This window comes from Gossypium hirsutum, chromosome D04, assembly GCF_007990345.1.
Source record: "Gossypium hirsutum isolate 1008001.06 chromosome D04, Gossypium_hirsutum_v2.1, whole genome shotgun sequence".
Taxonomy (NCBI): Eukaryota; Viridiplantae; Streptophyta; class Magnoliopsida; order Malvales; family Malvaceae; genus Gossypium; species Gossypium hirsutum.
Window position 1 is genome coordinate 39,956,822 of NC_053440.1, and position 72,089 is coordinate 40,028,910.

The following is a 72,089-nucleotide window of genomic DNA, read 5'->3' on the forward strand; positions in this document are numbered from 1 at the left end:
CCGTTATGGGCCTCGTTGGGCTAAAATGGGTCGTGTGGGCGCAATGGGCTCGTGGGCCTCACACTAATAAAATCCATGTTAAGTGGCAAATACTAGATTGGGAGATGTAGTTCACATAGTTGTGATTGAATTTGGGCTAAATGGGCCACACGAGCATATAGGCCCACTTGGGCCAAATATGGGCCTTGGGCCCATTTACACTGTTATGACCATTTAGGTTATCTGTCTCACTCAAGGCGACTGTAGACCTTCAGAAAGGTTGTTAAATAACCCTAATGCCTCTGGAGGGTAAATGACTATTTTGCCCCTCGAGGGTAAATGACTGATTTGTGCTATGGTTTGATTGACTTAACTGTGAACGATATGACTGATTTTAAGCATGGCATACTGCATACAAGACATTCTGCATGGGGTTGGGATCTTGTATTGGAGGAAGTGATTGATATGTGAGGGTCGCACAGTTCGCATGAGACAACTTTGGACCCACTGATGGCTTTTAGCCGATTATGTGATTGGCAGCTCTGCTGCAATATTGGCTAGTGCTGGAACTGGTGCTACATAAGGAGTGTAGGGATGGGTGGGTTGATTTAATCCCCACAGGAGTGTAGGGTTGGATAGGAGATGGAGTGCAGGGTTGGTATGGGTATTTATGCATTACATATACTGATTCTGATATTGAGATGGGCTTAGGCCCAGATATATGTGATATATGCCTTTTGATATGGGCTCAGGCCCAACCAAGGCTGATGGGGGCTAAGGCCATTTGCCACCGTTACTGTAATGGGCTAAGGCCCACCCTGATACTATTATTGTTAAGGGCTTAGGCCTAGACTGATTCTGTTTCTTTAATAAGGGGATTACACACTGAGTTTTCCTAAACTCACCTCGTTTTTAACCTTTTAGGTAATACCCAGCGTTAGACAGTTCGGAGCTGCGACGGACTCAAAGAGGGCCACACAACTGCACATGTTTTATTCTGTTTTACTCATTTACTAAAGGACTTTGATTTTGATTGGAGTTGTAATAAGGCCTTTATAATTTCTGGATTCTAAATTTGGGATTTGATGTGATTGTGATTTATATCTACTAGAAGTAGAACACGGTTTTCCAAAACAATAACTGTTTTCTAACACTACGTTTCCGCAACTCAATTTTTAAAATATCACATTTTCATAAATCATTTGCTTTAACTTAAGCTTCCGCAACAACAAGGTTTTGAAGGTGATAACTTTTTAATAAACCTCGATTGAAAATAAAAAAAAAACGCAAACTGAGGTTTTATACAAGTTTTAAATGGCAAGAATTTTGAAATTTCAAGAAGGGTTTTAATGAAAACATGATTTTTGAAAAACACTTCAATGTGACACGTCAGATCCGGGCCTAACTTCTAGGCCGGGTTTGGGGTGTTACAGAAAGTGTAATTTTAGAACCCTATTTCTATAAACTAAACTTGTGGAAATATATTAGATGTAAATAGGGATTAAAGAAGTAAATATGCCCCTAGAAACTATAGATGGCTAATTAATTAAGTGATTATGTATGTTTATATTATATAAAACATTAGTTAATTTTATTTATAAAATGAAAATTTATTAAATTAAAGAAAAGATAATGGTTTGGTGAATATGAAAGAGAAAGCATTCTTTCTTTTTTCACTTTAAAATTTTGAAACCACATAAGGAGAACGAGGAGATGCACGGTTAGGATTTCAAAATTTCAAGCTCAAAACTAGCATGCTCAATTTAGTCATTTTCTTGTAAATTTTCTATTTTCGGAATCCTGGGAGCTTAAACTAGCTGACCCATGTCTTATTTTTTGGTATTGATAAATAATTAGGAAGTTGTCATTGATAAATAATTGAAGCTTTTGGTGTTATTTTGATAGGTTTTACATTGGGAGTTGAAAAGGACTAAATTGTACAGTCAATTGATGATTTTGTGCAATAGGGACTAAATTACACAAATTTTGAATTTTGTGGTAGAAATTAGAAGGCATAATTACAAAAAAAACCCTCAATGTTTGGGGGCTTTCGGTTTTGTACCCTTGACCTTTTTATTTTTTGATTGACACCCTCAATATTACGATTTTTAAGAAATCAGCCCAGTTTTAACGATCAACTCATGTTGACCGTTAACCAAACTGTAGGTCAACATAATAGCCCATGTGCATGCCGCATAAGCGCACGACGTCATAAATGACGTCATCTATTTAACAATTTTTTTCTCTCATTTTCTCTCTTGCCCTTCTTGTTCACCATTGTTGCTTCTATATACAAGATAATTACCTTTGTATATGTGGGGCAATAATAGTTAAATAGTATGGCTTAATATTCTATAATTAGACCTGCCATTAGGGCTTTATACAGAATCCCCTTTCTTCATTTAGTAGTTTGGTAATTAACCGATATTGGTGGGGGTGTTGATGGGCTAAAGCTTTGGATTTTGTTGTTGTTGTTACTATTCTTGAGGTAATTTCAATGGTTGCTACTACTGTTGTATGAATCCTCTAAATCTGATGCCATTCCCATTTGCCTCTTCTTCTTCTTGAAATCCATTGAATTTCTAACTATCTGCAATGTTCAGATAACATTCAAAACTTGCGAATTGACCCAATAAATGCATTGCAAAAGTCAAACATAATGTAAAAATTTGGGAGCTTCACTTGCCCTCAACAGTTTTCTCAGCTACCAAACAACACCATTGACTTGCCAAGAAAATTTAATTAGAAAGTGCAAAAGAGAAGAGTGGTGGGTTTTTTTTTTGGTTACCTTGCAACGGAGAGAGCAGAATTTGGATTTGTTGACAAGGCTACGCTCATAGACTTCACAGGTTTAGATGACACCCTTTCCTGGCCTTGACTGTGACCTTTTGTTGATGAAAACAACCTTAGCACTATTGATAACATATGTTTGAACTCCAATTATGTTTAGGTATTTTTGTATCTTTGACACCCTTATCACATCATGGTATGAAGACCTTCTTATCTGTCAAAACACACACATTAACAAATCCAAATTAATGCTCAATTTCTATAATGAATGAGTAAATAATAGAAAAATCCTATGGGATTGGTTAACAATATCAATTTTTTATCTATGGTAAATCTCGTAAAGGTCTTTTTGTCAAGAAAAATGGTGTTTGGCAAGAAAGAAAATGAGAGAAAAAAAAGGCAGACGGCAGTGGGGAAAAAATAATGATTTTAAGCTGAAAATGTGGTGTGGGTTTACAAAAATTACACAAAAGCATGATTATAATCATAGTAATAGAGATTCTTGTAGATGAAATGAGCCAACCATATGTTTTGAAGAAGAAAAATGGTGTTTGGCAAGAGAGAAAATGAGAGGAAAAAAATGGCAGCAACCATGTGTTTGACAAAAGAGAAAATAAGAGAAAAATTTTGTTAAATAGATGACATCACCTATGACATCGTGCACTTATGTGGCATGCCACATGGGCTATTATGTTGAGCTATAGTTTGATTAACAGTCAACTCATGTTGACCGTTAAAACTAGGCCGATTTCTTAAAAAATCGTAATGTTGAGGGTGTCAATCAAAAAATAAAAAGGTCAAGGGCACAAAACCAAAAGCCCCCAAACGTTGAGGTTTTTTTGCAATTATGCCAAATTACAAATAGGAAGTTAAATTAAGCCTAGAGTGAAATCAACATAAAAAAATGGAGGTTAAATTTGAAAGTTATGTTAGTTACGATTTTAGGGACTAAATTGAGTAAAATGAAACATTTGTATAAAATAACAATTGAATGTGAAAATGGCTATGTATTGATAATTTTATATGTTTATTTTAAACTGAAGCTAACGTTGACTCGAGTTCCTCAAAAAAGAAAGGAAAAGATAAAGTTGTCGATGAATAGCTCGGAGTTTATGGTTTGTGTTTCTATAATCCGAACTATCTCAATTGTTGCATTTTACATTGCATTGTATGGTAAGTTCATAAGGTGAGTTATAATTGATTCAGAGAGTTGAAATGATGTAATTGAATTGGTTATTTATATTAAGGACTGAATTGAATAGATTTAGAAATATTAAATATTATTTGAAATGTTGAATTTTCTAATGTTGTGATGAAATATGTTGTTATATATGGGAATTATGGATTGGTTGATTGAGATTGTGATGTGAAAATGAAGAAGTGCTTAAAAATGCATGTGAGAAACTATTACCCTATTAACTGTTCGAGCAAGGTCGGGGATAATTGGCATGCCATAGGATAGGAAGAGTTTAGGGTTATATGGCTACATGTCGGGGAGTGCTGGCACCCCATTTTTCAGTTATACCGACTACTGTTGGGCACATTTATTTGTCAATTTTTACCGGCTAGCGCAGGGCACAACTTATTATTTCGGATTTATTCGACAGGCATTAGGTGCCATATTGGTGTGTTGTTTGGATCCGCGTATCTATCTGAGTCTGAGTCTGAGTCTTAGTCATGTTAATAGGGAACTAAATGGAAATCGGAATAACGGTATGTGAAGTGAATAGAAATAAAGATGTTTATGATCTTTGAATGCATACAATGGAAATTGAGATGGAATGAGATATTAATGCTCGATATTTCAAGGGATATGAAATGGAAGTTTGATGTTTCATATTAGTGTTTATGTTAAATTTGGATAGTTAGCTATGAAGTAGTAAAAGTTTACATGTTAAATTACATTTCATCTATTACTTTTAACTCATGTATTTGAATGTATTATATTATGTTTTAATGTTTGAATTACAAAAATTCCACTGAGTTATACTTAGCACACTGTTTTGTTTTCCATGCGTAGGTTAAGTACTTTTTGGTTCAATTGTCAACTTTAGCATCCAATGGCAACCCTAGACTCAAGTTTTGGTGATGATTTTGGTTTGGTCATGGCATGTACCTAGGAGAGTTATGTGGTTGTATATGTTATGCTTTGGATGAATTTGGCATTTTGAATATTATTTGAATGTGTGCATATCTATAATTTTTGTAATGATCTTTGTAGTTGATAACTTGGTTAATGGGTTTAGGTATGTATGTTATAATGCTTATATGGCAAGTAGGTAATATGTTTTGACATATGCTTAGTAAATGAATGGTATGCCTATGCTAAGTTTGAATGGATTTAGTAAGGCTTTGTACATGCTTGTATGGTTGATATTGAATCATTATAAGGTGTTATTGATGGTTAAATGTTGTATGTCATGTTAATTGTATTGAGGTGCCTTGGAAGGCATATTGGAATGGTTTGAATGTGTTGTTTTGTTTGAATTTGAGTTGATGAATTGAGGTGTCAATTGTGGCATATTGTTTAGACACTTAGGTTGGTTGTTATAAGTGATGTTTTTGGTATGATAATGATGCTTTTGAATTGGTTGAAAGTTGGTATAATATGTTTCTTGTGGCATAAGTGATATAAGGTTAAAAGCTTGTTTTGAAAGGTTCCTACAGGTATACACGACTAGACACACAGTTGTAAGTTTTGTATGTTTTAGGTGATTTTAGTGCAAATGGCCTCAATTTGTTACACGGCTCAACAACACGACCATGTGACATCTTTTGAGTTTTTACACTTTTGATCTACACGGCATTAGTGAGTTACATGGTTTGTTCGCACGGCCGTGTGACTCCAACCCCACACGGCATCAGGCTATTGCACATCTTGCCCACACGGCCGTGTGTCCAATGCCACATAGCCTCAGCCTTCTACATGGTCAGGGGACACGGTCGTCTAACCCCTATTTATAGAATTTTCCTATATTTTTATTTTTGTTTCAAATTGATCCCTGTTTGTTGCCGGGTTGATTTTAAGCTTTTGTAACCTTGATATAAATATAAATTTTGTTGTAATGCTTTTTATACTTGATTATATATAATGTACGCATACTTAATTGAAATTTTGAATTATAAATTTCCTGTAAATGATTCGTATTTGTCTGTAGCATTCTATTACTTGGGTTTGACGATCGAACTAGGTAAGAGGTGTTACAGTAAGTCCATATGAAATTTAATTAACTTACCTCGATAATTTAATAAACTAAACATTTAACATGTTAATAAGGCAATTTGACATTCTTTGGCACATTTTGAGATAGCTAATGCAGAACACCATTTACAATCAATAAGTTAGTAAAACTTTCATACAATGAACTTGTAACAACAATCATATACAATAATTCACATTAGAAGCATATATAATTCAATTCATATCTAGTCCATTTCAATATTTACATTTCATTAGATTAGTGTTTTGTCTGAGGAAATTATAGTAAATTGAACACGAATACACAGGATTATATTGCTCACACAAGTTGATAGTGATTAGGGTTGCTCACTTTTATGAATTTTTCTAACACAAGCTGAGATCGTATCGAGGTTACAATCTAGGCTAAACCAACGATGCATATAAACCAAAGATTTGCAACAAATTTTGGGTCTTATATAACCATGTAAATTTTTGATCCATTTCATATTTGACCTTAATTGCTTTCCATACGTATCCTAATCTTTTACTAAGTTCACACTGGCATCATTATTATGATCATATCATTTCAAACCTTTTTATCAGAATACATGTCACACAAATCCTGTAAACATGTAACATTTATATCAGTACCTTATACCCTTTCGTATAACCAACATTTTCACGTTTTACAATTAAGTCCACAAATAGCTAAATAAGTCAATTTCCATAAAGCCACTTAAATATAAACATAAAATTGAAACAAATACAATTCAAATTATTCAATTTCCATAAACTCACTTAAATATAAACATAAAATTGAAACAAATATAATTCAAAAAATAATTTAGTAAGTTCCATATGAACTTACCTGAAAAAACAAAAATAACTGAGACTTTAAGGACTAATTGACAATTTCTACTTTTCCCTAATTATCTTCGATTTGGTTTAATTTCCTATCTATACAATATTCAATTCAATTTATCAATACAAAACATTTATATCATCTTGTATTATGCATGAATAGTTCAATTTAATTTTTTTAAAGCCCTAAAATTTTCATTTTATTCAATTAAATCCTTAAAATTTAAATTGTGATAACTTTCAATTTTAAGCTTCGGTTTCAAAACATATCCCAATACGTCCTTTTAGGAACCTATATTATCTATTACTACAAAAATTTCACAACAACTATACAATTTATACACTTTGTTCCTTTTGAACAAAACTTGCATTTAAATTTTACAATCTAATTCTTTTTCACATCAAAACTTAAAATCTATAAATTTAACACCAAATTCTTCAAGAAATCAACAATGGAAACTTCATTAAACTTTAAAATTTTGAAAAATTGGTACATGGGCTAGCTAAATCAAGCTCTCATAACTTAAAAAACATAAAACATACAAGAAAATGACTAAATTGAACTCTCAAATTAGGGTCAAAAGTTTTGAAAGCTCAAACCCTATTCCTTCTTTTTGTATTCCATGGAGAATAGGAAGATAAGCAAATTGATTTCTTTTTCTTTTAATTTTGTCTTTTATACTTAGTTTAATTTTTAATTAATCTTAATTAATTTAATTAAACTTTAATTAATTAACCATAAGTAGTTTAAAAGGGTTTAATTGCTCAATTGGTCCTTTGGTCATTTAAAAATATATAGCGATAAAATTTTATAATTTAGTCCCTATACCTTAATTAACTATCAATTTGGAAAATTTATTGGACCAAAATTTAATATGTTTCTATACTAACCTCATAAATATTAATATTTAATTTTTACAGACTTAAAGTACGAAAATAGGGTTCTAAAACTATTGTTTTCGACACTACTGAAAATCGAGTTGTTACAGAAAGGCATGTAAATGGTGGCTAACTCTCACGCATCATGTGCCAATGAATTAGGCTGCTTAGACATTCTTCAAGTCCAAGTTTCAAAAGAAGAATGTTGGTGAATTATATTTAGAAGATCAGAAACAAGAATTTATAATGTTCTAGCAGGAAAATTAAAATTGGAGTTGTTAAGTATAGTGATATATATATCTCTTCCAAGTCTTTTGAGACAAACAATGCTCGTTGATTAAGTGTGCAAGCGATGCTCAATAGAAATCCAGATAATCTGTTAATCATGTTATTTTTTTTATTCTGATGTAATTCTAGGAATGAACTGGTTGAACAAGCAAAGTGTGATTCAAGACTATCGTAAGAAGTTCTCTATTCAAGTCCTAAAAGTGAAATTATTGAAGTCAAAAGCATAAGATCAAGTGATTCTACTCATATCATATCATCAGTTCGAGCTAATAAGCTTTTTAATCAAGGTTGTGAAACATATATGATTTGTCCTATTAACTCGAACTCGATGAAAGCTAAACGAGTAAGATCCAGACAGTATGCGAGTTCCCATAAGTGTTTCAAGAAGAATTTCCAAGATTACCTCCTATTAGTGGGGATGAAATTGTAATTGAAATTTACTTGGGTATAGCTCCTATGTCAATTGCATATCGTATGAAGCTAACGGGATTAAAAGTGCTAAAAAATCAGTTGCAAGATGTCCTAGGCCACAGGTTTATACGTCCTAGTATATTGACCTAAGGAGCTCTAATATTGCTCGTTAAGAAGAAAGATGGGTCAAAGGGGCTCTGCATTGATTATTGAAAATTGAATAAGTGATGATCAAGAATCGTTATGCATTGTAGTGTATTGAAAATTTGTTTGATCAACTGAAAGGTGCATCAGTCTTCTCGAAAATCAATTTGAGATCATGATATTATCAGCTATAGGTGAACAACATTTCGTATGCGGTACGGATACTATGAATTTCTTGTGATGCCATTCGAGCTAACAAATGCACCTACAACGTTCATAGATCTCATGAATCGTATATTCCAATCGTATTTGGATCAATTTTTGGTGGTACTTATCAATGATATCTTGATATACTCGAGATCAGAGGCTGAGCATGATAAGCATCTGATAATCGTATTGCAAGTGTTGCATGAAAAGTAACTTTTTAGGAAGCTCAGTAATTATGAGTTCTGGTTATCTGAAGTGATTTTTCTAGGGCACATCATTTCGGCTGAAGGAATCAGGGTTGGTCCCAAAAAGGTTGAAGTTATCCTTCAGTGGAAGTCGCCAAAAAATGTATTAGAGATACGAAACTTCCTTGGCTTAGCTATATATTATAGGAGGTTCATAAATGGATTCTCTAAAATCGCCTTTCCTATGACAAAATTCCTACAAAAGAAAGTGTAGTTTGTGTGGAGTAATCAGTGTCAAGAGAGTTTTGAAAAGTTGAAGGCCATGTTGACAGAAGTGTTGATCTTGACCTTACTTGAATTCAGGAAAGAATTTGTGGTATTCAGTGATGCTTCATTGAAAGGATTAGGTTGTTTTCTAATGCAGGACAATAAAATAATTTTATATGTGTCTCGTTAGTTGAAACAAAATAAATGCAATTACTAGACGCATGATTTAGATCATGCCGTTGAGGTGTTTTTTTGTAAAGATCTGAAGGCACTACTTGTATGGTGAAAAGTGTCATATTTATACGAATCAAAAAATTTTCAAGTATCTGATCTCCTAAAAGGATCTAAATCTGATACATCATTGTTGGATTGAGTTGTTGAAAGATTATGATTGCGTAACCGATTACCATCTTGGGAAAACGAATGTTGTTGCTTATGCTTTGAGCTGAAAGTCAACAATTGGATTGAGAACGATGTTTCCTCAGCTTAGAATTTGTAAAGATGGAAAATTATCGACTAAGTTAAAAAAAATTAAACCCTTGTTGATTGATTAAATAAAAGAGACGCAATCTGTTGATGTCAAGTTAACGGAGAAATTAAAGCTTGCTCAGCAAGGCATGGTTAAAAATTTCAGCATTAATATGGATGATTGACTTCGGTTCCACAATCAAATTTGTGTTCATGATAATGTTGAGCTAAAGAAATTAATCTTGCACTTTGGTTGCAAGGGAAAGCTAAGTACCAAGTATATTGAACCGTATGAGATCATTAAAAGAGTTCGGCCGGTTGCCTACCATCGAAATCGTAAAAGATTCACGATGCCTTCCATGAATCTATGCTCCAAAGATATCGATTCAATCCTTCTCATATTATATCAGTGGAAGCAATTGAAGTTCAGTCTGATCTATCATATGAAGAAAAGTTGGTAGAGATTTTAGCTCAAGAAGTAAAAGAGCCAAGAAATAAGCGCGTTTCATTGGTGAAAGTCATATGGCTTAGTCATAGCATAAAAGAAGTGACCTAGGAACCGGAGGAGACAATGAAATCTCAGTGACCCCACCTCATTTCAGATAAATTTTGAAGACGGAATTTCTTAAGGGGGAAGAATTATAACGACCCTATTTCTATTAGTTTCGAAAATTTCAGTTTCAAAATCTCATTTTCATAAATCGAGTCCTTAAATATAGTATAAAATATATTAAATTTCGGTTAAGTAATTTAGCTTAAAAAGTGGTTAATTAAGGTCCAATGACTAAATTGCAAAAGTCCAATCACTATAGATTTTTAGTTAGGAAAAGACTTGAGGACCTAGATACCAATTATCCAAAGGATTAAAATGGTAAATGAACCAAAAGTTAACATGTATTATTCAATGGTAATGATGATAGGCATTTTTTTAAATTAAATAAAAAACATAATTAAATATGTTAATTAAGATTAATTAACAAGATAATTGTTGTATAAATAGAATGGTAGTGGAATGAAATATGAATATATCATATTCTTCCACCGCCCAAGGCTAGCAAAGAAAGAAAAACACCATTTTGGGGTGATAAGCATGGTCAGCAAATTAAAGGTAACCAAGTTATTTTTCATGTAATTTTTATAAATTTATGATCATGGGAGATTGATTTAGCTAGATTATGTATCAAGTTGTTCAATTTTTGAAATTTTGATAAGTTTCCGTTGTTGATAATTTGAGGAATTTGGCTTGAAATTGATAGAAATTTATGAAAAGGACTAAATTGTAAAGTTTAACAAGCTTGATTGTTAGCTTTGTTACATTAGGAACCAGATTGAATAAAATGAAAACATGTTCTGAAATTATTTTAGGAATAGAAAGTATAAGGTCCCTAATTTGTAAATGTGAAATCGGATTTTAATCCGAAGCTCTATATCGAAAGTTACGATTATCCCGAGTTTAGGGATTAAATTGAATAAATTGTAAAATGTGCTTGGATTTGTATTTGAATCTGAATTGAATGAAAATTAATATTGTTTAATTGTTGAATTATTATTCAAAGGTAAATATGACACTAGTTTGTTGAGAGGGAAAGGAAAAGCAATAACCGTCGACAAGTGACGCGAGATATCTCTTTGTAATTCTATGATTCGAGATCAATTTAATGTTGTATATTTATGATATTTGCATAATGTGACATTGAGGTGAGTTGAAAATGATTATTTAAAGTTAATTACTATGTTTAAGATTGAATAACGAGATAGTAGACTAAATTAAATAGAATAGAATTTGCATGAATTAATTTATATATGTTTCTAGATATAGAATTGAGCTGAACCATGTTATATGATTTGATGAAATATTAATGAATTGAAAATGACTAATCATGAATCAAAATATATAAAGAAATTGGAAAATTGGTTACCCTTTTAGTTGTTCAAACTAGTTTGGATATAGTTGGCATGCCATAGGGTCTGGATATTGATTGGAAGCCAACATTTTTGGGCAAACCAGAGTGGTAGATTGTACACATAAAGTCATCGTTGCCGTACAACCTGGGGTGACAAATTCGTTTATCGATTCTAGGTTCGTGTCTGGTTAATAGGGTTATATAAACATGATTTGGCTATATGGTAAACTAAAATGAAATGTGGTTGATTTGGTATAACTGCACACATATGAAATGCAATAGTCGACAGCATGTGTGTGACAGCCCTAAAGTGACCCTAGTCGGAAAGCGGTTTCGGGACCGCTAAACCGAGTCACCAAATTATTTGAATATGATATTTATTGTCTAAAATAAATGTGTGAAAATTTTAAGCTTCGATTTAGTAAATTGCATGTGAATTTAGTCAATAGGACTTATGTGTGACATTTTTGAAATGTGATAGATCAAAACATAAGGACCTATTAGTGCATGTTGAAAAAGGGGGGACTTGCATGTCAATTTTACCCCCCATCTAGTAGTGGCCGGCCATGACATTAGGATGGACAAAGGGTGATGGGCAAAACATGTCATAGACATGTTGTGTTGGTGCATCATGGGAGGAAACAATAAAATAAAATAAGGAGTATGGGTAATAAAATAATAATGGAAAGGTAAATGATGATGAAAAAAATTGTCTCATCCATGTTTCCCCCCCCCATTGCCGTGAATTGAAGAAAGAAAACAAAAAAAAAGTGTTCATTCTTGAACATTTTTGGCCGAATAGAGGAAAGAAAGGAAGGGGAAGAGCTTGAGAAAATCGGCTATGGTGGTTTGCTAGACTAAGGTATGTTTGATGTTGTCCTTGAGATTCATGCATGTTTTTAGTTGTTAGTTTGAGTTCTACCTAGCCCATGGTTTAAATCTTTGCTATGAGATGGAGATGATATTCGGCCATGGGTGTTGTCTTCTTGGTTGATGTTTGATGTTGTGGTGATGAGGCATGAAGATGAGTTAAGTTTCGGCTAAGGTGGATTTGTGTTGATGTCATTTGCATGCTAAGTGTAAAGCTTTGTAATGATACATGTGATGGTGATTGATGACTCTTGGATTTTCTTTTTGGCATTTTTGAGTTAGACATTAAGTTCTTTGTGTAACCCATGACCAAAATTGAATGGTATGGTGTCTTGATGCATTCGGCCATGGTAGAAAATAGATGTGAAATGGTAGTAAGGTGAAGTGCAAAATGTTAGTATTTGATTACTAGTGTATATATGCGTATTAGCCGAGTTTTGAACTTGAAACAAGATGATATATAATCAATACAAGTAACCATACTTGTAGGAAGTATTAAGCATATAATCGGCCTCAACATAGACATGCATATTCGGCCATAGGAAGAAGATTGGTGTTGCATGTATTCGGTTAGAGGCAAGCATATTGATGCTTTTATCTTGGCTTAGACAATCGGCTAAAAGGAAGTATGGGTTAATATGTTGAGTTGATTCATGATTTCATATGTATGTGACTTTAATGTCTAATGTATATATATATGGGCTAAGTATCTTGAGTTCCTCTTTTCGATGCTCAAATGATTAAATCAATTTATTTGTTAAATTAAGCTCAAGAGCAAAGGGGAACTAAATCCGATAAACGGAAGGAAAAAGTGGTCGAATAGCCATCGGAATCGTTCGACAACATCCGAGGTAAGTTCTTGAGTAATAGAGCTTAAATTATGATTTGATTAGATCATGTTTTAAGCAAATCAAAATCATGCTCTTTGTGTGTGGCTATTGAGCCGAAATTGCAAGAGTGATAAGTGTCTTGTGTTTGAGTTTTGCTAATGAAAATGAAATACGAATGTGTCATGATTGATTGTTAAATGTGCATGGTTATTCGAATGATGTCCGGGCTAAGTCCCGAAGGCTTTGTGCTAAGTGACCATATCCGGACTAAGATCCGAAGGCATTTGTGCGAGATACTAATTCCGGGCTAAGCCCGAAGGCATTGGTGCGAGTTACTAAATCCGGGTTAAGTCCCGAAGGCATTTGTGCGAGTTACTATAACCGGGCTATGTCCCGAAGGCATTTGAACGAGTAGCTATATCCGGTTAAATTCCGAAGGTACGTGATTTGGGAATGAATGATCTTGCTGTAAAAATTTCAGTTAATACGCTTGTAACATCCCAACATTGAGGTATGTTTCGTATGTGCTTTGAATTAGTTGAGCCCTTACAAATAAGTATTTGCTCAGTTGATAAATGAGCTACCGGCCTTTGGCTAAGTTGATCTTTTGTGTATGAACATAAGGGTTGGTAATGTGAAGTAAGTATGATATTGAAAATTTGTGCATATGAAATTATCCGTTTAGCTATATGAATGCTATACTTTTGTTGTGCTGGAATCCCTTGCTCAAAACTTACTAAGCATAAATTGCTTACTCCGTTTCTTTGTTTCTCTGTTTTATAGATTTTGGCTCATCAGCTATCGGACTCTGGATTTTTGGAAGTCGAAGTCTCCCACACTATCAAAGCCCTTTTGGTACACTTTTGGTTGAACTCTGAAAATGGCATTTATAGGACTACCCTTTTTGTTGTGGGTCATGGACCCTTTGGATTTGTATAATTTTGGATAGCCATGCGAAAATGGCTTATATATGTTTGAGCATAATGTTATAATCATTTGGTATGGATATGGTTATTGAGAGGTGTGGATATGCTTAACAAGGATTGGCCATGGGAATGGTTAATCACTATCATAATTTGTGCTATTTATGCTAAAAGGGCTAGTTGAATAATGGAAACTATGAAATAGGTAAAGTCTACCTTAAAGGCAGATGCTGACAGCAGCAGTGATGTAGATTTGGAAAATCACTAAAAATAGTAGGAATGGAATTAAATAGTGAATAAATTATGTAAACGAACCTTGATGAATCTATTTTCGTAGGAAAGTAACGAAACGATCATATGGACAGTCTGTTAAGAGATATTCAGGTTCTCGTGAGACAGGGCCAGAACGGTTTCTGGATTCCCTGTTCCGACTTTGGAAATTCATTATAAATTAACCAGAGATAATTAGGAGTCATGCCATATATGTATAGATTCCTCTCTGAGTCTAGTTTCTATAGAAACAAACGGCATCAGTATTGAAGCTCTGTGCAGGGAGATATCCAAGTCGTAATGTGCAAAGGTCAGTGTAGTCGATCCCTGTAACATGGGAGACTTTGACTAATAAACTGTACTAATTGGCCCGACCAAAAATTCTAGAAAAAAATATGTAGATGGGCATATGAGTCTAGTTTCAGGGAAAAATTACGAAACTGATTTTGGAGTTGTGAAACTCAAGATATGATTTTTAAGGTGACAGTGACGCAGTTAGCCAACTGCCTGGAAATTTTTAAAATGGACTGCGATAGTAAGCGAATTTAGTCTGTGAGCCCCTCGTGTCCGACTCCGGAAACGGTCTCGGGTACGGGGTGTTACAATGTGTGAGATCATGTGAAATGAGTTAAAAACAAGCCCTGGGGCCAATCAAGAATGAATGAGGTAATAGACATCACGACAACATCCAGCAAGAGATCCTCGACTCAACAATGCTTGTATAGTTCTGTTTTGTTAAATATATGGCATGTGCCTAGGTTGAGTCGGTTTTGACACAATATGTGTTTATGTTTATTTGTGAAGTTAGAATTGGTATTTTAGAAATGGTCACAAGGTTGGATTATGAATTTGGGTATGTCACAAGGTTTGAAATGCATAAATTAGTTCATATGTTTATGATCTATTTGAATATGTATATATATATGTCAAATGATTGGAATGGTTGTACTATGAAATTAGCTTATAGGTTGTACGACATTGATGAAATGATTGCATGGTATTGGTACATTTGTGAATAAGGTAGTATTATATATAATTGAACTTTTGGAACATGTGCTTTTGGCTGGAAAGGTACAATAGAAATGTGAATTGTTGTTTAGGTAAGTGCAAGTTGGTTCCATTTTGAACCATTTTCAAACAAACAATCACGTCGCAATGTGGAAACTTTGTTGTCACGGCAAGACCTAGTCAATGTGTTGCGTCACGAGGAAGAATCCTCAAAGTCGTGATGTCAACCCTAGATTTTAAAATCTTTACAATTTGGCTCTAATTCAACCTTGGGTTAGTAATAGAGATTTCATAAGCTCGTGTAACACCCGAAAATGATTGTATAATGTATCATATGCATGTATTACTCATATTTAAATTTATAATGGTATAAATTGAATATATTTTATCGTAGTTGCTCTAACAACAAATGTGGCATCATGTCAGGTACAGGGTGTTACAGTTTCTATAATTTTTTAGATTTTAAATATTTTTAATTTAATTTTTAAGTGATGATCTAGCACAATTTCAAAGTATCATGTTTTCACAATTTTACACCATAACAAAAAATGGGTAAAGTGTTTAATGGAATACGAGTTCAGGTACCAACCTAGACCAAAAATAAAATTAGGTATCTACTTGGGAAAAATAGTCATGTTCAAGGGCTAAAAATGGTGTATCCCTTTAAATTGTATAATAATTTCAAAATGTTTAAATTGGGTTTTCATTTTATTTTCATTTGGTATCTTCCATGTTAATTTTATGGTCTATATTCAAGGTTCATGGTTGTCGCTCTTAACAATATTGTTATCAAGGTTTAAACTTGCATTCTCTATTTGGGTATACAATGTACCTTACCATTGAATTGGGTTTCCAAATTATTAGTACAATATCATTCAGGCTTTTTGTCAACCTAACTATTAGTGTTATTTTTTTATCATTACAAGGGGAAGGGGAGGAAAAATGACAAAATTTGAACATGTTTCGTCTAAGTGCTAAACAATAGCTTTAACCATTGCTTCAAGCAAGTCTTAGTGTCAGCCTAATTGTTAGTTAAGACGTTAAATTTCTTCACGGATATGATTTAAAACATATTAAAAATATGTGAATCAAATTTTAAATGCATTTACACCTATAATGAGCAACTTGAATATGACGTGTTTAAAAAAAATAATCTTAAATTTTAAAAACACGGTTTTTTTTTACTTTATGTCTAAGCTATCAATGTGCTGAACATATATGTTTAAAGTAGATCTAACATATTTTAAGTATGTTACATTAAATCCAAAATTAATGCAGGCTAGCGTTATGATATGATCTTAATTAGAATGTTTCAAAATGTAGAAACTAATTTAGAATTTTGGCCAGAATGCATGTGGCAACATATTAGAATATTTTTTCCGAACATAGGGCTTGGAAATTTAATAAAACAGAGTATAAACATGATTTAGGATTATGAACCTGGATGAAGTAAATTTTCAAATTAATCTAGTATATGATGGAAGCAACAGAAAGCATCAACCAAATTTTTGTTTCCAAACATCATGTTAATAAGGAAGAATTCCATAACTGGTTCTACTCCTACCTACTCGCAATTGTGAGAAAGACCTCAACAATGAAGACATTCGATCCAACTGTCTCATAGATGGAGCCTTACAAGAATTGCTCTTCCACAAAATCATCTTTGATGTTGAAGAAGAAGCATCTCCACTGTCATCTATTAAGTTAATGTATATGTGGAACTGATCCATTGACAAGGATCCCTTCAACCCTGTGATCACATGTGTTTTACTTTCTCTAGGGAACACCAGGGGCAGACAATGTCTTAACAAAGTATTTGACTGAACCCCGGAAGTTGATGCGGCCTGATCGCCACCTTGTCCGATGTTTCGAGCCAAATACGGAACCCTTTCTCCTCCAATATGGTTGGCCGGAGGCGATTCTAAACTAGAATAGTCTACAAGTGTTCGACAAATAGGACAGGTAGAATGTGCCAAAAACCAATTGTCAATGCACGGGACATGAAACAAATGCCTGCAGTTTGGCAACAAGCGGATAGTCTCCCCTTCCTTTAGTTCTCCCAAGCAAACAGCGCATTCAGTTTGATGAGTGCCCAATTCTTCATCTTTATCCCTGGAGAAAGACAGGATTGGAATTGTTTCCAGGATTTTATGTTGAAGCCCAGTTGGTATGGAGGGATTTGTGGCATCATCCGGTTGATCTCCCCATCTCAGGCAGTATTTGACAAGTAAAAAATGGTATACAATTAGTGCTAGACAAGTGGCAACTATGCCGGCCAAGGAAATCAACAAAGGAGTCAGAAAGGACCCTGAATCTTGAGCACCATTTGCAGGATCCATGGTTCACCATCTACGGGTTTTCTTTCAACTTTACAACTTGTGGTGGTAACTTTAAAAAGATGAAACATGGACAAATTGTAGTGTTTTTTAAAACAGCTGAAACACTTTGGTCTTCTATCAAGAGAAGTTGAAGACTTGAGAGATTACAAGTGGCATTCTTCGATAGTGGCCCACGTGTATGGTATGTAATTGGCCAAGTGTCACTTGATTGGTGGAGGATGATTACGTTTGAGGATATGATGATATCACAATTCATATCTTATTTTATCCTACCACCCTATTTAAGATATAATAATTAAGATAATATGGGCCTACGTTAGATAATGACACCAAAAAACTGAGTAATAAATATTTTATTTTCCTAAACATTTTAATGTTTGAATTCATGATTAATTTATTTAGTTTTTAAATATCAAATAAATAACATATCACAAAATAATTTTTTGCTTCGTAAAAATAAAATAGCATTTTGGAAATTCAAATTTAAAATATATGAAAAAAAAGTATCCTCGATTTTCTCAAATAAACTTAACATATTTAATGGATCAAGGTAGAAAGTTGAATATATTTTCTTTTTAGTTTAAGTAGTAAGAAAAGTATAGATAACGAAGTTTAAACGAGTGATGCACAGAAGATTATCTTTTAAGAATCTATGATAAAAATAATTATTCTAAGATAACGTAATGTCGTGCAAATTTTGATATGACACGTTGTAGGATTTTGGGCTCGAACATCGAAAAAATTATTCAATGACTCAAATTAGAAATTTTATAAAAGAAATTTGATATTAGAGTTGAGAATATGTAAAAAGAATTTAAAAAGTGAAAATCTGACAAAAAAAAAAGAACTAAATAAAGTAAATTTTGAAAAGTATGAGGACCATTGTGCAACATTACCCAAAAGTGGAAAAATATGAATTATTATGGATAAGTTATCATGAAATAAATTGGACTATGATTCGGTGGGATGAACATAACTTTTGAGACTAAATTAAAATTTTTGAATATTATAGCGACTAAATTGTAATTTTTATATTTTATCGAAAAAAGAGCTAAAGTGCGATTTTCATTACTCATAGAGTTATTATAAATATTTTTAATGAATTATGAACTTGATTTGGTCTAACTATCAAATTTTAAGAAGAAATCACTAAATTTGACAAAAAAAAAGGTAAAAAGGTAATTTTGCCACAAAGGATAGTTTGATCAATTCTCGAGATTTAATGATGACAATAATATTTCAATATTATATTTGATATCCAAAATTATTTTGAATCGTTAGAACCTCTTATTAATGAATCAGGCCATAATTTCACAAAGTTAGGTTTGTAAAAATTGGGTCGAGGCCTTGGGCCCTTTTGGGGGTCATTTTAAATTGGAAAATACCCCCATCAACAAAGTTCTCTTCTTTCTTAACCAACAAAAGCAACCATGGCTGCCCTCATCTTCTTCCTCTCCATTTTCTTTATTTTCTTTTAAAATATTTACCTCCCATCTTGAGATAAAATTAAATATTCATGAAATCAATTTCCTAAGCTCATTTTCTTCATCATGTCCAGCCATGGCAACTTCGAATTTCATGGTTTTTAGTGAGATAATTCATGGCTAGAGAGAGAAAGTTTTAATAAGGTAAAAAATATGGTTTCCTACACCTATATTAGTTTGATTTTTGCTATGGTTTGTCATGAGAAAGTTTAGAATGAATTAATATTAGTTATTGATTATATTTTTTATTTGTGGAAAATGAGTAGATTGTGATTAATGGATATTAAAGCTTGATTTATGGTGAAATAAAGCTTATGAAGACTTGATTTAGAGTTGTAGAGCATCCAATGAGGTAAATATGTGGATACTCATACTCATCCTAAGTTAGTAAGCTTAGGAATCATGAAATTAATGTTATAATTAAGTGTTTAATGGTGCTAATATTAGTTTGAAATTTCATGAAATTATGATATGAAATAAATATTAAAATGTGGATTTGTAATTATATAGTCATAAAGTGTTATGTTAATTAAAAGTATGATATTAAGAATTTTCGGGTGCCATGGAAGTATAGGTGGACGTGTATAAACCATGTCATTATTATGTAAAGATTAGATAAGACCACTATGGCTAAAAACATGTTAATGTACAAAGTCCTGCTTAAAGTCAACAAGTGTCAATACAAGCTTAAAATATCGAAGCAACAGTAAGATTTTTGTAAATCTTTTGTAAATACTTATCTTATGTTTAATTAACTTTATTGAAATTATATTGATTATAATATTGTAAATTTATATTGTATGTTTGAAAAATGTGGTCTCGAATAAGTAAAGTTCGACTATGTCGAATGATGTTAGAATCTTGATTATTTGTATGAAATTGACTTTAAGAAAGAACCTTGTAAGATATCTCCTTATGGAGATGAAAATGAAAGTTTTGAAATCTTATGTAGTAGTATAATTTGATTTATTATATGAGTTTTATGATATTATGAAAACCATAGAACAAGGCTCTGATAACTTATATAAATAGTTAGGGTATGATTGGCATGCCAATAGGGGACTTCTAATTTGTACTTCGGTACTATTGTTCCTGGTTGCAATACCCCTAAAATTGTTATACCATAAAATTAGTAATAAATAGAGATTGTGTACAATTTATTTTTGGATAAAGTGAAATAAGGAAAATAAAAGTGATGAAAGAGAAGCTTGACTAATGTCAAAGGAAATTGAATTGAGAAGTAGGTTGTGGTATACTAAATTAAAGGAAGAACTAAATAGTAAAGATGTAAAAGTTTTTGAGGTTTGACTGCCACCAAATGTGCAAACGTTTGACCAAAAAATACTACACCAACTATATAAGAAATTAAAGCAGCGGTGTCCGCAAGTATACGGGTCAAATTGAAATATAGTATGTGTTACAACGGAACACAGAAAAGTATTCTGAGAATCGTACCCAAGGGAGGATGAAATAAATCTATTGAAAATCTCTCTACAATAATAAGTCTAAATAATAGTGGTTAAATTCTATATTATGATAAACCATAAAAGAGATTAATAACCAAAATTAAATAACTAAAATAAATAAACAATAAAATAGGTAAACTTTAGTTGCTTGCCTTTCTGAAGTCTAGACCGACTTGTGATGGCTCGGGTCATGGATCACCATGCCCTTGGTTGATGCGCGGTCTACTCGAAATACCCCCTCATAATCCAATGGTGTGGTAGGGGTCTCCTTTTTGTCATCATCATCATCTCCTACATCGTTGCCTTTCTCCTCACCTGGCGGTGGGAATCTCTCGAACATGTTCGGGAGTGGTGTTGGCGTTGGCCATCCACCCTATCCCATAAGGCGAATCAAAATATTACCCATGTTTTGCATACAACATGTTTGGCACTCCAAAATGGGCATGTCTATGAGTTTCTTCTTCTTTGACATATGAGCATTAATATTTCTCTTGATCGACCCCTTTAGAGTTTTTATAAAAAACTTTATCATCTTGGAAGTATGCAGTTAGTATGTAAGGTATGTGACTTTTTTTTTACTTCTGTAGGATAATTTTATTCAATCTATTGTTTTCTTTTAATTGGATCGGCATGCCCCCAACTACTTCAATAAATGATTATTTGCAGATTACGGATGGAAGAAAGTTATCAATCAAAGAAAAGAAAGTAAATTTCCTGTACTAAATTCTCTTAACTACATAATTATTTAATTCGAAATGATCCCATATATATATTTAATACCCCAAAGCGAGCCCCCAAAAGCCAAAACAACCTAAAGTAATGCAGTGTGCCAAATTAGAGCATAGGTATAGGTACCTCTGGAAGAAGTAATTGATACCTCTAGGAGAAGTATTAGTACATCTACCTCAAGATGCTCAATTTTGCTCAATATTCAATTGTTTTGCCAAGTACCAATACGTTAAACTTCTCGAGTAAAACATTAATCTAGAAACCCTCTAAATCACTCTCAAACATTCTAAAATCATGCCAATAAGTTTCAAATTTAAAACATATTCTAAGCCCATTCAAGTAAAAATCTAACAAAGAATCCATCTCATTAAAGAACACCTTAAATTTAAAACCACAAAAATGTTGAGGGCCGCATTGAAGAGTTGGACTCCAAGGGAGATGAGCTCAAGGGTGAGATGCAGGGTGCTTTTAATGCCCTTATGGATATGCTGACCCAGAAGAAGTATGCTCTTGAATTTGTGGTAGAGACTTTGAAAAAAAGGTGGATGAGTTCAATGGGGAACTTGTTTTGTGCAAAGTAGTCATGGGTAGTGGTATGCTAACTGTGGCATCCAAGCATAAAATTTTCATCCTTAAGCAGGGGCGAAGCCAGAAAATATTTTTACGGGGGGCGAAATTAAAATGTAATTTTTTTATAGTAAAAATGTAATTTTTTAAATGATTAAATAAAAAATTTATCATTTTTAGAGGGGGATGAGGCCCCTACCAGCCCCTCTAGATTCACCATTGTCCTTAAGCCAAAAGAGTTCAAGGGGATCAGGTCTGCTAACAATGTGGAAAATTCTTTCTGGGAACTGGAGAAATATTTTTAAACTGTTAGCATCAAGGATGATGTCGTTAAGGTAAATACTGCTTTTATGTATTTTACTAATGTCGCTTTTTAGTGGTGGTGTCATAGGTGCACAAATGAAAACCATAATGGCGTCACTATTAGGACTTGGGTAGAGTTCCAAACAAAATTAAAGTAGTACTTTTACCCATAGTATGCCAAAGATGAAGCTTGTACCAAGTTGTGATGACTTATGCGACAAGACATTGTTCGAAAGTATGTTTGTGAGTTCAGTGAACTTATGGTCCAAATTTCTGACTTGGGTAGAAAAAAAAAGGCTCTTTTTCCTTCATGAATAGACTTAAACCCCAAGCTAAGCAAGATTTATAGTGGAGAGGTGTCCAAGATCTTATTACATCCATGATTATATCAAAGTCATTGATCGATCTTGGCATGAAAAAGTTGGACAAGTATGAAGCTTTCAAGCTTAAGGAAAAGGACAATAGAAGGGGAGACAAGAAGAATAATGTAAAAAAAAGGCAATAGGATGCCATCTATAGGGAACTTTAAGTTCAAAAAATAGTGGAGAAATAAAAAAGAAAAGAGGTAGTGAAGTGCTTCTTATCACACCCAGATTTTTTTGAGGTCTTGAATTTAGAAGAGCATTGGGAGTTAATTGAATAAAATAGTAAGTTGGCGGACTGTATTGGAGATTTTGAAAATTTTGTGGCTGATGAGCAATTAGTTGAGTTTCAATTCTGGTTTGGTTAATATGGAACCAGATGTTTCCATAATGGGAGACACAATAATTGTCAATGGATGGCTAATTAAGATTTGTAGATTGTGCAAGCAGAGATATATTTAGGTGAGAAGGGATATTCTTACTAAATGAATTCTTCTCATCTGCGTCGTCTTCTTCGATTGCTCCGAAGAAGAGGAAGTTAAGGAGATCGCTGCATGGGGCAACGATCATGAGATTTGAATTTTGGATGTAAAGAATTTGAGGATCTGGAAAGTTTTCCTATTTTTAGTACTCATGGATTAGAGGTAGAGGGAGAGTAAGGATTCTTGATAAGTTTTTGTATAATGGGTTCTGAGTTTTAAGGTTTGAATGCCTTCGAATTAATTGATATATGGTTTTCATGCTTAGCTTCTAGGACGGTAAAGGTTTTGGCATTTGGAAAAGCTAAGTTGACGAGGATAAAAGAGTTCAGATGAGCTTCTATACTCCACCTTTAGAGGATTAATGATAATATGATGTTTGCATGATTTGTGTTTGTGTTTGTTCTGAGTTTGTTTGGCTCTACTATTGTGAATGGAAAAGTGCATAATCATGCTCAGCATGCATTTCAATGTGTAAGTATGTACACTAGATGTCAAATGATTATGAATTGTCTAAGTGATCAATGTCGCACTGTATGATATAGTAATAAGTACATTGACTTGAGTGATATGCATGTCTATTGTATGCGAAGTATAAAGGGAGTTACATTGTCAGATTAGTTGTAGTAGGAATTAACGATGTGGAAGAATGGACGGATAGATTGAGAAATGGAATTTGCGTTATTTTTTTGTAATTCGATTTGGCATGTGTTGCAATTGAGTTAGGCAAAGGCCCGACCTTACGGGTGAACACTTCGGTGTTCGAATTAACAAAGAGGATTTAAGGTGGAATGGATGGGCAACAACGAGAATGATGTGTAAGACTATGTCTGGGCCATGGCACCAATCAGAGGGGAATGAAAAAATCAATGTAAGGATCCGCAAATGTGGTGAAACCTTAACTAAATTGCCAATAGTAGTCGCCAACCCGTATTTGTGTTTATGATTATAAGTGATAAGTCACATAAGGAAAGGTGTAATGAAAACCTAAGGGAGAACTAGACAAGTTTAAGTCCTAATATAAGGTTACTTGAAAAAGTACACCAACAACGAAGTTAGTTGATATGTCTTCCAACAATTAGTACGAAGAACGCATGAGTGTCGACTATGCTAGTCAAACTACGGAATCTTCTAAGTTAGCTAGGTAGTTTTAATCCTGTACTTTTACTCTTATTATCAAATAAAATTAAAGTATTTTATCAATAACGCTATGCAGAATCTCACTAAGTTCATTTGAACTTACTATTGTACTACTTTGAATGTAGGATTAAGGATTAACTCGAGCACTACACCAAAACAGGCTTTCAGCAGCATTTTTAGTGGCGTTTGGACAAAAAATGCCACTAAAAATCAAGCATTAGCGGCGCTTTAAACAAAACGCCGCTAAAGATCAAGCATTAGCAGCGTTTCTAGGAAAGCGCCGCTAAAAATAAGCCTAAGCCCAACGTCTGAACTTTCAGGGCTTTAGTGGCGTTTCTAAAAAAGTGCCGCTAATGCTCAGGGCTTTAGTGGCGTTTTTAAAAAAGCGCCGCTAATGCTCAGAGCTTTAGCGACGTTTTTAAAAAAGCGCCGCTAATGCTTAGGCTTTTAGCGGTGTTTTTGAGAAAGCGCCGCTAATGCTCGGGCTTTTAGCGGCGTTTTTGAGAAAGCGCCGCTAATGCTCGGGCTTTTAGTGGTGTTTTTGAGAAAGCGCCGCTAATGCTCGGGCTTTTAGCGGCATTTTTGAGAAAGCGCCGCTAATGCTCGGGCTTTTAGCGACGTTTGTAAAAAAGCGCCGCTAATGCTTGAGCTTTTAGTGGCGTTTTTGAAAAAGCGCTGCGAAAACATTTTATCTATTATTTACTATTTAATTTGTTTATTTATATTAATTAAAATTCAATTTATTTTTAATTGAATATTTGTTAAAAATGGAAAAATTAAAATACTATTATTTAAAATAATTTTAAAAATTTTTAGGTACATGACTAATTGATTTTTAATTTATATATTAAATAATTTCATATATAATTGTAAAAGATACGATAGTATTAATTTTAAAATATTTAATTAATTATCATTATAATTTAGGGTTTAATATATATGGTTTAGGGCATATGGTTAATTTAAGATTTAAGGTCGGTTTAAGAGTTACAATTTTAACGTTTATAGATTATGGAATTAGGGATTATGGATTAGGGATTCTGGTTTAAGGGTTGTGATTTAGGCATTAGAGATTAGGGGTTAGAGATTAAGAGTTAGGGATTTAAGGTTTATGGATTCGGTGTCAGGTTAGGCTTTAGGGTTTAGATTAATTAGTGTGTTTTAATTTTTATGAAATAAGGTTTAGCGTTAGGGGTTAGGGATTTGGGTTAGGATTTAGGGTTTTGATTAATTAATATTTTTAATTTATATATTAAATAAGGTTTAGGGGTTAGTGGTTTGGGGTTAAGGGTTAGAAGTTAAGAGTTAGTGATTTAGGGTTTAGAGATTCGGGGTTAGGTTAGGGTTTAAGGTTTAGATTAATTAGTATTTTTTAATTTATTTATTAATTAAGCTATTATATAATTGTAAAAGAGGGGTTAGTGGTTAGAAGTTAGGAATTAGGGGTTAGAGGTTAAAAGTTAATTGTTTACATTGGATAATTCTAACTTAATAATTAATTACAGCCATTTAATATTTTTTTCTTATTAAAGTCTATGATATTTATTTTGAGAGTACTTAATTTTTTATAAAAAATTAATTTAAAAAATAATAATAAATATTTTATAAAATAACTTAACTAATAATTTTTAACAGATAAAATAAAAGATTTTTAGTAGAGCAAAATATCGTCATTTTGTTCAAAATAAAATAATTTTTTAACAGATAAAAATAAACAATAGCGGCGTTTTTTATAAAAATGCCGCAAAAATCATTTTAAAATGGCACCATTTTACCCCAAATTTTCCCCCCCGTAAAATCCCTAATCTTCCCATGGCCATACTCGTTCCCTTTCTATTCACCAAGTCCTTTCTCCTATTACCCTTTCCCCTCTCCCTTTCTCTCTTTCCTCTTCACCTGACCCTATCAAAGGAACCCAGCTTTCCATCTCGGTACCAGACGATGATGTTTTGAACTCCTTCTTCATCGTTTTCTGTACTTCCTCTTCTTATTCTGCTTTCCAATGGCTATCCCCGCCGCAAACGTTTAACAAAAAAACACCCTTTTGTTTATACCCAATGCCAATGTATCCACGCGCGTTATGTCTTTTTAATTTGTAACCAAGATTATCAAGGTCCCTGAAGGCTTCGATTATGAGCTTTACAATAGGAACGACATCAACAGGATTTTGGGTCCTAAGGCTTCTTGTATCTCTTTCAAGGATTCTGCTTGTAGGTGCTTTGGGTACATGGTTTCCAAGAAGAAATACATCTATATATACCACTGATGATGACTGCTTTGTAAGCTCCACCCTCGTCTCTTCCCTCTTCTATTTTTTGTTTTTGAATTTTGGGTTTTGGTGGGTTTCTCCGAAAACGGTCTTCATTTTAAAGATCTGGGTTTGATCCAACTTTTTTAATACTGTTTTACTTTTGGTTTTAAGTCTCGGATCTTGATGTATGGATGTTTAGATCTTGACTTTGATTTTGGCATTTTACATTTTGTTTGCTATTTTGGTCACTTTAAAAAGCTGTGTTCTTTAATGTAGTTTCCTATCTTTTATTTGCTATTTGGATCTGCAATTACATAACATCTTTTGATCTGTGTTCCATGTTATGTTTTCAACTCAATTCCTGCTTTGGTTTGTCCAAAATTTAGTCATTTACCAATGTAATATAAGCCTTAGCTGCCTTTTCTAATAATGTAATGAAACATAGTGTTTTCTTCTGTTTTATTGTCGTTCATGTTTGATTTGTAAATCTTGAACTGTTGGTCGATTTTTGGATGCATATTATGTGTGTCTAATTGCTTTAGAGATGATTTTAGAGCTTATATCGAAGACATATGGCATTTCATTTGGTAAGTTTAAGGGCTAAAAAAACAAAAAAAAAAATTAAATGGAGAGAGAGAGAGATGATGGAATTCATTGACATGATGGAATTCCAATGAAAACCTTGGGTTTCTCAGAGCACTGAAGTTTTCACCCTTTTCTTATAGAGAGAGAGAGAAGGGGGGGTCAGTTTTATTTTTATTGGTGGCCTGAATAAGAAATGATGTGATGAGAAGAATCTGATGAGCTTCTTCTAACAGAAAATCAAGGTATTTGTACAGGAATTGACATGGCCAGGTTACTGCAAATACCCAACTGCTCTTATAATTCGAGTTTCACAGTGTGGATGTAATTAATTAGTTTCTTGCGGTAAACCACTGTGACATAATGTGCATTCTCTTTGTCAATAAATGCATACTTTCTTTATGATGTATTAAAAATATTCCTGGACTGATATTGGAACTTTGTTTTCTCAATTATTAGAGGATGCCACTTGATTTTCTGCAAGGAGACAAGTTTTGTGAAGCAGCAGTTAGTTACATTCAGCCTCTTCTAACAAAGGTATTAAGCAAATGAGATGGTTTTTGTGCTAGTTTGACTGGTGTTACTAGTATGTTGAGTGAAATAATGATACTATGTCCTCTTGTGCCTTCAGGGGGTTCCATCTTTATTTTCAGATCTTTCTCCTTTGTACAACCACTATGGCAAGGTAAGATTGCTCTTACTATTATTCAAAATTAGAATTAAGTTCATAAATATTAATTATACTATAACTTTGTTATCGTGGGAAGTGGTGCATTTAAATGAGTGAGTTATACACTGCTTGATGAGAGTGCAACTACCTCTCATCTCTCACTATTTATTTAATAATTTTTAAATATTCTTATTTTTATATCATATTCATGTTATCTTTTAATGATATTTTGTGTCTGTCTTTTTTATTGCTTGCACGCTTTTTATTACTTTTATTTTATTTTTTAAATTGAAAGTGTTCATAAATTAGGTTCAACCAATTAAAAAGTTATTCCTATATGAAAATGTATATACTTTATCATTAAATATAAATAAAATAAAATGGAGATGGAATCAAATTAAACCGATTTACTTTGCATTGATATGACCGATATTTCCGAATAACTATCCGCCAAATATGGGCGGACCTGGTGGGAATTACCAGTCTTAGATATTTGTTTTAGATGAATTGAAAGAAGACATTTTTAGGAACATTGTAGATAAAGAGAATATCTGTTGAGCTTGTGGCTTTTAAAATCAATTGCTGTACTGCTGTGGATGTTTGCTAAGTTCATCAGTATATCTTCATTAGTACGAAATTTTGTCGTCTTGGATGGACTGCTGTTGATGTTTTCTAAATATATTATTATGATGATGATGTTGGTGTCACTTAAATTTGGATATGTTTAAGCTTTTTATTGAAGAAGTGTCTGTTTCTCCTTTGTTCATTACAAGTAATGACTCCATCTATCATCCCTTTGTTGATTAAGAGAGAATTTGGTGGTTAATTTTTAAGTTAACGAGATTTGCACAATGTCACCAAGGCAAGCGCACAATCTCTTTTTTATCTTTTAAGCTAGGTGGATTAATTATAAATTTGGCCACTAATATTTGTATTTTTGTCAAAATGACTAACTGTATTTTTAATTTTTTTTTGGTTATCAACTTTTGTTTTTTTTTAACTGTTTTTTTAACATATTTATTGAATAAGTTTAAGGTTTTAATTTTTTTTTCAAAAGGTTTTAATCTTTCTTGAGAGGTTTTTTTGAGTTAATTTTTTTAGATAATTATGTTTATTTTCTTTAAATTAAGTGTTATTTTTTTAATTTCATGTATTATTTATTTAATTTATTATTTTTTACATATACATCTTATAGGGTTATTTAAGTTTACATCTCATAAAAAATATTTCACATATGAAATTTCATATTATCCCCAATTAACTTTTTTTAATGGTACATTGTAGTTTAAAAAAGAAGTTGATAGCTAAAAAAGATTAAAAAAAAATACAATTAGTACTGTTTTGAGAAAATATACAAACAATAGTGGTCAACATTTTCATTTACCCTTTAATGTTTTAAAAGTTTTAATTTTTTTAATCTTCTTTTATTATCTTTATCATACTTTTAAAATGAAGTGGGCCTTTGAAACTCTGAAACGCTATCGGGAAAGGTTTTGCATGTTTAATGATGACGTACAGGTGAGCACTTGGCCCAACAAGTTGCTACTTTTATGGATAGGATTAGATTCTAGTGTAACTTAGATTGCTGCAGCATCACTATGAATGCCACCAATATTAGAAAGTTGTGCTTACTTAATTCTCTTAGGGAACTGCTGGAGTTGCACTTGCTGGATTGTTAGGAACTGTAAGGGCACAAGGTCGATCTTTGGATGATTTTCCAAACCACAAGATTGTTGTGGTGGGAGCTGGAAGGTATTTGGCTGACTTATAAAGCTTGGTATTTCAATCTTTCACCATAATTTTTCTACGGCTCCTTGCATCCATTCCCTCACAGCTTTATTTCTCATAAAAACTTTTCTTTTTGGCTTCCAGTGCAGGGCTTGGTGTTCTTAGCATGGCTGTTCAAGCTGTTGTAAGGATGACAGGAAATGCAGAAACAGCTGCACAGAACTTCTTCCTACTTGATAAAGATGTACAATTTTGTACCTCCTTTCTAGCTTTTTTCATCCTATTTGTGCAAAGCCTTTTATGTTCTTTTAGATATGTAATGTCCTTTCTCTTGTGTAATGAAGATGTGGATTTTATGAACTAATCATGTAAAAATGTTTTGCTAGAAAATCATCTGCGGATTTCTTTTTATTATATCTACTTCATTCATAGTTTTCTTTTTCTTTTTAGTTTCTTACTTCTACGAGAAAATCATTATGGTTTGCCTCTAGGAATCTAAATTTTCTAATTTTTTAATTGTGTTATTAATTTATTATTTTAAATTCTAAAGCTAAATTCATTAATTTTTATATTTAGTTTTAAAGTTAAGATTTTCATAGAAAATTTAATTTAAATAATATTTTTTATTTATCCTTAACAAGTATATTTAAAGTTCAAATTTAAAAAATAAAACATAATATAATATTTATCATAAAAATAAATATTATTTGATTAAATAATTTTTTAAAGGTTATGTTTTTAGCGGTGTTTTTGCCAGAAGCGCCGCTAAAGGTTTGTTCTTTAGCGGCGTTTTTAACAAAAGCGTCGCTAAAGGTTATATTCTTTAGCGGCGTTTGCGGCTAAAGCGCCGCTAAATGTCACGATCTTTAGCGGCATTTGTGGCTATAGCGCTGCTAAAGGTTCACATAAACGTCGCTAAATTTTGCGGCGTTGTCAATAGCGGCACTTTTTGCAGCGCTTGTGAAAGCACCGCTAATACTTTTAGTGCGCTTAAAAGCGCCGCTAAAGGCTTAAAGAAATGCCGCTAAAAGTCTATTTTGCTGTAGTGGAGGGTTGTGGAGGGGCAAAGCCAAGCATTGCTATGCTTGTGTGAACAGCGCCATAGTTGTATCATATATATAAAGGGGCACCCCAATAGGCCACGCCTTATGGACTAATTTAGTGTCGTTGTAGTAGAGCCTTAAATTGAAATTTGTAATTAATTATTCATGTTTAATAAGAATGAATAACTGCAAATGTTTGTACTATAAGTTATAGAATTTAATTGAAAGTTAAATTTTGAAATTTTTGGTTATCTACGTAATTGAGTAAGGGTTTAATGGTAACAAAAATAAATATACAATTTTATATAGTCTAAGTTTTGTAAGTAAATCGGGTTAGAAAAGTTGTTAGGTTACTCGGGTTAATTTTGACACTTGATACCTAGACCCGGTGATCTGGTCGGGTATAGGGTGTTACACTTCTTATGTAATAGTTGGCACAAGATATGGAAGCCATATAGTGAGACTTTGAAGCTTGGCTCTATGGTACTCAATTCTACTAAAGAGATGAGAAATCGATAGTAAAAAAGGTTAGTGTACATAGACATCAATGTAGTAGGCATATGAAAGAATGTTCTAGTTGACACAAGAGCATTTGAGATGTTCATATTTGAGAAGTTTGCATATAAACATGGTCTTAATATTGATAAGGCAACTGGGTTGATTAAGATCATTAATTCTAAGGAGGTCCCAACCGTTGATATGACACAAAGAGTTGAACTACAAATTGGAGATTGGAAGGGAAACAAAAACATTAAGGTATTTTATTTAGAGTATTATGATTTTGTACTTGGGCTAAATTTCATTGATTAGATTAATCCGCTCATTATTTCTTTTGTTGATTGCATATGTATCTTGGATCCTCACCAACAATGCATTGTGTTGGTGAATCAAGATGAGAATGTTGAAACCAAGATGTTATCCGTAATATTGTTAGTGAAGGATGTTCTTAATGGTGAAAACATTTACTTAGTAGTTCTGAACATTAATATGACCCCTTTGGAGGTTTTAGAGGTGAAACAATCCTTTACTAATGTGAAGCTTATTGAGTTATAATGGGACTACCACGTATGAGAGAGGTGGATTATGCATCAAATTTTATAGGTAAAAAAGTTTTGATGCAACATGGGTAGTCAAACAGAGCAAATGAATTAAAGGGGTAAATCTCAAACACGATTTTAGTGTTATACAGTGTGATTTGCCTAAATTGTTAAATATAAGTTACTCATAACAAGTCTAGTAGCTTGTGGGTTTACTAAGGCTTAAAAAGACACAAGGATCCATTTAAATGACTAGCCAAAATGGCCTAGAAACCAAAGATGTCATCAATACTTAAGGTCCACCCAGTGTTCAATGCTAGTGTGCCTAAGATTTTCTTATAAGGACCAGGGAGATTCAAACCGAGACAAGTCACAACAAGCTCTAGTAGGAGTGAGGGCCTCCTATGACCAAGATGTACAGTGTGGCAATGTAGATCGAATTAAATGATGATAAAATTATAGATCTAGGCAATTTATTCGATGGAAGGGACCACTTGAAAGTGAGGTTAGTGGGAACCAACCGAAGCATTGTGGCAATTCAAAGATAAGATAGAACAGTTTTATTTCGAGGTCACAACGAGGGGATTGTTAGAACAGGTGAGAGAAAATGTCACAGCCTACACACAATCACGGCCTACACACAAATGTCTATGACTAAGGCACATATAACAAACCAATGCATTAATTTGAGTAAATTGGGCTTCACTTAATCCACCAAATCAGCCCAATTCTAAGAATATTCTAGAAAGCTTATCTACTTAAAGCTTGGTGACCCAATAAACACTTAGTGAATTATACTAGATTAATCTAAATTCTAAAATGACATAAATAGTAGTGTTTAGATTTTCTTAGAACTCTATCTTGTAGGTAAGTTTAAATCTGAAATGTTGATGTAATTCAATATGTCCTACTGATATAAGGGGGACTCAACTATAAATAGAGAGGCCTTGCTCAATTTCATTTGTATCATTCAACTTTGAGTAAACATATAGTGAGAAGATTTACTCCAAACTTTCTTTAAGTCTTTTTCCTTTCTTGCTTATTTCACTTTAGTAGCTTTCCAGCTTTAGTCCCTTGGAGAATTCTTTAAGATTCTAAACTTCAAACATACCTATACTATATATTAAGCCTTTAACTGAATTGATTTCATGAATCAACTGAGCACAACTTGATTGGGCAGTGACTAAAATGCCATTATTTTATAAAAGTAAATTATATTATTTTTAGGGTATTTTTTTTACATCTTTTATATAAAAATAAAAAAATATACACACATAGTAGAATTTGAATCTAAGATATGATTTTCAAATCTTTTTTCTATACCATTTCAATCAAAACTTAATTTATTTTAAAATTAATTTTTTTATAAATATATTTTTATATAATTTTGTTTTTTATATCGTGGATGTACTATAATTTAATAATTTAAAGTTTTTTTCCTTCGTTTCATTCTTTAAAAAAAATCAATCTAAAGATTTTGACATTTTCGAATTTTAATTATTTTTTCAAATTCCTTTGTTTCATAAGCAATCTAAATTTTTTAAAAAAATCCTTTTCTAAATTGAAATAATAACCAAAATTTCAAAACAAACAAAAAAAAAAAACCTTTGAAATCTAAAGATACAAAGAAAATTTGAAGTTCGAAAACCACAACCTTTTTAATTAATATCTCAAACCCAAAAAGAAAAGCTTTCTACTTTCATATTAAAAATAAAATTTTGAACCCACAATTCAATTTTTTTAATTTTTAGTGAAGATTTGCTTTTACCTAATTTTAACTTCTATTCCAAAATTTTAACGATTTTGATTTTATTTTATTTGTTAATCGATTTTATCTATTGAAAAGATAGAAAAAGAAATGTGGCGGACAAGAAAAGGAAAAAAGAAGTTAAAAGTATGCTCTAAATTGATACTTTTTGCATATTTGGAATATTGAAAAAATTAATTTCGTTATTTTTTAAATTTAAAAATATAAGTTCAATTGTTAATATTATTAATTGTTTTTATTATAAATTTTAGTTTATTACAACATCAATTTTTTTATATGGCTATTAACTAAGTTTTTTTAATTCAAAACCTTAAACCAGTGAATTTAAAAAAAATAATTGGGATTAACAATTCAACTTGAATTTAGAACTCTTAAAAATGGAGGACTAAATTCTAAAATAAAAGTAAGTTGACTAAATTTTAAATGTGTGAAACGTATAGACTTGGAGTATGTTTTTACCTAAATAATAAAATATAAATAGTATTACCAAATAATAAATCAAAGCTAAAATTAGTGATAAATCAAGGACTTAATTCACGATTTGGCCTTCAAAGTATACTCGTTTTTTCATTTTGGTATCTAAACTTTTTTTTTCTAATTTTGTACTAAACTATCCTTCTATTATGATTTTTAATCCAAAAAGTTAGATGAGTTAAAAAAAATTTCATCCAATTAGAGAATGCCACATAGTAGTCTTCATATTTTCATAAAAAAAATATTACTTCAATTATTTTTACTTAAATATATATTTATTAAAATTAAATTTAATAATAATAAATTATTTTTCAATTAATTTGTTTCACGTTTTCTTTTCCTTTCTCTCTGTCCCCATTCATCTTCTTCCCCACTCCATCTTCTTATTTACTCCATCTTTCTGATACGAGCTTAGAATTTCCAAAAATAAGTATAGAAAAGGAAGAAGAAAACCAGAGAGAAAAGAGAGAATTCAGGAGGATGAGAATACTATTTTCATTCATAACTTCCAACCCTTTCCTCAAAAGCTTAAAAGGGTAGAATAATGGCTTCCAATTAGTTTGACAGCTTGTAGTGACAACTGTGTACATAATATGCTCCATTTTAATTAAGAAACATAGATGAAAAATACACCATTTTAACTCACTAAAACAACACAGTTGCACTAAAATAAACCCTATAAAAAGTGCACCATTTGAAGAAACAATAATAAAAGTAAAAAACATAACATAATTTCAATTTCATGACCATTGAAGCTTTTCTATCGTATCAATTTCTCCCATACGTAAAGGATCCTTGTCCTCAAGGATCAAACTAGGGATAGAGCTACTGGAATTTGTAAAAGTGTTTCCAAGTAGCATCCTAGGGAAACGTGTTTTCCCATTCAACCAGTATTTCTGTAGCAACATTACTTCCTCGCTTCACCATTCTTCGATTTAATATTTGGACTGGTATATTCTGAAGAGTGCGATCTGACCCAACTAAAGGAAAATATTGCTGTGTGAGGACAAGAACACCATGTTTCTTGAGTTGAGAAACATGAAATGTATGATGAATCCGAGAGCCTTCAGGTAGTGTCAATTTGTAAGCAACTTGCCCCACTTGTGTTGCTACTGGAAAGGGTCCAAAATATTAAGGGAAAAGCTTCTAGTTATAATGCTTCCTCAATGAGTGCTGATGATAGAGTTGTAATTTTAAGTAATCATAATCCCCAATTTGAAACACCCTTTCACTCCTGCGGTCTGCTAATTGTTTCATATGGTCTTGTGCCCTTCTGAGGTGAAAATTTAAAAGTTTCCTAGCTATTTCCCTTTGTTGAAGGCTATGATTTACCGTTGCTACTGAAAAATTTCCAACTAAGTACAGTAGATGGTGATGGGGTTCCTGCCCGTACAAGGCCTCGTAGGGAGTTGTTTGAATGGCTGAATGGTAGGTGGTGTTGTACCACCATTCAACAAGAGGTAACCAAAAGGACCACTATTTAGGCCTTTCTCCAGTCATACAATGCAAATAAGCCTCTAAGAAATGGTTAAGCACTTCAGTTTGGTCATCCATTTAAGGATGGTAGGCTGTGGACATGTGGGTATGAGTGCCAAGGTGTTTGAAAAGTTCTTTCCAAAACTTGCTAAGAAAGACCCAGTCCCTATTTGATACAATGTTGCAGGAAGGACCATGCAGTTTATAAGTATGATCTAAATAAGCTTAGGCCACTGTAAGTGCTGAAAATGGGTGAGTAAGAGCCACAAAATGGCCATACTTGGTCAATCGGTTGACCACAACTAGAACATTGTCTTTCCTTTTCTAGCTTGGGAGGCCCTCGATAAAATTTAAACTCACTGCAGACCATACTTGATCAAGTATAGGTAAGGGTTCAAGTAGGCTAGTAGAAACAGCCTGGTCAGATTTGCAAGCTTGGGAAATGGGGCACTTCTTCACCCATTCCTTGATGTCATTGGAAAGGCCTTTCAAATAGAGTAAACTGGCCATTCGATATTTGGTAGCATGGACTCCAAAATGCCCTCCAGCTACCCCCTATGGAAATGGTTGAAGAGGTAATTCCTAAGAGTGTCATAATTGCCCGTTTCAACTTTTCCTTTCCTCCTCAAAACCTGTCCATTCCACAAGTACTTAGGGTAAAGGTGTGATTGTTGTTGAACCTCTAAGCAAAGTTGATGTAGTTTAGGATTTGCTAGTGAGGAAGCTAAAATCCTAAACCATATTTTAGACCAAATGATACTATTAGTGCATTGTAGGAGTTGTTCCTCTTCCGTTTGTGGTCTTCGAGACAAAGCATCTGCTACTACGCTTTGAGTTCCCCTCCTGTAAGTCACCAAGTAATCACAGCCAAGCATTTTAGCAACCCATTATTTCTGGTAAGGAGTAATGGTATGTCCATTAGTTAGAAATTTCAAACTTTGATGATTTTCCCGTATGTGAAACCTTTTTCCCACAAGATAGGGGAGCCACCTTTTTACTGGTAGCAGTACAACCAACATCTCTTTGTTATATATAGACAAGGCTTGATGCTTGATCTCTAAGGCTTTGCTGAAATAAGCTAGAGATCGTCCCTTCTATTGCAAGGCTTCCCTAATACCTTGACTACTGGCATCCGTGTGAATGCAGAGGTTGGTGTTGAGATTGGGCAGGGCTAGAATTGGTGTCTGACACATTGCTGGCTTGAGCTGTCGGAAGGCTGCCTAAACTTCAGAAGACCAATGCCGCTTGACATATTTTTTTAAACAAATTGGTTAAGGGATGAGCTAAGGTGCCATAATTTTTTATAATTTGTATATAATATCCAAGAAGTCAAAGAAACCATTAAAGCTCCATAAGCCAAGTAGGGGTAGGCGAAGTAAGTACCGCTTCCACCTTAGTGGCATCTATGCCCATTGATCTCTGGAAATGATGTAGCCCATATATTCAATTTCAGTTGGGCCAAAAGTGCATTTGGACCATTTAGTATATAATTTATGTTGTTATATGATTTGTGGGGCTGTTCGAAGATGCTCCAAATGTGATGGCCAATTGTCCAAGTACACAAGGATGTCATAAAAAACTACTAAGACAAACTTCCTCAAGAAGGGCTTGAAAATAGAATTCATCAACGATTGAAAGTTGGAAGGGGCATTGGTTTGTCTTAGTAGTTTTATGAATGTATTTATCCCACGTGCAAATATGGTAGTACCCGGATCGTAAATCAAGCTTGGAAAAATAGGAAGTAGTCCCTAGTTCATTAAGTAGTTCTTTTATAACTGGAATAAGGAAGGTATCCTTGATGGTATATTGATTTAGCTGCCTATATTTCACACAAAGGCGTCAACTATCATCCTTCTTTTTCATTGTAATAATGTATGATGAATAAGGGCTACAATTATCTCGGATGACCTCAGCTTCAAGCATTTCCTTTATGAGCGTCTCCATTTCACACTTTTGCACAGTAGGATACCTATATGGCCTAACCTTCACTACCACATTTTTATCCTTGATGGGAATACAATGTTCTTGCAATCGGTGAGGTGGATATTCCTTTAGAGAATGGAGAACATCTTTAAATTCACCCAATACCAATTGCAGATCCTCACTGTCAACTAAGCCTAACATGTGTAAAAGGGTGCACATACTCGATGTGATGAGAAATGGATAAGGACTCTTGACTATTCAGATGCACCAACTTAGTGCTTTAAGTAGCTGTTATAATATGAATGGCTCCTAGAAATATTCCTTTCAGAGTACATCATTAATCATTGTATTCAAACTATATAGAAAGAGAACTGAAATTACAGATGATGGACCCCAATGTGGTTAACCATTTAATACCAAGAACCAAGTCGCATCCCTTGAAAGCTAAGACTAGGAAATTTGTTACAAACTACTGAACTTGTGCCTACCACTATACAAACCTACACACACCTTGAGTAGACATGATTCCTCCATCAACAATAGCGACTTGCAGCCTAGTAGAGAGTTCCACAAGGAGGTTCATTTGTCGAGCTAACTTGGCATCAACAAAATTGTGGGTGCTTCCAGAGTCCACTAGTATTATGACATTGGAATTCCCTATTTATCAAGCCATCCTCACGATTTTTGACCCTTAAGACCCCTGTAGGGCATGCAAAGACATAGTCAATGGTGTACAAGTCTCCTCCTTTTGGCCATTAGGTTCAAGTTGATCCAGATAGTCTTAATACTCACCAGATTAGGGATTCTTAGCTTTACTTTCTACATCAGACTCAGACTTTACAATCAATTGATACAATTGGGGCTTAGTACACTTATGGCCAGGAGTGTACTTAGCTACAAACCAAAAGCACAACCTATTCTTTCTTCTATCTTCCATCTCACATTGAGAAAGAAACTTAACAAGTCCCTTGTGACCAACATTTGTAGATGTAGGTCCACCCTGTCCTACAGTAGATCCAATCGATGGCAATATTTTAGGTGTAGAAAACAATGTTAGAGTCTTGCTAGTACCTGATTGAGGATACTCCTTTGATTGATGGTTATGTAGCATAATATTCTCCACATGTTGAGCAACAAGAAAGCCCTCTACTAATGACTTGGGCTTGAAGAGTTGCAAATATTAGCCTACTTCTCACTACAGGTTACTGACAAATATGCTAAGAGCATAACTTTCAAGCAAATGTAATTGGTTCAACAAGCTTACAAAGGCATCATGGTACTGATCAACACTACCCTGTTGTTTAAGTGAAACCAACTCGGCCATGGGGTCCAAAACAAATTGGACCCGAATCTCTCCTTCAGGCTTCATGCATATACATCCCAGGTAAGTATATGAAGGCCACCTTACCTTTAAGCAAAAAATTTGTGCCAATCTAGAGCGTTACCTTCTGAGTGAAGCATGACAATTCTTACTTTGACATGATCCAAGACTCTTTTAGCCTCTAAAAATTGCTCCAACTTTGACCACCAACTCCTGAAGTTGGTCCTATCAAATCGTAGCATAATATTCTCCACTTGTTGAGAAACGAGAAAGCCCTCTACTAATGACTTGGGCTTGAAGAGTTGCAAATATTGGCCTACTTTTCACTATAGGTTACTGACAAATATGCTAAGAGCATAACTTTCAGGCAAATGTAATTGGTTTAACAAGCTTACAAAGGCATCATGGTACTAATCAACAATACCTTGTTGCTTAAGTGAAACCAACTCGGCCATGGGGTCCAAAACGAACTGGACCCGAATCTCTCCTTCAGGCCTCATGCATATAAATCTCAAGTAAGTACATGATGGCCACCTTACCTTTGAGTAAAAAAAATTGTGCCAATCTAGAGCCTTACCTTCTAAGTGAAGCATGACAGCTCTTACTTTGACATGATCCAATACTCTTTCAGCCTCAAAAAGTTGCTCCAACTTCGACCACAAGCCCCTGAAGTTGGTCCCATAAAATTGTGGACAATCGAGCTTGAATGACTTTTACAGTGTCTCAATGCTGCTCATCTTTGAAGGAGCTCAAGTAATTAGATCAGGTGCTAGAGAAACTGTCAACGTGTCTTTAGGAGGGAACCTTAGTGGTGGTGTGCCCAGAATGCCTTTCCCCTTTTCTAGTGTTGATCCAAAAACTGCCTCTAGATGGTTGACCTAAATATCTCTCGAACAAAAATTGTAGCTCACTTTTAATCTCACCATTGAAGTCTTCTCGAATCTCCCTTAGTCGTGCCTTGAGCTTACCATCCATTTGAAAAAAACCAGTTTGCAGCTGAAAGATCTCTTTCTATAAGCGACCTATTTCCTTCTGCAATTGAGTGGTGACACCCTCGTTGGCCATGGAGAATCGATGGCTTTGATACCCTTGATACGAGCTTAAAATTTCTAAAAATAAGTACAAAAAAGGAAGAAAAAAACCAAAGAAAAAAGACATAATTCAAGAGGATAAGAATACTGTTTTCATTCATAACTTCCAACTCTTTCCCCAATAGTTTAAAAGGGCAGAATAACAACTTCTAATTAGCTTGGCAGTTGGTAGTGACAGCTGTGTACATAATACACTCCGTTTTAATTAGGAAACATTAAAGAAAAAGCACCATTTCGCCTCACTAAAACAACATCGTTTCACTAAATTAAACTCTGTAAAAAACGCCTGGTTTGAAGAAACAATAATAAAAGTAACGAACATAACAGAATTTCAATTTCATGACGTTTAAGCTTTTCACCTGTATCACTTTCTTCCCAAAACAAACAACCATGACCACAATCTTCCTCTCTATTACCACATATACATATTCATATCATAATTATCATCACTATACACCAAAAAGAAAAGAAAAGAAAAGAAAGGCATAAAAAACCATCAACAAAAAATTCAGCCAAAGCAAGAATGGATTTGTTTGGGGTATTGTTTGGTTGATGGAAATAGTGAAAGTGAAGCTTATAAAGAGGAAAGAAATATAATGAAAATTGAAGACAATTTGACGATGAAAAATACCTAGGTTTGTTGTTGATGTTTTGAGTTTGTAGATATACAAAAATCTAGTGTTCTTTTTAAAAAAATATATCCTCAAAATGAAAAGAATGGGTCGAAAACAAGAGAATGATGAAATTTGGACTCAAACAACTACTAGCGACCCACGGCTGGTGGTGGAGCATGGTGGCTGGCGGTGGCCATTGACATCGAAATTTGCAAATTTTTTCGTTTGAGTTTTGGTTTGAAACTTTAAAAGAAAGATGATTTGAATTTTAAAATTAATTAAAGTAAATGTAATTAAAAAAATTAATTGAAGGATATTGTAAATAATTTTGCGTTTGTTTTTGTTTAGGTTAGTGTGAACAAAAATATAAGAGAACCTAATCCTTCTTTTATCTCACACGAATAACATGATATAATAACGAAGAACATCAAAAAATTTTGTTCGATTTTTTGGGTTAAAAACATGTAAATTATTTTATGGAATTAATGATTTTTTTTACTTTTATTATTGTATATTTTCTATTTTATATATATTTATAATTTTTTAAAATTGATATAGGAATTTATGATAAAAATATATTTTTAATTAAAAATGTTAGGTGACATGTTTTTATTAACCACCTATTTTTTTTAACTGGTGTTAAGAAATTGAAGCAAAATATATAATGGAATTATATTTTAGTTATCAAATTAGACAAAAAAAAAAGGTATAAAAGTGGAAAAATAAATATACCTTCGTAGCCAAATTGTGAATTAATCCTAAATAAAAAGGTAAAGTAAAATTGGGCATAAAAGGTTAATTGAGCCTGGAACCTAATTGAAAATGGGGCAAACACCTAAACCCTTCTAATATCCAATAAAAACAAATGGATCAGCCCAAATCAAAATGGATTAAAACCCAATTAAAAGAGATTCAAAATCGATTAGTTTGAGCTTAACTTTCAAAACGGGTTAAACATTAAAGAATTATACAAGCTTCCCAATAAGAATAAATCAATGAGGTGCTAAGGAAGTTTTAGTTGAAATTAAGGTTGAGCAAAACTCGATTCGACTCGAAAAAATTGAAAAAAAATTTGAATTTCGAGTTAAACGAATCAAGTTAATCGAGTTAATCGAGTTATTCGAATCAACTCGAATTTTTTTTTCAAATTTCGAGTTCGAATCGAGTTGAGTTTTCGAATTCGAATAACTCGAATAATTCAAATAATTCGAATATCAAACTATAATATTTTACATTTTTACCTTAAACTCTCAAACCTTTTTACTTTTCCCTAAAAATTTTTACTCCTTCCCACTTTCCCCAAAACTTTTACTCCCCTCCCAACCCCCCAATCTACCCAAAATCCATTTCCCACCAAAATTTTACTCTCCCATTTATTTTTTCTCAAAATTTTACTCCCAAAACCCTCAAAACCTTTTATTTTCCCCCCAAATTTTTACTCCCTCCCACTTTTCCCCTAAAATTTTTATTTGCTTCCCATCCCACTTCCCATCTACCCCAAACCCTCCCCCTCCAATTTTTTTTAATATTTTCTCTCCAAAATTTTACTCCCCCGATTTACTTTCCTTCAAACTTTTATTCCCCAAAACTTTTTATTTTCCCCCTAAACTTTTACTTCTCACCCTTTACTCTCAAATAAAAAATCAAAATTATCCAAAAAAATCACTAAACATAAATAGTAATAATTTTAATTATATCTACTATTTATATTATTAAATTAAATTTCACATTTTATATTATTTATATTATTGAATTGTTTAGTCATATTGGTATCAATTTCACATTTTATTTTTAAAATAACTTTTATTAAAAAATCATATTTTTACATTTAATATATTTTTTAATTCCAAAATACATAGTGACAAGAATTTGAAGATAATTGAAAAACTAAGCAAGCAAAGAAACTAACCAATATATAAAAAATTAATAAATAAATTATGAGGTGATGAAAGTTAATAAAAATTTTGATTAAGGTGGACAAATTTTATTACGATGGGTGACAGTAGTTACAAGGACCCAAAATTATTTCTTAAAATTTAACTCATAGATTCGATTCGATTGGAATTTCATCTCACTCGAATCGATTCGAGAACACTTCAAATAAAGTTAGGATGATAAAATGAGATTCGAAAACTCGATTAACTCGAAAATTTTCGATTCGATTCGATTCGATCGAATGCTCACCCCTAGTTGAAATTGCAAGGTTGATGGAGGAGGTTCTGAGAATTTTGAATCTTAAATTTGAGTTGTATTGTGTGTAAATATTATGTGTTGATTGTCTTCAACATTTGTTCTAGCTTTAAATTACATCATGAGTGACTTCCAAATTTGTTTTTATTTAAGTTCACGTATATTCAAATTGTGTTATGTATCAATTTAATTTCAGTTATAACTATTCTATCATTTATTATTATAGATGTAATTAAATTTATAGTCTTAAAAAAAAAACTCAATCACATCTAAATTAATTCAAATCAAAGAATGAATTAATGCTTCGTTTGTTTCAGATAAGAGCTTTTGTGAAAAATATTTTCAGCTTTTTTAGATGTTTGTTTCATGTAACACAGGATGATCAACGTAAAAGATTTTTTAGTTAACGTAAAATTATTCCTTTATTCCAGTAAAATGTCTTACCAAAATTTTTTCGATAAGACATTTTTCAAACTGATAAGGATATGTTTAATAAAATATCTTCAGACATTTTTCGGTTGACATTAGCTACGAATTAATGTAAATCATATATCACTATCCATAATTAACCAATTCACATTCAATTATCAATTTATACAAATTTTACAATTTATTCAATTTAGTCATTAAAACTAGGTCTAACATAACTTTCAATTTAAAGTTTCAATTTGAATTTTGATTTCACTATTATACATTAGGGAACTCCCATTTCTTATCTTTATAGTAAATTTTACATTTTATTCAATTTAGTCCCTAATATACGAAATTATCAATTAATCTTTACAATTTAGTCCTTTTTCACATCTAAGCTTAAAATCTATCAATTTAACACTTAAAACTTCAATGAATCAACAATGACAACTTTCTAAAACTTTAACAATTTTACAAGTTGGTACATGAGCTAGCTAAATCAAGATTTTATGACCTCAAATTTATAAAAATTATAAGAAAATAACCAATGACTTTAATTTTGAAGTTAAAAGCTTGAAGCCTTAAGAATGGTGTCTCTCTAATTATCTTCATGTTTTACGATTTTACCATAGATTTGAGCTATTTTTATTTTACTAATGGAATAATAATGTGGTTGGTTGCAATGGTAAGATACATTGCACTCCTAAAAGGAGGACCCAGGTTCAAACCTTGGAGATGACATTGTTGGGAGGGTAAGCCACAGACCTCAAATGTCACATGCCAAAAATCAGAGTTAGTAAAATCAGGTTTGTGAACCGAAAAAGAGTGGTCACGCCCTAATTTTTGAAGTTTTTTTTTGTGTGTTTTTAGGAAATAAATGAGTTAGTGGTCTAATGGTTAAGTGTTAGTGAAATTGTCCTTGAAACCTAAGTTCAAATTCCTTCCCTCGCACCAGTTTTTTATTTTGCAAATTTTGCTTCAAACTTGTAAATTCTCAAATTTTTGGTTTAAAGTTTCTAAATTTATTTCAATAATGAGTAATTGGCTTAGTGGTTAAGAGAAAACAAGGAGATAGTGCAATTTGTTTAGAAACACAAGTTCAATTCCTTTCCCTTACAAAATAACTTAATTTTTCTATTTTTTCTCCCTCCCCCTATTTTTGTGCCGCCCATGCCTTTTAACCTAGGTATAAATATCAATTTTTAACTTATTTTTCAGCCTTAAGTCAAATTTTCTCCTACCCTAGCTATTCTCCCCTCCTCTCTTATTTTCTCTCTTAAAGTTTTTTCCTTTCTCTTGGATTTCATCACAATTGTGCTGCCCCCATTGTTAGAGTTTTTATTTTTTTTTTGTTTTTCCAGCCACCCTATTTGATGCGATCCTGGTTGCATCATGTCTTGATACAATTTGACGACATCGGATTTGGCCTAAATGCAATGGGCCAAGTGCAAAATGAAGCTTTTAATTTTAGTTTGTTAATTTGGTTTCTAGAAAATAAAGACTTTGATTTATTTATTCTATTTATTATTATATGAGTCTTTAATTATGTCTTGTTTTTTAAATGCATATTTGATTAATGTTTTGCATTATTGGTCTACATTTTTTAATTATGACATGCATTATGTGTTTTGCATTTAATAAAGTCATGCATTATGTAACTCTCATGTTAGTTAAGTTTGCATCATAAATTATTACATGCATTATGTAACTCCCATGTTAGTTTAAGTCTGCATCATTAAATTAAGTCATGCATTAAGTAACTAATTTGCTCATTTAGTTTGCATCTTAATTAAATCATGCATTTAAGCATCATAGTTGTTTGAGTTAGTTTATAAGTGTGTTATTTAATTTGGCTATTATTTTTTTAATGCATGAGTTATAGTGTGTTTAATTTTTTTTTGTTTGCTGTAAGAAAGTTCAAAAGGCTGGTCACATATTTTAAAGCTACAATAGGGCTGTTCGTTTGCCAAGAAGAATCAAATGTTGTCACATTCAATTGGCTGTCTAGTTTTGGCATAAAAGAGTGTGCATTTGGTCACTTAATTGCTAGTGCATGTTTGGAACGTTTTTGGGGGATATTGAAGCACTCAAAGCTTATTATGGTGACTTTTCAAATGGACCAAGAGTGACTCTTCAAGTCTGATCGGTTTCATGCACTCAAAGCTAGTTATGGTGCCAATTAAAGAGATGAATACACAAGCATTAAGGCATTTGGTTGAAGGGGAAAATGAAGGGACATCAAGCAGCACATTTAATGGACCATTAAGCCTTCATCAAGTGAAGAGGCATGTATTTTCAACTATGCAAGAATCAAGTGAAAGGACATGGCTCTTTGGCTGCCCATTAAGAGTTATAACTGAATTTTAATAGCTGATATGAATGTTGAATTTGAATAGTCATAATAATGCCTATAAATAGTTTGTAAGAAAACATTGTTTGGTTAGACAATACACTTTGACATTTTATGAATTTTAATTCATTTGTGAGTTTATTCTACTCTCTTATTTTGTTAAAGACTCAACTTGACTTATCTAGCTTGCTAGTGGCGTCATTACTGTTTCTTTGAACTTGTCACTCATCACCGAGTATGGCATTCACCCATTGAAACCTTTGATTCCTAACTCTTTATAGTTAGCGGGTCAAGATCCTTTATTTCTTTTCCAGCACCTTAAGTGATGTATAAGTTTCGAGTCAATACTCTTCATAGTATTGGTTCACTCTTGTCCTTAAGCTAACCTATCCATCCTATTCAACATCATTGTTTGTTTTGTTTCATTTACTTAGCTGAACCATCATCAATCTATTCTTAAACCTTTTAATCCATCTTGTCATCCCTTGTTATCCTTTTATTTAGCTGAATATTCTGTTACTTTGAGTAAGAACGATACTTCTCCATTTTAACGATCAGGCAACAAACAACTCGAATCATCACCGAGACGAGTTCATATCACTATTGAATGTCTAAACCTCCTTAACCAGCCCTATTTTCTTCCCTAAAATTCCCTTTTTTCCACTCCTAACAGCCTCTTTTACTGTCCATTGTCGCCTCTCTCCCTTATTTGTATCGGTGTTGGTAAGTCCTATTTTTCTTTCCTTGTTGTTGTGCTTTGTGTGCCAATTTGTGGGTGATGTATTTATAGCCAATAAATCACCATTTCAGCCCTTAAAATTTTTCTTTTTGGCTGTCTAAAGATCCCTCATTGTGACACCCTAGATTTGCCTTTTCTGTCGCCTCAAGTGGTGTTGTCACCCTCTTAGATCACCATTGTTTTGCGACTGTTATTTCTCTTCAGTTTTCGCCCCTACTATTGTAAGTTTTTAGATTTTTACCTTTATTTGGATCTGATTTACATGTTCCTAATTGAGAAATTAACTAAGACGTTCATCTGACAACTCAGATCTAGGTAATGGGTAGTGCAAAGTGCAAACTTGTGCGAGATATTCCACTGTTTCGCTTTGTTAATAATTTATGCTTTGGTTGATTGCTTTAAAGTCTGAATGGAGGGTCTTTTGTTATTTATTTTTGGGGATTAATTATTTTTAGGTGCTGATTTAAATGTCATGGATCAGCAGTGACTACAGATCTCGTTCACGCATACGTTTCGCATCCAATTAGTGTAAGTAGCCTAGTCAATTTGGATATGAAAATTATTATTGTAACGTTGATTTGATTGATCCTTTAAGAGGATTTTTTAGGGCTGATTGGCAGCATTTTAATTTGATAAATTTTGTATTTTAATTTAGGTTCAGTTTAATTCTAAAGGAGGAATTGCAGGTTTCACAAGTAGTGCTACGGTTGTGCGAAAATAAGGTATGGGTTCTAACCTATAAAAGTTAAATGTTGAATAATTTTTTAATACTTAAAATGATGATTAATATTTCTAGTCGGACTTAGTTAAATGGCTAAGTAAGTGACTTTAAAGGTGCTCGAATCATGTACATTTCGTGCCCTAGTTAAATGGCATGTTTGTAAGGTTGCATGAGTGATTGAATGTTTGAATGTCTGGTTTTGGTATGAATTAATATGATTTTTTTGTGATATAATGTATGCTAGTTGATGAGTGGCATGTATTAGAATGAAAATGAAATGTATGTTTGGATAAAATGCTGTGAAATATACTGAACGAAAAACTACTACACATGCACTGGAAAATTGATTATGAATTATAATAAAAATGTGGCATGTTGGAATGTCACCGTATTGATGGTGAAATTTAATGATTGATAAGTGTTATTACTGAACGGAATTCAATGCTATTATGAGAGCATGTAAAACATGCTATTCAAATGGGACTGTAATGGAAACATGATTTTGATTGAAATTTGTATGGCATACCGCATGTGCATTGAGTGGGATTATGTGGATGACGGATGTAACACCCCTAACCCGTCTCTGTTGCTGGAGTAGGGTTACGAGACATTACTATACAAATTAGACCATTTAACTTCAAATAAAACAATTAAGTAACTTAATTAAAAGCATTCAAAAATACATTTTATTTAATGTAATAATACTCTTACAGGCCTTAAATCAAGCTTACAGGGCCCTAAAAATAATTTGGGAATGTTTGAGGATCATTTTGAAAAAATTAGAAAATTTTAGAAATAGGGGTCACACGGCCATGTGGCCAAGCCGTGTGAGTATTCGATGTATGGGACACACGACCGTGTCCCAGCCCGTGTGGATATTCGAAATAGGGCCACACAATTGTGTCACATGCCGTGTGCCAGACCGTGTGTGCATTCAAAATTTTGTCAAACGGCTGCGTCGTCAGGCCGTGTAACTCTCTGAAACCATGCAATTCATTCTGCATCTAAAATTTAAATTACAAACAGCCGTGTGGAGTGGTTGTGTGTGGCACACGACTATGTGATAACCCGTGGCCCAGGTCGTGTGTAACAAAAATTACCCCCAAAACAAGTAATTTCAAACTCAATTGCTCACACACCAAGCCAGCCCATTCACACTTACATTCATATGACCAAATTACATTCAAACACACTTTAAAACATACTAAATCAACCACCCTATAATACCTAACCAATATGACATCAATTGGCACCACAATTCACATACCAATTCAATTCATTGAAAGCCACATTCCATACTTTAAACATACATCACACACTCACACACATCATTGAACTACTTCGTTTACATATTAACAAGTCATAAACCATATATTTACAAAGCATTCAAAAGTGACCAAAAGACATGTATTTACTTATGTATTTACAAGTAAAAAACAAAGCATATACACAAGAAAACTTAAGCCACATTACATTGGCCAAATCACATAATTAAAACTCCTATTACATGTTATTTATAACTATTACACAAAATAACCAAAAACTACCAATATGATGGATGGATAGTGTGATGACACTCCGACGAGAATTCCAACTAAACGAGTTTTCTGATGATTTAGTAAACAGATAAAACAACTACGTCAGCAACTAGTGCTTAGTAAGCTCGTATAAAGAAAACTTAAACTTACTGAACATAAATGATTAAATCATTCAAACACTGTTCATTAAATCACAAGGATACTTTTCTTTCCTATCCACAACACATCACATAGTTAGTAGATATATTTAAGAAAATATCAACCTATGAAACATGGAACATATCATGAAATAACTTTCAATATATATGAATCATCCATCACATATTCAATTATTTCCCTTTTCAATCCAATTACACATATCATATTTTCCATTTCATATGCTCAATGACATAACTCATTTAATATACGTACCTTTTTGTTTTAAACTTTAATTACTCATCGTACTAAATAGAATATGATCAGATACTCAGGAAATGCTCACACGAGTTGTGACTATAACTTATAATCATAAATGCTCACACAAACTATGAAATAGGCCTGCTCACACGAGCTGTAGGTAAGGATGTTAAACTACACGATGTTGCTCACACGAGTTGTAGAGAATCCGCAACAAATGCAAGATCTCAACCATCGATAGATCATCCACGACCAACAGTTGAAACCATTAAACCCCTAATGACATGTCATTTGTATCCTAAGTATTCTCAAGGTTCAAAAGAGACCATTAAACAATCCAATTTAATTAACATCGCAATCTGAGCCAATATCCAAAACATCGTACTATTATCAAATTAAATTATACATAGCATAATATTTATTAACATATAATCAAAACATCAATTAATAAGTTTAATACTTATATGAACTTACCTCGACTAACATAGTTGCAAAAGTAGAGCCGATGACTAATCCGAAACTTTAGTTTTACCATGATTCAAGTCTGGTTTGTTCGTTTCTTAATCTAAATAATAACTTCATTCAATTAAATATTTTGAATAGCTTAAAATAATTAATTCAAGCCTATAACCCATTTTATTATGAATTTACAAAATTACCCCTAATATTTTAACTTTTGTATTAGTCTCTAAATTTGAAACTTGCAAATTCACCATTTTTAAAGAAAAACCCTACTAGCCAAATTTCTAGGTGTTCATTACAACCCATATTTCCACCATTTCACATTATTATCATTGAATTTTACTATTTTCTGAAATAGGTCCTTAAACACAAAATAATAAAAAATTCACTTAACAAAATATTTATATTTAACTATCAACTTTAATAATCTATTAATTAAATTCAAAAGCACTTCAAACTCATTCATGGAAAGTCCTTATACTTCTAACGATTTTACAAATTGACTCTCGGGTTAACTAGATTAAGCTAAAACGATAACAAAAACATAAAAATTATTAAAAACGGGACTAAAAAACGTACCATGCATGAAAAAAACACCATAACCGAAAGCTCCTTATTCTCTACAATGGTTTTCAATTTGAGCAAAGCAAAATTGGAGAAGATGATAGCCATTCATCTTTTCTTTAAGTCACTTATTTAATTTTTTACTATTTTGCCCTTATGTTATAACTTAATAATTAACATAAACATGCCCATAATTTTTCACTAACAACATGCATGGTATAATTATCATAAAATTCCGTTAGTGTGAGATTTCATAGCCATTTGACCCCTTTAACTAATAGAAATAAACTTTTACACCTTTTTCAATTTAGTCCTTTCTACCTAATTAACTATTTAAACATGAAAATTTCTTAACCAAATTTTAATATGGCTCCAATAAATACTCGTAAACATTAAACAAATTTTTAAACTATAACTCTTTTGTCAGAATCGTGGTCCCAAAACTATAATTTCTGACACCACTACAAACGAGTTATTACAATGAAGGAGTTCCGTGGAGTAACGGCGGCATATTAAGTTCGCATAAATGTTTTCAATGCACTGCACTAGGAGTAATGAGGAGAACAACGATTATATCGCATTTATTTTGAATGACAATATATTTGCATTACGTATAATGGTGGTTTAACCACTTCAAGCTCAACTCACAATGTATGGAGTTTGACAAACGAGTTCTAGGGAACTCGTGGTGTGTAGTGGATGGTTGGGGTAGGAATTCATTTTGCATTATGTTATGTCCATGACACTTTTGAATGGTGATGTTTATGCTATGTTTGTGTTATAATGTTATTAATGGTGAATGATATTTAAATGAATTTTTGAATGTTCTTATTGTTTAGACTCACATTGAGCTATGAGCTAGTTAGCTTACCCCATAGTTTCAACCATCTTAAGTAATGCTCGAGACTAGGATCAGACATGGCATGTGAACATACAACGGACTTTGGACTTATAAATTATTTTTCTTACATTTATCCTAAATTTATTTGGTTTTTGGACTGTAAAGGTATTTGGTCTGTGGTTTGGGTTTTTCTCTTTGTTTTCGGGTTTTTTTGCATGCATACCCATCTCATTGATTGAATTTAGATACTTATTTTGAAACTAGACAATACTTGTTACTCGAGTTATATTAAAGTCATCATATTTTTCCGCTGCAAAATCTGTACTTGAATTTCTAAAAAGTAAATTATAAGTCAAATATGTTTCCAAAATTAATAAGAACTTTCGTTTATTTTAAACTCGGTAACATTAATATTTTTATAAAATAAAAGCCACTACGATTTTCTAAAAATAAGCGAACACTTTAAAAATAAAATTTTGAAGGTTTGATCGTTTCTACTTGGCCATTTTGATGATCAATGTGACCTCCAGAATCCGATTGTAACGTCTAGATTGAGTTTGGGGTGTTACACCGAACATGGACCGTAAAATGGACATGAAGAATATAAAAAATAGCTTTTATTTAATCTTTATTCTACTGGTTTCTTGAAGCTATTTTATTATTATTCAAACAAATATTGCAGTTGTTATGTGGTGTACTACTAATTATACACTTGAATAATATTATTAATTTAATGTTATGTAGTACTAATTATGGTTTGGAAGCTAATTTATTATTATTCAATCTTTTTTTTAATAACACAATTAGGAATCATCCATTCCCTTCGGTTGTTTTCAATTTATGATTGTTAATATTCTAGCTTAATAATTGAGTAATATTGTATATTTAATTTGATGTGTTTATATATAAATAAATCATTACAATATATGTAAAAAATTGTAAAATATGAATTTATAGATATAATATAAATTTGATTAAACAATGAAAAGATATGAAAATTTCAAATGTATGTTTGTTTCATTGAAAACAGTTTTTATGAAATATTTTTAGAAAATCAACCAAACAAAAAAAAAATATTTTACACAGGTTCATCCAAACACCAAAATATATTAATTTTTTTCAAAAAAAAATTATTTTTCAGCAGTCATTTTCAGTGAAACAAATGAAACCTAAAAAATATAACTCAAACAAAACAATATGTTACAATGTGTAGTTTTCTTTTATATATAAAATATATAAATTACTTAAAAATCAAAATAAAATTTAAACTTTTTATTTTAGTTTATTTCACATTATTTTTAAATTAATTATATCTAATAACAAAATTATTTATTTTTAAAGCAGCCCTCCACCCACCAAGTGAGAGTGCCATTCAATTGATAAAGTTGATAAAAAAAAATCATAATATATATAGGTTTATTTCTTTTGATAAATTATTTTGTTTTTATAAAAATATATAAAAAAAGACCACTTAAAAAATTAGCCGTTCCTTATTTCTGCTCAAGCCAAATTCAATTATATCTCAAAAAACCTTGTACATTATAAATAAATAAATAAAAAAATGATCACATGGTTTAATTAAGAAAAATAATTGGTGTTTGAGAATTGTTAAAACAATTTTATATGTTCTTCAAACTATTGACTTTAGAAACATGTTAAAATATTATAATTTCATCAATCACATTCATATGTATAAACTTTTTTTTATAGTACAAATAATTTCGAGAAAATTATTCATGCAATTTTTTATTAATTTATTCTTAAGTTAGAAAATAAGAAAAAAACCAAAATTAAATCCTTATCACACGATTCACGAGAATCAAATCTAATTAATTAAAAAAAATGGTATTGACAAAGGATGAAGATATTATTAAAAAAGGGTTGACTTTATTGAAAATTTTTAAATTCAAAATATAAATAAAAAAAAACCACATGCAATCTTAAGTCATCAAATTTTTGTGTTGGAGGTCATCCATTTTCAATACAAGATATAAGGTAAAAACTAGAAATAATGATTTCTAAAACAGACAACGGAAAGATTTAGTTACTTCGGATCAATCTTTCAGCAAACCCCTTATTCAAAGTTACAAATAGTAGAACTTCTGTTTTAACTGCTCTTTCTGCCGCAATAGTCCAATGCTATCTCCTCTCTTGCAAGCTTATCACAAATGAACTTCGTCTTGTTGTGGAATATTGGGTTGATTGTAACGGGGATAGTTGTTCTTGTTGAAGATCTGCTAACACTCCTTTTTACAATTCTCAGTGCGTGTTTTTTATTAAAATATTTTAATAAAATTTATTTTTATTTTATTTATATAGAGGGATTACAAGGTGTCGAGAAAAACAATAATACATACAAAGGTGAAAATTTTATCTGAATAATATTTTTGAACTCGAATAAATTCTAACTTTTTTAAGTATTTGTGATACAAATTTGCAAGACTATAATTGAACTCTCCTTCGCAATTATGATACAAATTCTAACTTTTTAAGTATTTGTGATACAAATTTGCAAGACAATAATTGAACTCTCCTTGGCAATTTTTCAACACTCCTCATTCCTTCAATTGCTGCAAATTCTAAGCTTTTCTTCAAGAAATTCAAATTTTCTTCTAGGCAAAACTTTGGTAAAAATATTTGCTAGTTGAAGATTAGCCTTGCAATACTTTAATCCAGTTAAACCTTCTTTTTGCACATCTCAGAGAAAGAAAATTTTGATATTGAAATGCTTGGTTTTCGCATGGAAAATAGGATTATTTGAGATAGAAATAATTGCTTTATTATCTACGATCACCTCTGTGCACTCTTCTTATTTTAAATTCAAAACAAGTAACACTTTTCTAAGTCCTAAAGCTTGATTTGCAACAACTATTGTTGCAATAAACTCAGCTTTAGTTGTAGATTGTGTCACACTTTCTTGATTTTTTAGAACACCAATAAAATATCCTTGGACCAAGATTAAAACAATAATTAGAAGTGCTCTTCATATCATTCGGCAAACGAGCCAAGTCATTGTCAGAATATCCATGTAGCATGGACTTTTGACTTGCATAGAACTTGATTATGAAATTTAGTGATCCTTTAACATATCTCATCACCCTTTTAGTTGCTCTAAAATGGGTGTTAGTTACACAATTACTGAATTTGGATAGAGGATTTACGACAAATAAAATGTTAGGTCTAGTAGCTATAAGATACATAAGAGAGCCAACCATACTTCTATAAAGAGTTTCATCCACTTTTTTAGCTTCATCATTCTTGCTCAGCTTTTCCTTCTGAAACATTGGAGTAGTTGTTTCTTTGCAATTTTTCATTTTGAAATTTTTTAAACAGCTCACATGCATATTTCTTTTGACAAATGAACACTTCATTTTTCTTTTGTTTGATTTTCATTCCTAGAAAAATAAATCATTTCTCCCAAGTCTATCATCTCGAAATTATGTTTTCATTATTGCTTATTGTAACTAGCATGTCATCTACATATAGTAAAACAACAATGCAGTGGTTTCATCACCTTTAATGTAGTGAGTAGCTTCACTAAGGCTTTTTCTAAAACTAGATTGCAATAAATGTTCATCAATCCTATGTACCAAGCTCTAGGTGCTTGCTTTAGTCCATACAAAACTTTCTTGAGTTGATACACTTTATCATCACACCTTTTAACTATAAATCCTTTAGATTGCTTAATGTGAATCTCCTCATCAAGAAATCCATTTAAGAATATAAGTTTAATGTCTAATTGGAACACTTTCCAACTCTTCTGTGCAACTAAAGCCTATAATAACTTGATGGTTTCTAATCTAGCAACAAGAGTGAAATTATAAGAAAAGTCCACTTCACTCTAATGTCTTTTCTATCTTATGCTTTTTCACAAGTTTCCAAGTCTGATTCTTTTCAATCATGATGATTTCTTCATTCATTATGACTATCCTTTTGGGATATATAAAACTCCAGTTATGGGGGATCCAAAGTTTTGGGTGTATAGCAGTAAACAGTCTATCTGGCGTGCTGTTATTCGCCTAAATGATTATTTTAGAGCATACGTATGGGTGTATAGTAACCACCACTTGAGTTAGTAAGAATTTGATTTCATGATATCTTGCTATATTAAGGAGACGTTCATGTTAAGAGATAAAAAGGAAATATGGGATGAGTATTAGCCAAAGGTATAGTATGCTTGGTTTGTAGGAAATAATGTGCTAGTTAGACTTTAAGTAATCTGGAAGCCAACTTTATAGTTCAACTTGATAAGTTTGATGAAGGGAACTTATTTATACTTTTCTCAAAATTTGTAGGCCAATAAGAAGGCAAGTTCTGATAAGTATGAAACTTGTTAAATTCCACTTAGCAAGATGAGTCATATTTGTATATGAGAATGTGTTCTAAAAGGGGTTCTTTTTTCTTCTTCTTCGTCCTCTTCCTTAAGTGGTATATACTGAAACCTTTCTTAAATCAGAATGTATCCTACCTCAATGATTTAGAGGCTAAGGTTCTTTTATGTTCAGTAGTTACTTCGCATCAGTGTAAGTATTTTCACTTTGCATGTTAAGTAATGAATGAGTTACTATGTATTTGGAAATTAAATAGTGAGACTGTACGTATAAGATTTCTACATGTGGTTGTTAGCGATTGAAATAATAAGTAATTTATATGCACAACAATATTAATGGTGAAATTATGTTTTTAAGTAGTGATTGTTGTTAGTTCGTGAGGGATATCTGGATTTGGAATTGGAACTTCGGTAAGAGAGAATCAAGTGAGTACTATGCTGACTCTTGCATGTATACTATTCACATTGTGAGTCATCTATAAGAAATTGATTGAACTCTGGATCCGAAGTCGTGAAAAGTATAGTATGTGATTATTAGTGTATGCGTATTGAAATATTAGAGTATGACTGAGTATGTATATGTCTAAAATGTATGCTATGAAATGTGTGTTCTGATTGGGTGTATGTGGGTGAAGTAAAATGTTGTAGTTAGCTTGTGTCAATGCATGAAGAGTCTATCAAGAAAGTGTGTCTGTTCACTGCAGTGGTGTCTGATGGATTCCGTAGGGACTGAAAACATGAACTCTAAAGGAAAAGTCTATGGTAATGACATCATTTTAAAAAGAAGTAAGGAATGGTGATTACCCGATAGGGCTCGCTGCGTGTCCCACGACGATAACGAGCAAACCTCACATAATGTGAGTTTAGGAAAATCCATATCGTAAACACGACAACTAAGGATAGTCTTTGTAGCAAACTCTAAAAGGGACGCCTTTGTGGCAAATTCTGAATGGATCGCCTTAGTGGCATAATCTATCTAATTACTTGTATGGTGTGTTCTACTAAGCTTATGTTACGTAAATGTCAGGAATATCTGGTAAGCTATGAATCTGAATGTTTGTCTCTATGGTAAGATATGAGTAAATTATAGTATTTTTGTAATAAGTATGACCAAGATAAGGTATTATTATGCTCTGGAATAAGAGTTGAATAAATTTGTAAGAGTTTCTTGAAAAAGAAATGCATATCTATATGTTAAGAAGAGAGTCCATCATAATGAAATATAAATATGAAAAATAAGAGGTATTGCATCTTCTTTTGAAATTATTTTGAGTCTGAGTAAATCTTATTTTGAATTATGAGATTCTAATATTGCATGATATGACATTCATCTGAATGTTATACATAGTGAATTATCAGTATGGATATGTGTACAAAACAAGATCAGGGTATGTCTGAGTGTGAACCAATAATACAAAATTATGTGTAAGTGTTCGCCATATGTATGTAATCGCCCAAGATAATGTTAGTGAGAAACTGTTCGAAAGAAGAGTATGGGTTAAGGCATGGATTGTTGGAAGTGGTTTCTAAGGGTATATTATGTTAAGAAAGTATTATGGGATAAGAGAATTATGAAATTATGGGAAAGATTCTCTAGTTAATTAGATATGAAAGATTAAGTATACAAGGCTATAATAATTTACATATACGGGAGTGTTAAGATCTTATAGTATAAGCTGCAGTAATGATGCAGAGTAGTAGTTGACTCATAGGAAACAAGATTACAAAGCATCCATCAAGGTATGGTTCATGAGCTCACTAAGTACTCTTATACTTACAAGGTTTGTTATTTCTTTTCAGGTATGTTGAGAAGAGGCTTCGCCTGGAGGGACAATGCTAGGAGTACGCCAATTTGGTAGTGGAGTTGGCTATTATGAATACAGTGGATATGCGGTGCGGTCTTGACCACGCCTTTGAGTCTGTCTTGAAATAGTTTCTAACTTGTAAATATCTATATCAAATTTCATGTAATGAGTTATTTAACATATATTTTATTTTAAATTTCCAATTGTTAAGTTCTTCTTTTGGAACTTCAAATAACAGGTCTAAAATAAATGAGAAAATGTAAATTGATTTTGTTAAATATTTTGTATCATATAGTAACGCTTGAGATCCGGACCCAGTGAATCGGATCGGTTGAGGGCGTTATAGGATCATTTTCTACTTTCTAAAAATTTTTTGGCTGAAAAATGACTACATTTTATCTTTGATAGATAGCAAAGAGTGATCTTGTGCCTCTAACTACAATATCATCCTCGAGTTCATCTTCTTTAAGCTAGAGCTTTTAACTTTCTTCTGGAATTGATATTGGTTGTGCTTCTTTCTAGTTTCATTGTTCATCCTCTATGAAATAAACATATCTACTTATTAGAATTTTAATTGTATGAGGTTGGAAAACTTTGTAAGCTCTGGAAGTTGTACTACAACCCACAAAGATTTCGACTTCTACCTTTTTATCTAGCTTATCTCCTTTGATCGGTAGCAAATAAACAAAATATAAGCATCCAAACACCTTGAGATTTTTTAAAGAAGTTTATAATCATACCATACTTCAAATTGTGTCTTTCCTTCCACTAATTTTGTTGAAAGTCTGTTGAGTAGAAAGACTGCAGTATGTGTAGCTTTTGCAAAGTACTTTTTGGTAGCCACTTCTCAAACAACAAACATGTAGTCATTTGTTTTATAGTATGATTCATCCTCTCACTAACTCCATTCTACTATAGAGTATGTGGAGCTGTGAGTTGGTGTTCAATCCCAAATTCTTCACAGAATATATTAAATTGATTAGATGTGTGCTCCCTACTATTGTCAGGCCTTAAATCTTGAATCTTATGGACATTTTGAGTTTCAACCTATTGCTTGAATTTCCAGAACATAGCATCAACTTTAAACTTGAATCTGAGGAAATAAATCTCGCACATCCTAGTATAGTCATAAATGAAATTTGTGTAATGCTTGCTCCCTTTGAGTAGAAGAGTTTTGTGAGGTCTGATTAGGTCTGTGTAGATTAGTTTTAGTTTTCTAGTAGCTTTCAAGGTTGCTTTTGTTTGAAGGGAAGACTTGCTAGCTTTCCAAATTGAAAATTTTTGTGATATGGTATATTAGCTTCAAGGTGTGGTAGCCCTTGAACCAGATCCTTCTTTTATAGGTTTATTACAACAATATTATTGAAATGTTCAAGCAGTTTGTGCCATACTTCTCCATTGATCTTAGTTGTAGCATGGGCTTTTTGCTCTTACTCTAAAGAATCCAAAACAAAGCTCTTTCCCGTTAACATTACTTTGAATATATGTTTGTCTTCTATATCCTTGATTTAAAAATGATTGGTTTCAAAGACAACTTTGAAACCCTTTTCAAGCAGTTCACCAACACTTAACCAATTTTAATTTATATTAGATACAAATAACACATAATTGATTAGCTTTGTACCTGAAGGGCATATAATTGCCATTGTGACTTTGCCTTTAACAACAATATAGTCTCCATTTCTAATTTTTACTTTGAAAATTATCGAAGTATCTAGCTCCTTAAAGAGATCACAACCAAATGTCACGTGGTTTGTGCAACCAATAAACCACTTTATTACTAGAGCTACTAGTTTATTACTAGAGCTACTAGTTGCAAAACTTGTTGCTACAAAGAGTTGCTCCTCTTCCTGGTTAGCTACTTGGGTAACATTTTTTTTGTTGAAAATTGGTTTTGCAAATCTTTTGATGATGTCCCACCTTCTGAAATTTCTCACACTTTTGATATAGCATTCCCCAACATTTGAATGGTAAATAACCCTTCTTTCCATAATGTTTGCAAGGAGAAAAAAAAAGATTTTGTTTCTCCATTGATTTTAGGAGAATCAAAACCTAAGTTTTCTATCTTGTACTTCTTTTTCTTCTTTACTTCGTCCCTCTGATTTTACTAAACTATTACAGGTAGTGTACCCTCAACAGACCCTTTAGAACTCAAAGCCTTATTCGTCTTGTGTCTGTAAAGCATTTAATAATTTTACCAAACTAATTTTTGACAGTTCTTTAGTGTTCTCCACCGAGGTTGCTTGAAATCTTTTAGGGACTGTTAGAAGAACTTTTTAAACCAATCTAGAATCAAGAAATTCAGAGCCTAGTAATCTTACTTTGTTTGGAATATTAAGTACTTTTTCATAATAATCTTTAAATACCTCGGAGTCTTTCATCTTCTAAAGTTCGAATTCTCTTATCAGATCTGATGTTTTCATCTTCTTTAAATTCTTCATTTAGCAAATTCTAAACCTCAAATGACGAGTTCTTTGTCATAATATTGACAAAGATTTCTAGTGAGTCTATAGTAAATAACTGACCACCGCCAAACGTGCGAAAGTTTGGACTAAAAATACTGCAACAAAAAGATATATAGTAAAGCAACAATGTCTACAAGTATACGAGTCAAATTGTTATATAGTATTATACAACAAGGTAAAGAAAGTACTCTGAGGATCATACCCAAGGGAGGATGGATTAAACTTAATATTATCTTCTACAGTAATAGGCCTAAACAATAATAACTAAAAATTATATTATGACAAATAAAAATAAAATCTAATATCATAAAATAAACTAAATTAACTGAAAAGAAATTAACAATTAACAAAATCTCAAATAATAGGCAGAAGATTAACTCGCTTCAGTGTTTGTATTAACTTCAAAACTTGGTTTTAATGAATTAGCTAATAATTAACCAATTGTTACCTTTCGACCTCTAACTGATTAATTAATCGATAAAAACTCACTTATCTTCGACCTTGCATTTTAAAACTAGGATAAAGTATGAGGTGCTCGATAGACTTATCCTTTCAGCCTATCTACATAGATTACTTCCTAGGGCCGTTAATCTTAGGGTTTAAGCATGCATAATTTAAGCCAACCAATTCTAAGATAAACCCTTGTTTTTCCATTAATTACTCTTGTAAGAACCCATTATCCAATGGTGTCAGAAATAGTGGTTACAAAACCACAAATACGTGTCAGTCCGTAAATATTATTTATTTAATATTTATGAGGTAAATAGTGTCATATTAAATTTTGGTTATAAAATTCTAATGTTTAGGTGATTAATTAATTAAAGAGGACTAAATCGTAAAAGTTGCAAAAGGTAGTTCTTAATAGTAATAAGTACTAAATGGCTATGAAAATGAATGGACCTAAATGGAAATTATACCATGTAATTGCATGTGGTTGACGGTTAATGGGTGTTTTGATGTGTAATTTGAATGATTAATAAAGGATAAAATGGTAAACAATTAATTAAAACATAAAGAAATAAAAAAAACAAGGTGTTAGCTCGAAAGGATCAACTCGAGAATACCAATAGGGAAGTTGAATAGGCCTTTGAGATATGGTGGAAGCAATAAAAGTAGTGCAACAAAGAACACAAGAATTTATAGTGGTTCGACCCCAATTGCCTACTCTACTACCTTAGCTTACCACAAATAAGGATTTTCCCAAATTCACTAATTTGGTAACCTTTGAGGACAAGGTTTAACCTCACAATCTCTCCTAAGATTTATGCCCCAAAATCTTAAGATACTACTCCCTTAAGGTTTCTACCCAAACCTTAAGAATTAATCCTTTCTTAAAGAAAAACAAATAAGCAAATAAAGAAACAACCCTTACAAGATTAGGATGTTCTCCAATTAAGCACAAATACAAAGAAGAACACTTGAGCTAAATGAATACAATGAAAGCTCACAAGTGTTTACAATAAAAGGTATGAAAGAATTAAGCTCTAGGTTGTTTTGATTGATCTTTAAGCTTTGCACATGTCTCTTGTTGTTGCCAAACCTTTGGAACATGGTATTTATACCCTCTAATTGATTTCCAACCGTTATGGTTGTTGTAAAAGTCAATGTAGCCGTTGGGGATGAAATACCAAGTCATGAACTTCACCTGCAACAACGAGTATCGATACCTACTAAAAGGGTATCGATATTTTTTGTAAATAATGCTAATTTCAGTGACTGTTAGAGTATGAAATATCAATACCTTAGGAAATATATCGATACCTTAAGAAAAGTACCGATATTGGATCGATACCTACCAGGGTTTGAAAATGGAAGAATCTCAATTTGTTACCGATTATTAGAGGGATATCGCTATCTTGTAAAATATCGATACTTAGATAAAAAGTATCGATAATTTTTGTCCTAGAGCAATTCTAACTGGTTTGAAAATGGTTAAAACACATTTGAAAATGTTTGACTCAATTGAAACCATTTCAACTTGATTTTTTTGAAATTACTCAACTTCAATTTTATTCAAAAACACTTTAATTTGTTATATCAAAACATATTATCCAATAAGGCTTAGTTTAACAAATTTTTTATTGAATAGGTTGCTCCCTCTTAATAAAAGTCATTTTCAATTTAAACTCCCCCTATATAAAAATCATTTTCAATTTAAGCCATAAATATTTCGAGCATAAAAATTTGAAATAAGCTCAAATTTGACATTCATTTTTCTTTGAAAACATAATCACAAAAATTGGCATATAAGCAATCAATCAACCATAAAATTTACCTTTCTCTGCTCCCCATTTTGTTATATAAAAAAAGTCAAGTAAAACTTAAGAGGAAAAGAATATGATTAGTCCAAAGATAGATATATTAAAAATAAAAAACAAATGAACTACCATACCAAATAACATTAAGGTGTAATCACATAGAATTTGCATTTGTTCACCTTGAAGCAATGCACTACGGTACGATCCGTAAAGACCTTTCTTCTTTTATGTTTTATGGGTACTATAGAATTAATTTTTTGGTACCCAATTTCTTTTGGGTCCATAATCATTAGTCTTCAAAATCCTAGTCCCTTTAGGTATCCATTTTGAAAGAGCTTCCTTGTCTTCAATAGCACTAAGTCTTTTAGGGACCCATACACTCTTAACAAGTTTTCCCTATAAAATCTTGAAAGACCTCTATGTTTATAGAAAGTAAAGTTATTTTTAACAAAGTTCTATTTTGAATTTTTTCCTTTTTCAAAACTTTGTTAGAGTGAGCTTTTTCACTCTTAAGCAACTCAAGTTGCTTTTGATAATCCTCATGAACATTTGAAAGTAAATTATGAAAGTCTAAATTTTCCTTTTCAAAGTCATTAATAATTTCTTTCATTTTGTTTACTTTCTCTTCAAGTTCATGATTGCTTTTGCAAAGTAAGTAATTTTCATTTCTCAATTTTGAAACATTTTTCTTGTGTTTTGACATCATGACTTCAAATTCCAAACCTAATTTATCATAGGCATCTTGCAAATCATCAAATGAATAATCATTTAAAGTAGATGAGTTAGAAGTTACCTTAGGATCATTGATGGCCATAAGGCATAAGTTGGCTACTTCATCATCAGATGAATCTTCATCACTCCAAGTAGCAAGATAGGCTTTTTGTTTACAAAACCCCTTCTTTTTAAGTTGAGGATAATCATACTTGATGTGCCCTGGTTTCTTGCACTCATAGCAAATAATGGAATCTTTCTCCTTGGTAGATTCAAGCTTGAGTTATTCCTTCTTTCGAAATTCTCTTCCTTTGTTAGACCTCATGAATCTCTTGAATCTTTTAGCAAAGATCTCAATCTATTTATCTTTATACACCTATTCACTTGATTCACTATCGTTATTAGTGGTGGATTTTAGATCATTACCAACATTCTTCTTCATAACTCTTTCTTATTCACTCCCTTTATTAAGCTTTATCTCATGTGTAAGTAAAGAATCCATGAGCTCATCTAATGAAAAAGTTTCTAAATTCTTTACTTCTTTAATTGTAGTCACCTTGGCTTCCCATGATCTAGGTAAGCTATGAAGCACCTTCCTTACCACCGTTTCATTTGGATAAGTCTTCACATAAGACTTCAATCCATTTATCATAATTGTAAACCGATCGAACATCTCCTTGATATCTTCTTTGGGCTTCATCTTGAAAGTTTCGTAGTCGAGAGTAAGGATTCCAAGTTTAGATTTCTTCACTTGGCTAGTGCCTTCATGGGTGACTTCACGCTTGTCCCATATCTCCTTGGCATTTGAACAAGATGAAACTCTATTATACTCATCTGGACCAAGTGCACAAAATAGAGTATGTATTGCCTTGGCATTTTGTTGCATGTTCTTCCTGTCTTCCTCATTTCATTCATTCTTGCTCTTTGGAACAAAGATCTCTTCTTTCTTTTAAGGTATGGTTGGATCATTCGTGATGATGTCCCATATGGTATAATCATTGGCTTGTATAAACAAGGTTATTCTAGGCTTCCAATAAGAATAATTTGCACCATTGAAATAAGGAGGTCTATTGATGGACTGAGACTCACCAGAGAATATTGACACGGAAGTAGATGTAAATGTTACCAAATGAGTTGATGATTGTTTTGAGTTTTTTCGAGGATCTTCTTTTGGTTGTTAAATCATCTTAAAAGGCTAGCTCTAATAGCAATTGTTAGCTAGAAATGATCAACTCAAGAACACCGATAGGGAAGTTGAATAGGCCTTTGAGATGTTGTGGTGGAAGTAATAAAAATTGTGCATCAAAGAGCACAAAGATTTATAGTGATTCTGCCCTAATTGCTTACTCCACTATCTTAGCTTACCACAGCTAAGGATTTTCTCAAATTTACTAATTTGGAAACCTTTGAGAACAAGGTTTAACCTTACAATCTCTACCCAAATCTTAATAATTAACCTTCTCTCAAAGAGAAACAAATAAACAAACAAAGAAACAATCCTTACAATATTAGGATGTTTGCCAATTAAGTACAAATACAAAGAAAAACACTTGAGCTAAATGAATACAATGAAAGCTCACAAGTGTTTACAAGAAAATGTATGAAAGAATTAAGCTCTAGGTTGTTTTGATTGATCTTTAAGCTTTAGACATGTCTCTTGTTGTTATTAAACCTTTAGAAGATGGTATTTATACCCTCTAATTGATTTCCAACCGTTGTGGTTGTTGTAAAAGTGAATGTAGCCGTTGGGGATGAAATACCAAGTCATTAACTTCACCTGCAGCAATGAGTGTTGATACATACTAAAAGGGTATAGATATTTTTTGTAAATAATGCTGATTTCAGTGACTGTTGGAGCATGGAATATCGATACCTTAAGAAAAGGATCAATACTGGATCAATACCTACCAAGGTTTGAAAATGGCAGAATGTCAATTTGGTATCGATTATCAAAGGGGATCGATATCTTCTAAAATATCGATACTTAGACCAAAAGTATCGATACTTTTTTTCCTGGAGCAATTCTAACTTGTTTGAAAATGGTTAAAACATGTTTGAAAATGTTTGACTATTGAAACCATTTCAACTTGATCTTTATGAAATTGTTCAACTTTAATTTTATTCAAAAACACTTTAATTCATTATATCAAAACATATTGTCCAATAAGGCTTAGTTTAACACAAGGCTATCATCTTTCTTTCTTGTTCATTGCTGAATTTGGGGAAAGAAAGGAAGGCATGAAAGTAGCTTGATTATTTGGTCATTTGAGGTGTTGCATGTAAGTCCATTTTGAATCCGTTTCATGTAAATTTTATATTTTTGAGATCATTTTAGCTTAATCTAGCTAACTCCGGGATTTATTTACAGAATTGTTCAAGTTTTAAAATGTACCATGGATGACATTAAGGTGTTTGTGAAGGTTTATGATAGATTATTAGGCTTGGTTGTTAAAATAGGACTATTTTAGAAAGTAATTTTTGTTGAATTTAATGTTAAAAGACAAAATTGTTTAAATGGTAAAATTATAGGGTATTGTTGTGAAATTATGTTAAATAGAAGTTTGTATAAACACCCTAAATATTTGGCTAGTAAGGGTTGTGTCCAAATAAGGTTAATGGGTTTAGGGATTAAATTGAATAAAGTGTAAATGTTTGGGAAAAATGTGAAAAATATTAAATAGAAATGAATAAGTACTAGAATGAATTATACATGAAATTGAAGCTAATAAAGTGAAATTAAACTATTTTATAGATCAAGAACAAGTAGATAACTGAGGAGAAGGGAAAGTTACTGAGTAGTCCTTGAACTTTTACAACCATTTTATTTTAGCCCCGATAAGTTTGTTTGGTTTAGTTTAGTATATTTTGAAATGTATTGAATTAGAAATTAGTTGTTGAATGTTGATTAATTGTTTGATGTTAATTAGTACAAATTGAAGTAGTAAATTACTTGGAACAATGTTTAGTGATGAAATCTCTTGAGTCGGGTGAACATAGGACAGAGTACGATTGGCATGCCAATAAGTTATAGTGCGCACTATACGGGATTGACTTGTGACAAAGGGATGATTTGTGATTTATGATTATACACTGAGTATACTGAGGTTCAACATTTGTTCCGAACTATCGTGTTATATTATAGTGATTCTTGTGTGTTACCAGGGGCGGATGTAAAGCCTTCGGTCTTGGCACTTGGTGCCTAGGCATTTTTTTGGAGGGATGTTAGCATATGAGCTAGGAACTTGGTGCCAAGGTGTGTTTTCGGTTGGATGAACTCATTTGAGCTTTTGGCGTGTTTCGAATGAATAATAGAGTACTCATATCCGTATATTGTTCATTGGACAATACCTCTAGTGTTAAAGAATTTGTCATTGAATTGTTTAAAGATTATACATGAATTTCCTGAAAGCATTGTGGTTTGATATTGAATGATCTCGTATGATTATATTAACATGTAATTCTTACATGACTGCATAGATATACTCACCTGTTAATGATTGTGGTTGACAGGAAACACTGTTTATTACTCTTGTTATTATAATTGCTATGTTTATTTTGGTAAGCTTTATCGTTTAAACCATCGAACTTACTAAGCTCTGTTGAGGCTTACTTTGTTATTTTCTTGATTCCTTGTAGATAACGTCTTGTAGAATCGGGCGATCGAATCAACTTGAAGATCACACTATCCGGATATCTTTTGGTAGACTATGATATGTTTATTTTGGGTTATATGACATGTAATAGGTGTCTTGTATATGTTTTGGATGCTTATTACTTGTGATACATCTTATAGTTGGGTGATTCAATCTTAAGTAGACTTTGGCTCACATGTATATATATATGTTTTGGCTTTTGGTTTGTAAAGGTCTATATAATTGTGTTTTGGTCATTTGGTATAAGTTTTATATAGGTGTTTGAAATTATGGTATGAATGTATATGCTTGAATGAGAAAAGTAATGGTAAGTTTTAAAATGAGATGATATATTATTTGAGAGTTTGAATGAATATTTGTTAATGTGTTTGGTGTATGAATGTGTTATGGAGTATAGTCTTGAATTTGGTTAGTTTTGGAATGTGAATTGAGGTGTCAATTCATGGCATATTAGTTAGACATAGGTTGAGTGAATTTGACATGTTTTTTGGTATGATTAAATGTGTTTGAGCATGAAATTGTAGTTGAAAATAGCTTCGCTTGGTGATAAAGTTTTGGTGGAAAAATGACTTGAAATGCAGGCTTTTTAAGGTGCACACAGCTCGGGACATGAGCTGCCACACAATCGTGTGCCACACATGGCAACCCCACATGGCCGTGTGTCATTATTATTTTAGGTGTAGGTTTCACATGGCCTGGCACATGGCCTGTGACACGACCATGTGATCATATTTCGAATATAAACATGGTCACAGAGAGTTACGCAGCCTGGCGACACGACCATGTGATCAAACTTCAAATGCGCACACGGTCTGGCACATGGCCTACGACACGGTCGTGTGATCTTATTTCGAATACCCACACGGGTTGGGACACAGCCGTGTGTCTCATACATCAAATACTCACACGGCCTGGGCTATGTCACACGGTTGTGTGACTCCTGTTTTCAAAAAAAATTGTCAATTTTTTTGAAATTCTTTTAGTTGTTTCAAAATTATCCCTGAACGTTTCAAACTATTTTTAAGGTCCCGTAGGCTCGGTTTGCATAATTGTTTCTATTTTAACTATATTTCTATCTTGATTAAAATGAATTATCAAATATTATTATCTAATTTGCATAATTGTTTCTATTTTAAGTTAAATGTTCTGAATTGTACTATAATACTCTGTAATCTTCATCCGACAACAGAGATAGGTTAAGGGTGTTACGAATTTGACATCCATTCATTAATCTCCCTAAAGAATTAGCTGCTTATTAATCTAAATACCATTTTCTCTAGAAATAATTTAATCATGAAAGAAACACAAATTAAATTAAAACGAGAAGAGAAAAGAATAGAAATTGATCCATTTGAGACACTAGATGGGCTCGGTTGTGAAATTTCCTTTAACAGATAGCGAGATATCGATGATTGCAAGAGAAGAGTAAAAGAAAAATATTGAAATAATAAATAACGAAGGCTTAGACTTAAACCGAATCCAAATTAGAAACAAGAAAATAAATTATTTTTCGTTTGTTGGTATCATTTTTCGTCCTTGCTTGTCAATGTTGAATGGTTATAGTACCGTTTTAGAGTGGGATAACATAAGCTTTCTTCTTCATGTGTATTTCTTCGAATAGCGTAGGAGGACTACTACCTTTTAGATTATAGAGCGGTGTTGTACGTCAACTAATGTTTACACCCATATTTGATTGGTTAATTTTTTTTGTTAGTTTGTTGAAGTTAATGTGTATCTAATATCATGATCAATTTTAGCAACATGGTCACGTCTCATGTATTAGAGTTATGAAGAACTTGCAGAGTTCATTACATCGATGCTAAAGTGGAAATATTGTATGCCCCTCTTATATATGTATGGTAGATTTCTCTATAAGGTGTAAAATTTTTAAAGTTGTGCATTTGCATAAAGTTGAATCCTTGTTATGTTCCTCATTTGATAGTTAAGTAGAGTTCAGTATGCTCTTTGTTCAATTTATCATGTGGTTTTTTTTTTTGAGCAAAAACAATATTGCCAATTTATCATGTGGTTAAATGCTAATTTTGTTTTGTATATTTTAATAGTGCTGTTATATTTGATTTTTTTTAATTTCATTTTCTTGTAGGATATGGGCAATATTGATCACGTTGACCTATGTGAATTTTTTACTTTGTTATTAATAGAGGACTTTGTAAGCACTAGGATGAATAATTGTAATAATATCTTTGAATTTTAACAAAATTTAATATTGTCAATTTTATGAATTCAAATTTATGTTTATTATTTCTAATTTAATAATTATTTTATGTTTATTATGTTTACAATTTGATTTTTATTATCTTTATTTAAATGTAAATAATTATTTTTTTAAGAATTTTTGCTATTAGATTTAAATTTATAGTAATACATTACTAAATAAAAATATTAAATGTTATTAAAGATTTAGTGTTTTTTTAAAAAAATAGTTCTTTTTTTTTATTTGGGATGGTATTGATCCGCAAAGCTTAGGGTTGGAATTCACCCTTAATTATTTTGGTACGATTTGATGAATTTGGAGACGATATTCATCTTTAAAGCTTTGGGAACAAAATTAATCCTTAATTATGAGGATGATTTTCAATGGTCATCCTTAAAACATTTTAGAGACATTGTTTAAAATATGTGTGTTAGGGACGACTTAAATCATCTCTAAAACTATTGGAGACGATTTTCAAACTTTTAGAAATATTTTTAATTATCCCCAAAGCTACTAAATTTTGTAGGATTAGAAAAGGAAAGTTATGGATGAATATTTGGGTGCCTGAAGTAGGCCCATTGTAGGACTATACATTACATTATATGGGATTGATAAATATTCCTACATTCACTGGATGGTTGAGAGTAATAATAATTGGAAATGAGACGCTTATTTATTTATTAATTAATTAAACTATTTTTTTATTGATAGCAAGTACGAGGCCTCCTAATGACTTACTGGTCGAGATATGGTTGGGTTTTGTTAGATGAACAATGGCAATCCTATCATTGTATATGTTAGAAGTCGGGTTGAATTTGTTTTTTTTGTCTAATCATAAAATGAGAAAATTAGTATTTTTACATTATATCAAAGAGCAAACTGATCTTTTTGTTAAAAATTTTATTTATTTGTACCATTAACTGATGATGTACTACTGTATAGTTGCTTGAGTTAGTCCTTTTATGTAAAACAATTCCATCCATTTAACTATCTATTAGAAACTCCATTCATTTCTTCCGATAAAAGTATCATTTATTTTGATTGAATTAGTCCTTTTATGTCCATATGAGGGTACACATGGCATGCCAAGTGTCATTGTCTGGTTAGCTTTGTCAATCACATCAACACTTAAAAGTAAAATTAAATTAAAATTTTAACAGAATAACCAATTTGTTTTTTGATCTAATGTACATGGACAAATTTGCCCAGTTTTTAGTAGAGGTCAAAATTCAACCCGACTCCTAGTACAAGACCTCCATGGTACTTTTACCTTCTATATGCCTATAAGTACTTAATGACTTGCCAACCGAAGCATCATTATGGAATACCATGTGGGAAGTTAAATGATCGTAAAGGGTTAAGTAGTTTATGTATGTCACATTCCAAAAATCGGGTTAGTAGAAATTGAGTTAATGAATTGAGAATGGTCATGTCCGAATTTTTTAGATGAACTTAGCACATTTGATAATAAATAAATATCAATTATAGTGATTGAGTAGTGGTAGAGTTGTCCTTGATAATTTGAGTTCGAATCCCTTCCCTTTTATTAATTTCTATTTGGTGCAAATTTGTTTTAAACCCTTAACAAAGGTCATTCCATAATTTTAATATTTTCTTATAAAATGATAACAAGTAAGTGAGTGATCAAGTGGTTAAGTGCTTAGTTAGTTTCTTGAAGGTCCTAGGTTCAAGTCTCATCATTACAAGCCTTTAACCTACATGCCATACTTAGGAGATTCTTTCCATCTTTTATGAGTCAAACTTACCTTATGAAGATGAAACATGATCCTTTTGTCTCTCTCTTTTGCATTTTCTCTTCACAAATGCCTTATGAGAGGTTCAATGAACCTAGTCATGGTTGACCAACTTTCTTCTCACCCATTTCACTGGCATTCCCTTTCATTGCCGTCACACCACTAGCTCTTCCCAAATATTTCCCTTTTCCATATTTTTTTTCTCTCTTTCGGTTAGCCTTTATCCTCTTTTTACTTTCTTTCCCACCTCTTCCACCATGATCAACCTTGCTCCTCCACCATGACCAACCTTCATCCTCCACCATCGCACCACCGTGTCAACACCATAGCCTTATTCTCCTCCTTTTTTCTCCAAGCGTCGCCACCGCTGCCGCCGTGGAAACCACTGTGCGCCACTGCGATTTCTCTTTTTTCCTCCACCCTTTCTCTTTTCTTCTTTTATCCATCATTTGTTAGTGTCCAAACCCTTTAACTATTTTTCCCTACACCCTTTCATTGGACTGTCACCTTTCTTATCATCGAACCATTATCATCGCCGTCGCTGTAGCTCCACTGCTGGTGGTTGAAATTTCTCCATTTTTTACCCTTTTTCTTCTTAAATCATCCACCTTTCTCTAGTGATCAAACTTAAACCATTTGTTTTAATGTTTCTTTCTTTTTAGACTCATTAATCTAACAATCTTTTGATAAATCCCTTGACTCCTTCATTCTTTATCAAGACGAATCTTTGATCTTATTGTGTTGACCAAGTAGTGTAAATATAAAAGTAGTATTAAAATCATCCTCTTCCCTTTAATCCCCTTCTTGACCGAATGGTATAGTGGTCATTGAGATTTATTTCTCCTCATGTATTAATGCTCAATCCCTATGTTTATTGAAGGGCTTAAAAACAATCTCGAAAATCTCTATCGTTTGAGATGAAATCATTTATTCGAGAGTTAGAGCGTGGGGTAAGTAAAGTGGTGAGACTTAAGTTATATTATGTATAACGCTCTTGATATATCCTAACTTTCAATCATCGTTTGATTTTATTAGATAAGACTTTTAGGGCTAAATCTAAGTGAAAACATTCATAAGGAGTGTTTCCCATCGGATCTACAAATCAGGTTTGGGTTTTAACACTAAACAAATAAATCTATATTTTTTTATTGTTAAAATCATGATTATTTAAATTATGATTAAATGTGGATACTAGTTGTACCCTTAAAGTGAGATAAGTCATTCTTGTGGATTTTTATCAAGTAAGTATCTTTCCTAAATCGTACACTTGTGAAAAGCATGTTGTGTGTTATTGATGTTTGTTAATAATATGAAAAACATGTACATCTCATTCTCATGTTATGTAATTATTTGGCATGTGTGATATTCGTATAAAAATAAAATGTAAAAATTATGTACCTGGAGTACGTATGTGATTTGTATGTTAAACATGTCTATATGATTTCAAGTGTTTTGGCTATATCACATGCATGGGGCGGGATATGTGAAAGGTGGGAGTATATAGTAGTTTATTTGCGTTAATGTGAAACTATTCACGATTATGATTATATGGCAGTTTATCTGCAACTGTGGTGGCTTGTCCACGAATTTGATTATATCGCAGTTTATCTATATTTGTGACATTATTCACAATTTGGTGTGCTGGTTGGACAAGTTTTGGGAAAACTTGATTATGGCCTATGTATCGCGGTTTGTGCAAGTGTACACAGTCATTTAAGTAATAAGTAAGTAAAATGATTTATCGTCTCCATAGGGATTGTATAAGCTTAATCAAATAATTGTAAAATTATAACTTCACAATTTGATGTAAAAACTTAATAAGTTGGATAGTGATGATTAAATTAAGTAAATGCAAAGAGTGATCCCTAATGCAATTTTAATCTAGATGAAATTTACCTAAATATATGAATGAATGCCTTTAGCAACAAAAATAATCAACATTAAATGATATAGGATAATTATATTAATCTATTCAATTTACTTTATCATGCTTAACAATGTTCAGAAATACTTTTACAACAACTCAATCTCTCATGAGTTTGGAAACCATATTAAGTCATTTTAGAGTCTTTTACTTAGTTAAATATGCATTTTACTAATCATATTAACTAAGGGTTTCTTAGCATTTATGTAAGGTCATAGGGACATTTACATTTGCAATATTTTAATTACATAAACCTAAAAACTATGCAAGATAATAGAGCTAACTAAAGATATTACGAACCTCAACTTAGTTGGGTTTAAGGATCTAAATTGAGCATTGCACTTTTCAATTATGTGTCTACTAGTCGTCATCTGGTTAGGATTGCTTAGCTAATTTGAGTGCACTCAATCACATATGAATGAAATGCATCATAATATTAATTGAAAACAT

General features: G+C 32.3%; 2 protein-coding genes and 1 pseudogene across 4 annotated transcripts; 1 reads left to right on the forward strand and 2 right to left on the reverse strand.

Annotated features, from left to right (window-relative positions):
• Window positions 1-2,249: 2,249 nt before the first annotated feature.
• On the reverse strand, window positions 2,250-4,219 carry LOC107898242 (uncharacterized; annotated as a pseudogene).
• Window positions 4,220-16,910: 12,691 nt separating this feature from the next.
• Window positions 16,911-17,905, reverse strand: LOC107899506 (RING-H2 finger protein ATL73). The gene has a single exon (XM_016825238.2). It carries the CDS (start codon window positions 17,802-17,804, stop codon window positions 16,992-16,994), a length of 813 nt encoding a protein of 270 aa, XP_016680727.1. The 5' UTR covers window positions 17,805-17,905; the 3' UTR covers window positions 16,911-16,991.
• Window positions 17,906-26,074: 8,169 nt separating this feature from the next.
• Window positions 26,075-29,974, forward strand: LOC107899505 (NAD-dependent malic enzyme 2, mitochondrial). Of its 3 annotated transcripts, none has more exons than XM_016825236.2 (6): window positions 26,477-26,613; window positions 27,404-27,512; window positions 27,627-27,704; window positions 27,799-27,852; window positions 29,483-29,589; window positions 29,710-29,974. In XM_016825236.2, the coding sequence occupies exons 3-6, from the start codon at window positions 27,630-27,632 to the stop codon at window positions 29,927-29,929; spliced, it is 456 nt and encodes a 151-aa protein (XP_016680725.2). In that variant the 5' UTR covers window positions 26,477-26,613; window positions 27,404-27,512; window positions 27,627-27,629; the 3' UTR covers window positions 29,930-29,974. The 3 variants fall into 3 exon arrangements, with proteins under 3 accessions (XP_016680724.2, XP_016680725.2, XP_016680726.2); XM_016825237.2 differs by having other exon boundaries at window positions 27,425-27,512; XM_016825235.2 differs by lacking the exon at window positions 27,404-27,512 and having other exon boundaries at window positions 26,075-26,613.
• The last annotated feature ends 42,115 nt before the right edge of the window (window positions 29,975-72,089 follow it).

What these genes read in the sequence shown, in the direction of transcription:
- LOC107899506 (XM_016825238.2), bottom strand. Translation starts at nt 17,804, where the DNA reads ATGGATCCTGCAAATGGTGCTCAAGATTCAGGGTCCTTTCTGACTCCT.
- LOC107899505 (XM_016825235.2), top strand. Translation starts at nt 26,467, where the DNA reads ATGAGCTTTACAATAGGAACGACATCAACAGGATTTTGGGTCCTAAGG. An exon ending in CCACTGATGATGACTGCTTT is followed by an intron (nt 26,614 to 27,626) that starts GTAAGCTCCACC and finishes CTCAATTATTAG; the next exon opens with AGGATGCCACTTGATTTTCT. An exon ending in GTTGTGGTGGGAGCTGGAAG is followed by an intron (nt 29,590 to 29,709) that starts GTATTTGGCTGA and finishes TTTGGCTTCCAG; the next exon opens with TGCAGGGCTTGGTGTTCTTA.